Consider the following 72,089-nt stretch of genomic DNA (forward strand, 5'->3'; position numbering starts at 1 on the left):
AAACAAGTTACAAAGAACACATCACAGCCATAACAAAATTACAAAACAGTTCCACTTATGCAGAACACATCATAAATGCTAACCACACCTACAGAGACATCAACACAGACATGGAAATTCTATACATTTAACCAAAAAGCCAGAAACTAAACACACTAGAACAATACGAAATATACAGACACACAAAAACACATCCAAATGAAATTCTCAACACACAATTCAATTTCAGAACACACACACTCTTTGACTCCACATTACACTACACAAATACAACCCCACAGGAAACAAAACAAAAGGCGCCAAACCAGCAACAACCAATTCTGAAGAAGGTCAATAACAGACCGAAACATGTTAACCAGGTACAGTAATATTTAACACGAGAAAGACATATAATACATATTCCGAAATTAAAGAACTTAGACTATTGAAATTTTATAAGGACAAACAATCCGAGTGTGGTATTTGGCTGCGTTCAATTTTTGGACTTACCTACCGTGATCCAACGGAAGTTGAAGCTTCGTTTGTAGATGATTTCACGTCTTGCCAACCTACCGAAGTCAGTAGATTCAGCGATTATTTAGTAGACAAGTACATAAGTGATTCTGCACTATTTCCTCCGCAAATATAGGCATCCGAGTTAACAGAATCTCAAAGGACTACAAATGCTTGCGAGGCACTTCATTCTAAATTCAATAAGAATTTTACCAGCCCACATTCAAACATATATGATTTTTATTATATTCTAAAAGGAGTACAGACAGAGGCTTATATTAACATAAGAAGCTGCAATCGCCAAAATAAAACCGCTCGACGAAACATAATAAACGTGATATTTTAACATATACATTATTAAAATATAAGGCAGGTGTACTTTCTCGATTAGATTATGTAAAACTATTAGTTTATCACTGCAAATCTTTTTAATTAAGACAGTTACATGATTTTAATTTTGACCAACATTTTCAACCATATCAGCAACATAATTTTGATCAAGATTTTTAACCATATCAGCAAAATCAATGCTGTCAGTCCTAAGTCTGTAGAAAATGGAAAGAAAAATGTGTCAAATTGTTTGTGTTAAATGCGAATGAACGATATCAGATTGTCTGTGCTCTACTTGAATAAGGAATAAGGGTTGTTCAGATTTAGGCCTATTGTGATCAATTCGTAAGCGCCCCTAAATGTGGAGGTTCTTGTTTTCATAAAGTCATCGAGTTCAGAAATCCCATTACTTTTACACCTCCGGTATATTCTGGCTGTGTCATCCAGAACTCGGGAAAACCCTCATCCTCAGATCTTTCCCTTCACAAACATCACTTCAGCCAACTGAAAGGACGAATTCGAGTTCTTATAATGGTAAACCTGCGCTCCAGTTACCATAGAAACTCTCTTCATATTGCAGATACGATTGCAGCTAGTGATGGGCAGAATCGAATAATCTGTTCTCGATTAATATTAAGAATCGAATAATTTATTAGAATAAAAGTTCTCGAATACTTTTATCATTCGAATAACGGTTCATTATAGCGAGGATCACGTAAGTCTAATTTGGCCGTCTCTTCAGTGTTGCCAACTTATAACACATCACCAAAGAGGGTAAAATCACAATGCTACGTACTGAAACAATAATAATAATAATAATAATAATAATAATAATAATAATAATTATTATTATTATTATTATTATTATTATTATTATAACAATAATAATATAGTGTTAACAATAACAATGTCTTGCTTATTTACCACATCTCATCTTTATGTTGCGAGGTGTTTCCTAAATGGTTCAATAATTTATTTATGAAATAGTACATTTTCCTCCTGGACTTCTCGCATACCTATTATGTTGGTAATTAGGATTAGTGTGATCTAATATTACAATTTATTTTGTCAGGCAACATGAAATTTAATGCTTTGACTAAAGAGTTTACGATTCATGATACCTAACCTAAAAATGTATTTACTTACTTGCATTGTCATCAGTTTGCTTTAATGTAAACTGAAATCATTGCTGCCAACATAACAGAAAATAATTGCCAGTTGTAGTATTTGTCAGTACCCGAAATTCGAAACGAAGTTGTTAAAAGAAAATTCAACCTGAGAACTAGAAAATCACTATAATCCACTAGCATATTTAGTAATAATGGAAAAATAGTTAGGTTTCACCCATACGGTATTAAGTAAGCTGATCCGGATTATACTCACCGCCAGGTTCTCGCGGCTCGGTTATCTTGTCCAACATGCAGCATGACAGCGATAACGATAGCCGTGACAGCATTGTATTTGCAAGTACAGGAGTTTATACTTTTGTACTATTCCAATCTGCAACTTCGGATAAAGACGTTGATTTCTGCGTTCCGTGAGCAATCGGTGTTCTCGAGAACTTCCTTATCTATACTGTTTCTTTTTATTCTTATTCACTTCTCGCAGCATCTACCACCAGGCCAAAGTATTCGAATACTTCACGATTCGAGATATAGATCGAGAACTTACAAGAATCGAATAATTCGTACTTTTTTATTCCAATTCTCCCATCACTAATAGCGACCACGATTGGCAGGTATCCTGTAAAAGGATCAGGAATGTTTAATTTACGTTTTGCTATTGTAATAAGCGTCGTTATACTGAAGCAACGTGATTTAATACAAAAATATTATTCATTACAAACTGCACGGGTTAGGCCTAAGGCCTAAGGCCTTTGTTCTTAAAACTGATTGTAGTTGTATATTATGTATGATAAGCTAAAAAGAAAAATTATTAAAGACTAACAACTCAATCTTCTTGAAGCTCCTCGTAAGGTCTTCCTGCCCACAAAATTCTTTCGCAGAAGACCTTCTGCTAAGGACAAATCGGTTAGAGAATGAAACCACTAATCATCTCTATAACTCATAGCTGGGATTTTCCTCCTCCTCGTAACACCCGTACGAATCTCGCAGTGCAGTGCAATTCTTCCCACTTCATCCTTTCAAATGATATAAATTCTTGCAACTTATCCTCACAGTACGCCTTGCTCTTATCTATTTTTGCAAACATCTTTTTACGATACATTAGAGTATATGCAACATATTATTATTATTATTATTATTATTATTATTATTATTATTATTATTATTACTACTACTACTTACTTACTTTACTTACTTACTTACTTACTGGCTTTTAAGGAACCCGGAGGTTCATTGCCGCCCTCACATAAGCAAGCCATTGGTCTCTATCCTGAGCAAGATTAATCCAATCTCTATCACCATATCCCACCTCCCTTAAATCCATTTTAATATTATTATCTCCCCATCTACGTCTCTGCCTCCCCAAAGGTCTTTTTCCCTCCGGTATCCCAACTAACACTCCATATGCATTTCTGGATTCTCCCATACATTCCCTGCCCATCTCAAACGTCTGGATTTAATGTTCCTAATTATGTCAGGTGAAGAATACAATGCGTGCAGTTCTGCGTTGTGTAACTTTCTCCATTCTCCTGTAACTTCATCCCTCTTAGCTCCAAATATTTTTCTAAGCACCTTATTCTCAAACACCCTTAACCTATGTTCCTCTCTCAAAGTGAGAGTCCAAGTTTCACAACCATACAAAACAACCAGTAATATAACTGTTTTATAAATTCTAACTTTCAGATTTTTTGACAACAGACTGGATGATAAAAGCTTCTCAACCGAATAATAACAGGCATTTCCCATATTTATGCTGTGTTTAATTTCCTCCCGAGTATCATTTATATTATTATTATTATTATTATTATTATTATTATTATTATTATTATTATTATTGTAAGGGATGAAGAAAAATGTAAACAAGACGAACACCATGGTTATTGGAAGAAAAATAAAGAAGGAAAATGTGCGAATTCTAAATGAGGCAATAGTGCAAGTGAACAGCTTCAAATACTTGGGATGTACTATAAGCAGTAACATGAGCTACTGCCAGGAAGTCAAAAAGGGGATAGCAATGGCAGAAGAAGCTGTTAATAGAAAAAGGAGCATCTTCTGAGGACGTCTGGAAAAATAACTAAGGAAAAGACTAGTGAAGTGCTCTGTGTTGAGTGTGGCATTGTATGGAGCAGAAACACGGATATTGCGACGAAGTGAAGAGAAACGGCTAGGAGCATTTGAAATCTGGATATGGAGAAGAATATGTGTGAAATGGACAGACAGAATAAGAACTGAAGCTGTGCTGGTAATAGTGGGTGAAGAAAGAATGATGCTAAAACTTATCAGGAAGGGGAAAAGGGATAATTGGTTAGGTCACTGGTTGAGACAAACTGTATACTAAGGATGCACTGAAAGGAATGGTGAAGCAGTAATTACGAGAGGGAGAGACCGATTTATTAGCGAAGTGATATCTCCATATTTTTATTACATGTATTCGCGGGGATGTTCTGGCGACTTCGTTAGAATTAGCTTCCTCACACAGGTGTCTCGTCACTTGTCAGCATCGGACAGATTTAGGGCCACCTTGAGCGGGGTTTCGTATAGACTCGATGAAGCATAAAAGCCGGAGTCGGACTAGACCCGTGGGAAAGATACTGCCAAGCTTGGGTTTTCCAAAGAACGGGTATTCTTGTGAGTTATACAAACTAATTAGATGTTATGGGAAATCCAAAGTTTAAATTTAGAGATGACATATTTCGCGCCCAATAAGAAGAGATCTTGGTCCAGCTTATGAGGTCACTTTGGACCAATAGGGAATAGATTTTAGGCCAGTTAGTGACGTAGTTTTTAACCAATAGGATAGTTAGTTTTAGCGTAGGATAGGTTTTTATAAATAAGGGTGACGGGGAGCGGACATAGACGACTACTATTCCGCTTCGGAGCGGAGATCATCAAAACAACTTTACATCGTGTCGGCGGCCCTACATACAGGGCAGAATAACTACTTCGTTTGGTGTCGACAGGACTACTATTTCGCTTCGTGTCATAGTGTACTGGACAGAGTATTGAATTTGTAGTATCGGATAGAGCTTATTCAGAGCCGCCATAGAGTCGATACAGAAGTGCGACCAACGATTGAATTATATGTCAGCCGGAAATACATATTCTAGGGTTTACCAAGTGGATACGACAATAAACTTATAGTTTTGAAGTTTACGCTGCCTTTTATTTAAGTAGCCGGCTTGGTATTATTCCCGACATCAACCTACACCACAACCGTACCTCGGCTACCCTGAGTGAATCTCACGCAACATCGAGACGCACCCACCCTCAAATGGCGCCCAACGTGTGGTCACAATAACCACTCACCCTCAAATGGCGTCCAACGTGGGAACACAATAACGACATCCACCCACAAATGGCGCTTTCCAACGTGGGAACTCAATAACGATTCCACCCACAAATGGCGCTTTCCAACGTGGGGCTCGAAGGAAGACAGCTGTTCCAGTGACCGGCCCCGGGTGCGAACACAGCACCAAACAACGAGGAGGACCGGACGGAGCAGTGCAGCCCTGCATAGCCGAGGAACGACGCTGGAAGGCGGGAACAGAACCAAGCCATCGCGACACCACGACAACACTAGAGAAGACAACACGGGGACCACCAGAGAAGGCGACTCGGAGAGGCTGTGGCAAGTATGAATAGAAGACGTGTAAATGTGTATATATGTATATGATATTTTGGGGGAATAATTATAAAGAGTATATGTTTCAATTTCTGGTGTGATATTTCGGGTGTATATATATATATATATGTATTTTTTTTTTGTGTGATATTTTGGGGGAAAGAGTGAAATAAGTGTATTGCGTAATTTGTTGGAAGTGAGTCGAGTGCAAATACAGGCCTAGTTAGATTATTATTGGGAAAGCAAGCGTCGGATAGATAACAGAGTAGCATATAGATGATACTACGTAGCCATAGGAGTAAGGTAGTTAGGAAAATACGAGAAAGACGAGGAAATAGAAACAAGGGAACCATGGAGCAAAGGAAGGACGAGGAAATTATGGAAATTAGGGAGGAGGTCGAGAATAACGCAGGACAAGAAATAGAGGGAGAGCGAACGGTGGAAAAGCAACAGAGTAGAGACAGTGGCAAAGGGGAAATGACGCTAGAACAGTTATGGGAGCAGATGAGACAATTCATGGAAAATAAATTAGACAACAATTCAAGGGAAAGTAGAGAACAAATAAAACAAATGGAAACTAAATTAGAGAATAACTCAAGGGAAAGTAGAGAGCAGATTCTGAGGGAAGGTAGAGAACAAATAAAACAAATGGAAACTAAATTAGAAAATAACTCGAGGGAAAGTAAAGAACAAATAAAGCAAATGGAAAATAAATTAGACAACAATTCAAGGGAAAGTAGAGAACAAATGAAACAAATGGAAACTAAATTAGAGAAAATGACTCAAGGGAAAGTAGAGAGCAGATTCTGAGGGAAAGTAGAGAACAAATAAAACAAATGGAAAATAGATTGGGGGAAAGTTCGAGAGAGATTAGAGATCATATTGCAAAATTAGCGGAAAGAGGAAACAAGATGGAGGACAAAATAGAGAAGCTAGAGGGGAAATTAACCGAGAATGGGATCGGAATGGAGAACCAATTGAAGATAGCTATGGATAGGATGTCAGAAAGTATGAAGGATTTAGAAGTTAGAGTTAGAGATAGCGCTACTAGTGAGAATAGCGACCTAAAATCAGCTGTTGAGGAAACGATAGTGGAGAAGGTTCGAGAAATTCAGAATTCGGTGGAAGAGAAAATAGGTGAGATGGATCAGGAAGTGGACGGTCTCAAGCGAGCCATAAAGAATAAAGAAAGGGCGGATAACGAATGTTTGGAAGAATTAAGAAGTAAACTGAACTCAATAAACGACGTATTAAATGGGGGTAGTCCCGCAAATTTAAGCGGACATAGCAGCTCGGACCGTGCAGTTTCTAGACAAGAGGGCACAAGTGAGAGCCCGGCATCAGGTAGCAACATAAATGTAAGACATGTTAACAATAGTGTTGGTGAGGAATGTCAGACCTCACGGGATGATGTGCGTAGTGAGTTGATAAATGTAAACGACAAGGCATATTTAGGCCGTCCCCAGTACCCCACTCACATTTTGAATGAGATTGGTTACCCTATTTTTGATGAGGTTGAATTTTCAAACCCGCATAACTACATAAGTGAGCTAGAAACGTACTTTAGAGTAAGAGGGGTGCCGGATGACTTAAAAATGACTGTCGTACGAAAGAGCCTAAAGAGCCGACCACTCAACTGGGCGCTAGTGGCCCTAGGGGATAATGTCACTTATGAGGAATTCAGAGAAAAATTTTCGGAGAGATACTGGGGACAAAGACAACAACAAAGAATTAGGAAGGAAATTAATCAGAGCAGGTTTGACGCGGGAAGAGGCGTCTCTATGATAGACTATTTTCTTGAAATTGTTAAGAAAGGGAAAAGCCTCAATCCGCCAATACCGGATTCAGAGCTGATCCAAACTGTGATTTCGCAGTATCCCGAGAACATAAGGTATAATCTGATCGTAGCAGGGCCCCGAGACTTCGGGGAAACAATAGATTTATTGACTGCGCTGGATGGTTCGGACGCCACGCACTATGAATGTAGTGGACAGGCAGATTATGAACGGGGCAAAGGAAAGGGTTCAAGCCTCACCGACCAGAAAGCGGGGAAGGGGGCAAGTACAGCCTTTTCATCCCCAAGGACAGGAGCCCAAAATCAGAGTAGCTGGGGTTGCGACAGGAGCCCCAACAATGCACATAGTCGGTACCATAATGGCCATAACGGAGGGAAAAGTCCCAACAGGGAGAGGAGGATTGACCAGCCCTTTGGGGGCCCTTACAATAATAGTAGGAATAACCAGAGTAGTCATAACAGGATGAGGAACGATCGAGGAGGTGTTGGTCCCGTGCGTAGGGTTAACCACATACGATGGTACACGGGAAGACAAGAGAACGGAAATAATAGGCTTAGAACCCAACCACACTGGCTTCGGAACAGGAATTACAGACAGGGAGTCTGGCAGCCTAATTTTAGCAGGGGACCGCAAAATCGAGGTGATTGGAGGAGACAGGAGCAGGAGAGAGATAGGCGAGACGTCCTACAAGAAATGGCCTCACAAGGGTGCAATAGGCCACCTACACAGTGTAACGTGGGACAAAGCAGGAATAGAGACATGAACGGACGTCAGCAAAGTCCGGTCAGAATGAATATGGGCCGGGAGCCTATAAATTGTAGAAATAGAGACGAGGTAGCAGTGGAACCGACTGCATCGCACTCGGGAAACTGCTAGACAGAAGTCTCAAGGGTTCGGAGATTTCTGTAGCTAAGTGCAGTAAGCCACTGTCAAAAGAATCCACCAACGCGGTAAGCGTAAAGAGACAGAGCGATATTACTAACCCAGAGTTAGAAAATAATGGGACTTATGTATTGCCTTATATAGATGCTAAAATATTTGGGATAAAGTGTTGTGTGTTGTTGGACTCGGGCTCCACAAATAATGTTTGCAGCTTGGAATTTTTTCAAAAGGTTAGGGATTCAGGAATAAAACTGCAAACGTTACCGATATGTTCACTGTACTGTGCAGGCGCCCTAAGCAAGAAAAAGGAAAAGGTAAAATATCAAGTATGGTTCGAGTTAGAGTGCGGAGACGTGAAATTAAATACGATTTTTCTTGTGATACAAAGGTTGACTACCGACATCATTATTGGAGTAGAAAGCTTCTATGAATGGCCCGCGCTATTAGATTTCAGGGAAAACAGACTAGGGGTTACGGCAGGTAACGGCAGTGTAGGCCATGTCCCATTCAGTAGCAATAACGCTCGAGCTGAGTTAGATGAGAGAACCGCGGGAGAGATAGAATTACAGGAAGAGTTATTTTTTGTAGAGCATCTAAAAATTTGTAAGAATGTAATTATAGAGGTTAATCCGTGGGAAGGTAACGAGGTAACTAGGGGAGTGTGTCAAGTAGGCTGCGGAGAATGCGAATTGTGTATCGGCGAATTAGTCCATGCGAGACAAATAGGACGCAATCTCATTAGCGGTAGGGCCAGCTATTGTAATGAGAATTCGCCGGGCGATCTTAGGCAGGTAGACGCGTATAACAATAGGAAGACAGATACTTTCGAAATAGTGAGAGATAAAGTTAACCAGGCACACGGCCTGAGTGAGAGTGAAAGAAAACGCTTAATGGATGTTGTAGGTAGCCATTTAAATGTCTTTTCAGACGCGCCGGGTCTGTGTAGAGTGTATACACACAAAATTAAGGTGGTAGGAATGGAGGAATTTCGGCATAAATGTAGACCCATCCCCCTATCTTTAAGGGATCAGGCAGACGAAGTCATAAATGATATGTTAAAAGACGGAGTTATAGAAGTATCGGACTCGCCTTACGTAAATGCATTGTGCTGGGTTAGGAAGCCCAATGGAAGCTTAAGAGTAACGATCGATGCCCGACACGTTAACTCGTTTTCAGTCAAAGATAATTTCAGGACGGAGTCAGTGGACACTTTGTTAGGCCGTATCAGTGACTGTTCTATATTCACTAGTTTGGACTTGACCAGTTCGTATTGGCAGATTCCGCTGGACGAGGACTCGAGAAAATTCACAGCGTTCCTACTTAACGGGAAAGTCTATCAGTATACCCGATGCCCATTCGGCATCGCGAGTTCTGGATCTGCGCTACTAAGGGCACTTGACATAATTTTTGGTGATTCGACGAGAGGTTTTCTGGCACAGTACATTGACGATTTTCTTATATATGGCAACAATGTGGATAGGCATATTAGGGATATTGATTTTGTACTTACTAAATTGAGAGAGGCTGGTATGACAGTCAAGCTGGGGAAAACAGCATTTTTTAAAGTTGAGACAGTTTTCCTGGGTTACGTAATTTCGTCTGACGGAATTAGACCGGACCAAGAGAGAATTCAGAGCATTTCGAGGATCCCGCCGCCGCGGAACCGGAAACAGGTTCGTAGATATCTAGGTATCCTACAATACCAGAATCGGTTTCTCGTCAATTATGCTAAGCATGTAGCCCCACTCAGAGCATTGTTGAAGAAGGATACACCATTCAGGTGGGGGTCGGCAGAGCAGGAAGCATTCGATCGAACGAAACTGCTTTTTGCCGACTCAATTCTGTTGGAAAGGCCTAACGACAGCCTACCTTTTCAGATTTATACGGATGCGTCTTCATATGGATATGGAGCAATTCTATGTCAGACAGGTGAAGATAATAAGCGACATGTGATTGCCACAGCTTCTAGGGGACTGTCGCGTACCGAAAGCAACGCATCAATCACGGAACTAGAGATTTCTGCTGTGTACTTCGCACTACAGAAGTTCCGTCAGTATATCTTTAATAGGCAGATAATCATATTTACTGACCATGTAAGCCTAGCGTTTCTGAGTAGATGCAAATTGACGAACTCTAGAATATCCAGATATGTGCACGAGATTTTGGCTCATGATGTGACGATTAGACATATTCCGGGGGCAGACAATATCTTTGGTGATTGTCTCTCTCGTTTGAATTCCAAATCGGGGCTACCGGAAACTATCACCGCCCCCACGTACGAAATTGCCGTGATGAAAATTGATTCCACGAGGAATGGAGCTCTGACGGGAAAATTTCGGAAAATTGCAGATTTGCAGCAGGAGGATTCCACGATAAGGGCCTTAATGGACAAAGCTAGAGAAATCTCACAGGTGAAAGACGAAGTGTATGGATTGCGCTCTGGTATCCTGTATAAATTGCATGGTAGGGATATCCAGAAGTGGAAGATATACATACCTGCGAGTATGGAGAATGAACTTATAAACAACTTTCACCTATCTATGTGTCACTCTGGGAGTGATAGGATCATTTTAACTATGTCAGAATCATTTTATATTAAGCAACTGTCAAAGAAGGTTAGAAGGGTAATATCTCGTTGCGAGGTCTGCCAGAGGGCGAAACCTCTAAATGTAAGGTATGACAATGTACCACAGGTCATTATCAGGGGTAAAAAGAATGAACTTGTAGCAGTGGACGAACACGGTCCAATGCCCACATCGTCCTTCGGACACAGGTACATATTTGTTACGTACGATGTCTTCACAAAATTTGTAAAGATTTACCCTTTAAGAAATATCTCTAGTAAATTGTGTGCTGACAAGCTGGTTAGAGATTATATACCGACTTACGGCCCGGTAACAGCGGTGCTCAGTGACAATGTGTCGGTACATAAATCGAAAGTGTTTTGCGAAAGGCTGGAAGATGCGGGTGTGAAGCTGTACAATTGCTCCGCATACTTTCCCAGCGGTAATCCCTGCGAAAGGGCGCTTAGGGATATATCATTGTACCTCCGTATTCTGTGTCACCGAAACCATAAGGACTGGTTTAGGCAATGTGAGGTGATTGAGAGAGTCATGAACCACTCTATTAATCCAACGACCGGAATAGCTCCGATCAAACTGATGTTAGGGATCGATCCCGATCCTATGATAAAGAGTTTGCCGCAGGCAATACAGGAGGGTGAGCCTCCTAGTGCGGAACTACTGTGTAAACTAGCTTTCGACCGAATGAGGAAAAAGGCTGAGTAGAGACTCGGTAAAGTTAAAAGATATCGCCACAAATGGGAGCCCACACCCGGCGATTTGGTATTGCTAAGGGACGTGAAGTTATCTTCCGCCCTTAGAGGACGTTACTCACGCATGGAGCTACTGTACAAGGGGCCCTACGAAATTAAGAGTAAATATGGAGACCATACTTTCGAATTGGTAGAAAGGGGAAAAAGTAAACCTGTTGGAAGGTACCACAAGCAACTCTTGCGGCCTTTCAAACAGGAGAGGCTAGGAGGCAGGAATGAGAAAGAGTAGGATGGTTAGTATCACGCGTACAGCTAGGTGAACATGTACAGGGCGGCTGGTACAACCAAGCACGCAGAGTGTGTAACTGATCAATGAATAAACAATTGTAAATATGTGAATGAATGGTATTGTACATATGTAAATGTGAATATAAATTGTACATTGTTGTGCTTATTGTGTGAGAGTTGTGTACATAGAAAGGCTTGTGAAGATATATGTATTATTTATTGTAATTGCTTGTAGTGATATTATAATCAGATTGTATTGTAAATAATGTGTTACCGGCTGATAGCGTAGGGGAACTGTGAGGCTAGTTATAGGCAGAAAGCGGGGACATCTCATAACATTGGAAACTCTTTCGGGAATTTCCAATGGTTATGTAGATGGGCATTTGAAGCAGTAATTACGAGAGGGAGAGACCGATTTATTAGCGAAGTGATATCTCCATATTTTTATTACATGTATTCGCGGGGATGTTCTGGCGACTTCGTTAGAATTAGCTTCCTCACACAGGTGTCTCGTCACTTGTCAGCATCGGACAGATTTAGGGCCACCTTGAGCGGGGTTTCGTATAGACTCGATGAAGCATAAAAGCCGGAGTCGGACTAGACCCGTGGGAAAGATACTGCCAAGCTTGGGTTTTCCAAAGAACGGGTATTCTTGTGAGTTATACAAACTAATTAGATGTTATGGGAAATCCAAAGTTTAAATTTAGAGATGACATATTTCGCGCCCAATAAGAAGAGATCTTGGTCCAGCTTATGAGGTCACTTTGGACCAATAGGGAATAGATTTTAGGCCAGTTAGTGACGTAGTTTTTAACCAATAGGATAGTTAGTTTTAGCGTAGGATAGGTTTTTATAAATAAGGGTGACGGGGAGCGGACATAGACGACTACTATTCCGCTTCGGAGCGGAGATCATCAAAACAACTTTACATCGTGTCGGCGGCCCTACATACAGGGCAGAATAACTACTTCGTTTGGTGTCGACAGGACTACTATTTCGCTTCGTGTCATAGTGTACTGGACAGAGTATTGAATTTGTAGTATCGGATAGAGCTTATTCAGAGCCGCCATAGAGTCGATACAGAAGTGCGACCAACGATTGAATTATATGTCAGCCGGAAATACATATTCTAGGGTTTACCAAGTGGATACGACAATAAACTTATAGTTTTGAAGTTTACGCTGCCTTTTATTTAAGTAGCCGGCTTGGTATTATTCCCGACATCAACCTACACCACAACCGTACCTCGGCTACCCTGAGTGAATCTCACGCAACATCGAGACGCACCCACCCTCAAATGGCGCCCAACGTGTGGTCACAATAACCACTCACCCTCAAATGGCGTCCAACGTGGGAACACAATAACGACATCCACCCACAAATGGCGCTTTCCAACGTGGGAACTCAATAACGATTCCACCCACAAATGGCGCTTTCCAACGTGGGGCTCGAAGGAAGACAGCTGTTCCAGTGACCGGCCCCGGGTGCGAACACAGCACCAAACAACGAGGAGGACCGGACGGAGCAGTGCAGCCCTGCATAGCCGAGGAACGACGCTGGAAGGCGGGAACAGAACCAAGCCATCGCGACACCACGACAACACTAGAGAAGACAACACGGGGACCACCAGAGAAGGCGACTCGGAGAGGCTGTGGCAAGTATGAATAGAAGACGTGTAAATGTGTATATATGTATATGATATTTTGGGGGAATAATTATAAAGAGTATATGTTTCAATTTCTGGTGTGATATTTCGGGTGTATATATATATATATATGTATTTTTTTTTTGTGTGATATTTTGGGGGAAAGAGTGAAATAAGTGTATTGCGTAATTTGTTGGAAGTGAGTCGAGTGCAAATACAGGCCTAGTTAGATTATTATTGGGAAAGCAAGCGTCGGATAGATAACAGAGTAGCATATAGATGATACTACGTAGCCATAGGAGTAAGGTAGTTAGGAAAATACGAGAAAGACGAGGAAATAGAAACAAGGGAACCATGGAGCAAAGGAAGGACGAGGAAATTATGGAAATTAGGGAGGAGGTCGAGAATAACGCAGGACAAGAAATAGAGGGAGAGCGAACGGTGGAAAAGCAACAGAGTAGAGACAGTGGCAAAGGGGAAATGACGCTAGAACAGTTATGGGAGCAGATGAGACAATTCATGGAAAATAAATTAGACAACAATTCAAGGGAAAGTAGAGAACAAATAAAACAAATGGAAACTAAATTAGAGAATAACTCAAGGGAAAGTAGAGAGCAGATTCTGAGGGAAGGTAGAGAACAAATAAAACAAATGGAAACTAAATTAGAAAATAACTCGAGGGAAAGTAAAGAACAAATAAAGCAAATGGAAAATAAATTAGACAACAATTCAAGGGAAAGTAGAGAACAAATGAAACAAATGGAAACTAAATTAGAGAAAATGACTCAAGGGAAAGTAGAGAGCAGATTCTGAGGGAAAGTAGAGAACAAATAAAACAAATGGAAAATAGATTGGGGGAAAGTTCGAGAGAGATTAGAGATCATATTGCAAAATTAGCGGAAAGAGGAAACAAGATGGAGGACAAAATAGAGAAGCTAGAGGGGAAATTAACCGAGAATGGGATCGGAATGGAGAACCAATTGAAGATAGCTATGGATAGGATGTCAGAAAGTATGAAGGATTTAGAAGTTAGAGTTAGAGATAGCGCTACTAGTGAGAATAGCGACCTAAAATCAGCTGTTGAGGAAACGATAGTGGAGAAGGTTCGAGAAATTCAGAATTCGGTGGAAGAGAAAATAGGTGAGATGGATCAGGAAGTGGACGGTCTCAAGCGAGCCATAAAGAATAAAGAAAGGGCGGATAACGAATGTTTGGAAGAATTAAGAAGTAAACTGAACTCAATAAACGACGTATTAAATGGGGGTAGTCCCGCAAATTTAAGCGGACATAGCAGCTCGGACCGTGCAGTTTCTAGACAAGAGGGCACAAGTGAGAGCCCGGCATCAGGTAGCAACATAAATGTAAGACATGTTAACAATAGTGTTGGTGAGGAATGTCAGACCTCACGGGATGATGTGCGTAGTGAGTTGATAAATGTAAACGACAAGGCATATTTAGGCCGTCCCCAGTACCCCACTCACATTTTGAATGAGATTGGTTACCCTATTTTTGATGAGGTTGAATTTTCAAACCCGCATAACTACATAAGTGAGCTAGAAACGTACTTTAGAGTAAGAGGGGTGCCGGATGACTTAAAAATGACTGTCGTACGAAAGAGCCTAAAGAGCCGACCACTCAACTGGGCGCTAGTGGCCCTAGGGGATAATGTCACTTATGAGGAATTCAGAGAAAAATTTTCGGAGAGATACTGGGGACAAAGACAACAACAAAGAATTAGGAAGGAAATTAATCAGAGCAGGTTTGACGCGGGAAGAGGCGTCTCTATGATAGACTATTTTCTTGAAATTGTTAAGAAAGGGAAAAGCCTCAATCCGCCAATACCGGATTCAGAGCTGATCCAAACTGTGATTTCGCAGTATCCCGAGAACATAAGGTATAATCTGATCGTAGCAGGGCCCCGAGACTTCGGGGAAACAATAGATTTATTGACTGCGCTGGATGGTTCGGACGCCACGCACTATGAATGTAGTGGACAGGCAGATTATGAACGGGGCAAAGGAAAGGGTTCAAGCCTCACCGACCAGAAAGCGGGGAAGGGGGCAAGTACAGCCTTTTCATCCCCAAGGACAGGAGCCCAAAATCAGAGTAGCTGGGGTTGCGACAGGAGCCCCAACAATGCACATAGTCGGTACCATAATGGCCATAACGGAGGGAAAAGTCCCAACAGGGAGAGGAGGATTGACCAGCCCTTTGGGGGCCCTTACAATAATAGTAGGAATAACCAGAGTAGTCATAACAGGATGAGGAACGATCGAGGAGGTGTTGGTCCCGTGCGTAGGGTTAACCACATACGATGGTACACGGGAAGACAAGAGAACGGAAATAATAGGCTTAGAACCCAACCACACTGGCTTCGGAACAGGAATTACAGACAGGGATTCTGGCAGCCTAATTTTAGCAGGGGACCGCAAAATCGAGGTGATTGGAGGAGACAGGAGCAGGAGAGAGATAGGCGAGACGTCCTACAAGAAATGGCCTCACAAGGGTGCAATAGGCCACCTACACAGTGTAACGTGGGACAAAGCAGGAATAGAGACATGAACGGACGTCAGCAAAGTCCGGTCAGAATGAATATGGGCCGGGAGCCTATAAATTGTAGAAATAGAGACGAGGTAGCAGTGGAACCGACTGCATCGCACTCGGGAAACTGCTAGACAGAAGTCTCAAGGGTTCGGAGATTTCTGTAGCTAAGTGCAGTAAGCCACTGTCAAAAGAATCCACCAACGCGGTAAGCGTAAAGAGACAGAGCGATATTACTAACCCAGAGTTAGAAAATAATGGGACTTATGTATTGCCTTATATAGATGCTAAAATATTTGGGATAAAGTGTTGTGTGTTGTTGGACTCGGGCTCCACAAATAATGTTTGCAGCTTGGAATTTTTTCAAAAGGTTAGGGATTCAGGAATAAAACTGCAAACGTTACCGATATGTTCACTGTACTGTGCAGGCGCCCTAAGCAAGAAAAAGGAAAAGGTAAAATATCAAGTATGGTTCGAGTTAGAGTGCGGAGACGTGAAATTAAATACGATTTTTCTTGTGATACAAAGGTTGACTACCGACATCATTATTGGAGTAGAAAGCTTCTATGAATGGCCCGCGCTATTAGATTTCAGGGAAAACAGACTAGGGGTTACGGCAGGTAACGGCAGTGTAGGCCATGTCCCATTCAGTAGCAATAACGCTCGAGCTGAGTTAGATGAGAGAACCGCGGGAGAGATAGAATTACAGGAAGAGTTATTTTTTGTAGAGCATCTAAAAATTTGTAAGAATGTAATTATAGAGGTTAATCCGTGGGAAGGTAACGAGGTAACTAGGGGAGTGTGTCAAGTAGGCTGCGGAGAATGCGAATTGTGTATCGGCGAATTAGTCCATGCGAGACAAATAGGACGCAATCTCATTAGCGGTAGGGCCAGCTATTGTAATGAGAATTCGCCGGGCGATCTTAGGCAGGTAGACGCGTATAACAATAGGAAGACAGATACTTTCGAAATAGTGAGAGATAAAGTTAACCAGGCACACGGCCTGAGTGAGAGTGAAAGAAAACGCTTAATGGATGTTGTAGGTAGCCATTTAAATGTCTTTTCAGACGCGCCGGGTCTGTGTAGAGTGTATACACACAAAATTAAGGTGGTAGGAATGGAGGAATTTCGGCATAAATGTAGACCCATCCCCCTATCTTTAAGGGATCAGGCAGACGAAGTCATAAATGATATGTTAAAAGACGGAGTTATAGAAGTATCGGACTCGCCTTACGTAAATGCATTGTGCTGGGTTAGGAAGCCCAATGGAAGCTTAAGAGTAACGATCGATGCCCGACACGTTAACTCGTTTTCAGTCAAAGATAATTTCAGGACGGAGTCAGTGGACACTTTGTTAGGCCGTATCAGTGACTGTTCTATATTCACTAGTTTGGACTTGACCAGTTCGTATTGGCAGATTCCGCTGGACGAGGACTCGAGAAAATTCACAGCGTTCCTACTTAACGGGAAAGTCTATCAGTATACCCGATGCCCATTCGGCATCGCGAGTTCTGGATCTGCGCTACTAAGGGCACTTGACATAATTTTTGGTGATTCGACGAGAGGTTTTCTGGCACAGTACATTGACGATTTTCTTATATATGGCAACAATGTGGATAGGCATATTAGGGATATTGATTTTGTACTTACTAAATTGAGAGAGGCTGGTATGACAGTCAAGCTGGGGAAAACAGCATTTTTTAAAGTTGAGACAGTTTTCCTGGGTTACGTAATTTCGTCTGACGGAATTAGACCGGACCAAGAGAGAATTCAGAGCATTTCGAGGATCCCGCCGCCGCGGAACCGGAAACAGGTTCGTAGATATCTAGGTATCCTACAATACCAGAATCGGTTTCTCGTCAATTATGCTAAGCATGTAGCCCCACTCAGAGCATTGTTGAAGAAGGATACACCATTCAGGTGGGGGTCGGCAGAGCAGGAAGCATTCGATCGAACGAAACTGCTTTTTGCCGACTCAATTCTGTTGGAAAGGCCTAACGACAGCCTACCTTTTCAGATTTATACGGATGCGTCTTCATATGGATATGGAGCAATTCTATGTCAGACAGGTGAAGATAATAAGCGACATGTGATTGCCACAGCTTCTAGGGGACTGTCGCGTACCGAAAGCAACGCATCAATCACGGAACTAGAGATTTCTGCTGTGTACTTCGCACTACAGAAGTTCCGTCAGTATATCTTTAATAGGCAGATAATCATATTTACTGACCATGTAAGCCTAGCGTTTCTGAGTAGATGCAAATTGACGAACTCTAGAATATCCAGATATGTGCACGAGATTTTGGCTCATGATGTGACGATTAGACATATTCCGGGGGCAGACAATATCTTTGGTGATTGTCTCTCTCGTTTGAATTCCAAATCGGGGCTACCGGAAACTATCACCGCCCCCACGTACGAAATTGCCGTGATGAAAATTGATTCCACGAGGAATGGAGCTCTGACGGGAAAATTTCGGAAAATTGCAGATTTGCAGCAGGAGGATTCCACGATAAGGGCCTTAATGGACAAAGCTAGAGAAATCTCACAGGTGAAAGACGAAGTGTATGGATTGCGCTCTGGTATCCTGTATAAATTGCATGGTAGGGATATCCAGAAGTGGAAGATATACATACCTGCGAGTATGGAGAATGAACTTATAAACAACTTTCACCTATCTATGTGTCACTCTGGGAGTGATAGGATCATTTTAACTATGTCAGAATCATTTTATATTAAGCAACTGTCAAAGAAGGTTAGAAGGGTAATATCTCGTTGCGAGGTCTGCCAGAGGGCGAAACCTCTAAATGTAAGGTATGACAATGTACCACAGGTCATTATCAGGGGTAAAAAGAATGAACTTGTAGCAGTGGACGAACACGGTCCAATGCCCACATCGTCCTTCGGACACAGGTACATATTTGTTACGTACGATGTCTTCACAAAATTTGTAAAGATTTACCCTTTAAGAAATATCTCTAGTAAATTGTGTGCTGACAAGCTGGTTAGAGATTATATACCGACTTACGGCCCGGTAACAGCGGTGCTCAGTGACAATGTGTCGGTACATAAATCGAAAGTGTTTTGCGAAAGGCTGGAAGATGCGGGTGTGAAGCTGTACAATTGCTCCGCATACTTTCCCAGCGGTAATCCCTGCGAAAGGGCGCTTAGGGATATATCATTGTACCTCCGTATTCTGTGTCACCGAAACCATAAGGACTGGTTTAGGCAATGTGAGGTGATTGAGAGAGTCATGAACCACTCTATTAATCCAACGACCGGAATAGCTCCGATCAAACTGATGTTAGGGATCGATCCCGATCCTATGATAAAGAGTTTGCCGCAGGCAATACAGGAGGGTGAGCCTCCTAGTGCGGAACTACTGTGTAAACTAGCTTTCGACCGAATGAGGAAAAAGGCTGAGTAGAGACTCGGTAAAGTTAAAAGATATCGCCACAAATGGGAGCCCACACCCGGCGATTTGGTATTGCTAAGGGACGTGAAGTTATCTTCCGCCCTTAGAGGACGTTACTCACGCATGGAGCTACTGTACAAGGGGCCCTACGAAATTAAGAGTAAATATGGAGACCATACTTTCGAATTGGTAGAAAGGGGAAAAAGTAAACCTGTTGGAAGGTACCACAAGCAACTCTTGCGGCCTTTCAAACAGGAGAGGCTAGGAGGCAGGAATGAGAAAGAGTAGGATGGTTAGTATCACGCGTACAGCTAGGTGAACATGTACAGGGCGGCTGGTACAACCAAGCACGCAGAGTGTGTAACTGATCAATGAATAAACAATTGTAAATATGTGAATGAATGGTATTGTACATATGTAAATGTGAATATAAATTGTACATTGTTGTGCTTATTGTGTGAGAGTTGTGTACATAGAAAGGCTTGTGAAGATATATGTATTATTTATTGTAATTGCTTGTAGTGATATTATAATCAGATTGTATTGTAAATAATGTGTTACCGGCTGATAGCGTAGGGGAACTGTGAGGCTAGTTATAGGCAGAAAGCGGGGACATCTCATAACATTGGAAACTCTTTCGGGAATTTCCAATGGTTATGTAGATGGGCATTTGAAGCAGTAATTACGAGAGGGAGAGACCGATTTATTAGCGAAGTGATATCTCCATATTTTTATTACATGTATTCGCGGGGATGTTCTGGCGACTTCGTTAGAATTAGCTTCCTCACACAGGTGTCTCGTCACTTGTCAGCATCGGACAGATTTAGGGCCACCTTGAGCGGGGTTTCGTATAGACTCGATGAAGCATAAAAGCCGGAGTCGGACTAGACCCGTGGGAAAGATACTGCCAAGCTTGGGTTTTCCAAAGAACGGGTATTCTTGTGAGTTATACAAACTAATTAGATGTTATGGGAAATCCAAAGTTTAAATTTAGAGATGACATATTTCGCGCCCAATAAGAAGAGATCTTGGTCCAGCTTATGAGGTCACTTTGGACCAATAGGGAATAGATTTTAGGCCAGTTAGTGACGTAGTTTTTAACCAATAGGATAGTTAGTTTTAGCGTAGGATAGGTTTTTATAAATAAGGGTGACGGGGAGCGGACATAGACGACTACTATTCCGCTTCGGAGCGGAGATCATCAAAACAACTTTACATCGTGTCGGCGGCCCTACATACAGGGCAGAATAACTACTTCGTTTGGTGTCGACAGGACTACTATTTCGCTTCGTGTCATAGTGTACTGGACAGAGTATTGAATTTGTAGTATCGGATAGAGCTTATTCAGAGCCGCCATAGAGTCGATACAGAAGTGCGACCAACGATTGAATTATATGTCAGCCGGAAATACATATTCTAGGGTTTACCAAGTGGATACGACAATAAACTTATAGTTTTGAAGTTTACGCTGCCTTTTATTTAAGTAGCCGGCTTGGTATTATTCCCGACATCAACCTACACCACAACCGTACCTCGGCTACCCTGAGTGAATCTCACGCAACATCGAGACGCACCCACCCTCAAATGGCGCCCAACGTGTGGTCACAATAACCACTCACCCTCAAATGGCGTCCAACGTGGGAACACAATAACGACATCCACCCACAAATGGCGCTTTCCAACGTGGGAACTCAATAACGATTCCACCCACAATGGTGAACGGGAGAAGAGTTCGGGGCAGAAGAAGATATCAAACGATAGACGACATTAAGATATATGGATCATGTGCGGAGAGATAGAGGAAGGCAGAAAATAGGAAAGATTGAAGAATGGTGGGTTTGCAGTGAAAGACCTGCCCATGGGTAGAACAGTATTAATGCATACTTCATCGTTGCCCATATTAAGCAGTAATGAAAGGAGATATTGTAAAGAGTAAAATATTTTATGCTCGACCATGCCGAAATGTACTAATTATACACCTGGTAGCAGTCCTTTAATGCATGTCATTAAAGTACACCTACTCATTAAAGTACAGGTCTTCAGCCAATGATAACTCAGCTTACATGTCTTTAGCCAATGAGAAGTCAGCTTTGTACCGTTATAAAACCGCAAGTATAGATTATTCTCGGATATGCAATCGAAAGAGAATTAGCGAAAAGTCACTGAGGCTGAAATCCAATACTGTCGCAGAAGATTATGCTCTGTTACTATAATAATTAGCGTTAATTGTAAATAATATTCAAATAAATTCAATTTGTCATCTCGTTTTTCAATGTCGAATTTAATAATCAAAGTTATACCACGTTTAACGGGATTACACAAGGTCAATGACATTATTGTTTCTCGGAAAAAATCAATACTTTCGCGTCTGCGTACATCTCTCAATTCACGACCTAGAACAAGGTCACTTCCGATCTTGTCAGATACAAATAAAATGTATGCATCTGAAAACCGGTAATTTCAAGTTAGAAATATGGTCGAGCATAAAAAGTTGTATGAAACTCGCCTATAATGGTAATTAAGAAGCTCGTATGAAAATTATGAAACTCGCTTGCGCTCGTTTCATTAAACATCCATACTCGCTTTCTTAATTACTATCATTATAGGCTCGTTGCATAATGTACTATTAAGTTATCCAAGATCACAATGTTACACTGGTTGGCGAGTTAGTATAGTGCTGGCCTTCTATGTCCAAGGTTGTGGGTTCGATCCCGGGCCAAGTCGATGGCATTTAAGCGTGCTTAAATGTGATAGGCTCATGTCAGTAGATTTACTGGCATGTAAAAAAAACTCCAGCGGGACAAAATTCCGGCACATCCGGCGATGCTGATATAAGCTCTCCAGTTGCGAGCGTCGTTAAATAAATCATAACATTTTACAATGTTACAAATCCCTTTGTTTTTATGGTCAGCAAAATTATCGTTGCCGAATTTGTGCATATGCTTCAACCTCCACCACAAGCATATAAAACACACAGGAAGAATTTAAAAGAGATTCAGAACTTTATCTCAAACATTTACATAGTTAACTGAAATAACTAACAAACAGAAATTTAAAAAAAATATTTAACCACTTCTGTGGAATTTTGGCTTAATTAGGCTACTTCAAGAACTCAAATTGTTATTGGACTAAAAATTATAGTCCGTACGCATAACTTTTCATTCTAAATTCTACTGTAGACCCTGAGTATGAACACAGGTCTATTTTTTCCACGAAATTAACGTTGATGGACAAAAATTATTGTACTTATAAATGGCAATATTATAAATCATACAGATCATAGCATTACCCGAACACGTATATCACTTCTTTCTCTATCTTCGTAAAAGCCTTAAGTGACCGATAAGCGGTATACTAATAAATTAATTACAATATGATTATTCTATTATTATCTAATATGAATAACAAATTACAGGTTATTTATACATTATTTATTGATAAACTTTTTTGTCTACACCTGTGGAGTAACGGTTAGCGCGTCTGGCCGCGAAACCAGGTGACCCGGGTTCGAATCCCGATCGGGGCAAGTTACCTGGTTGAGGTTTTTCCGGGGTTTTCCCCTCAACCCAATATGAGCAAATGCTGGGTAACTTTCGGTGCTGCACCCCGGACTCATTTCACCGGCATTATCACCTTCATCTCATTCAGACGCTAAATAACTTAAGATGTTGATAAAGCGTCATAAAATAATCTACTGAAATAAAAAAAAATAAACGTTTTCGACTCGACTGAGTCATCTTCAGATCAATGCGTAAGTACCAAATGAATACTTTTATAAAATGACAAGTGCATATAAGATCAAAACCAAGCGCAATATTATAACAGACATGTTAGTACATGTCTAAAATATTAAAATACAGGGACATCATTTTATTTTTACTTCAATTTTTATTGTACCTGAGTTTCTGTATGTACAGTACTTCACTCCCATCCCTTCTACTAATGAAGTTCCAACTGTCCTCCACACAGAACCAAGGTCGCACATAATACTGAGTTAGTGAGTATAGTACGTTTCAAAAATATATTCGCATTTTCCAGTGACGAAAGAGCTTTTAATATTGAATCATATTTTCGCACAGGTACTGTCGTCCGTTTGCCTACGTCGCATACCGATTTCCCCACCTGCTTTTGCTCGCCCCTCTGTCAAGCTAGTGGCTGGGCTGTCTTGGCTCTTTTCCGAAAACATTAATTTCTGTTGTAATATTATACAACTGTTTAAAATAACTTAAATAAAAGGGCCTCATTAAGTAATTAACTGTCACGTGATTTCCCCTCTTTCTACGATCCTGCGACATAACTACTTGAACGGACAGTAGATAGCATGTGTGAGTAATTTTATCTTTTCGGATCGGGCAGAAGTGAAGATTGAATTTACAGTACGTAAGGTACTCTTTTATAGACTAGGTACAGAATTAGTTCAGCATGAGTTACTAGTACGAAGGACGAAACTGGTAATTGGAATTAGATGCAATAGTCTATAGTGCGATAATATGCACAAAAAAACTGAAGCCTGTATCGAAATGAACGGCCACCATTTTCAAAAATGTGTTTAAATATCCATATTATGATTATTTTTCAATTTAACTTCATTCTCTATATTGTACGCTAATGTGCTGTAGATAGTATAATATACACTGCATAATGGATACGTTCGCATGGATAACTCAGTTCGTGGGTAAAAACACTCATTGTTAATACTGTACTGTATTTTGATTCCACGTATGGTGGGTCCCTATCACCACGGCATGGCGCGTCCTCAGGTTGCGGATAGAGGAGACGGCCTCCAGATATGGAGGGTAGCTGCGAATATATTGAATAAGCAGTCGTGGACAGCCGATAAGGGGTGGTCCTCCAGCTTGGGGGTTGGGCGAAGGGCTAACAACCCATCACCGTAAAAAACAGCTTGTTACGAATTCCTACAGTAAGCCTCGGAATAGGACTGATTCTCTGGCACGACCACAGCAAAGGAATAAGGTTTTGAGATTTGGCACTTGGAACGTAACTAGTCTTTATAGAACAGGAGGGGTAACATTAGTAGCAAAAGAACTAGCTAGATATAGAATAGACTTTGTGGGAGTACAAGAGGTTAGGTTAGATGGGAATGGCATATCACAAATAGGAGATTACTTGTTGTATTATGGGGAAGGAAACAATAATCACCAATTAGGAACAGGATTCTTTGTACATAAAAGAATAAAATCAGCAGTAAAAAAGGTCGAATTTATCAGTGACAGGTTATCATATTTAGTACTTAAGGGTAGATGGTGCGACATCATAGTTATAAATGCTCACGCCCCTACAGAAGAGAAAGACGACTATATAAAGGATAGCTTCTATGAGGAAATGGAACATACTTTTGATCAGTTCCCTAGGTATCACATGAAAATTTTATTGGGGGATTTCAACGCTAAAGTAGGACGGGAGGATATTTTTAGACCAACTATTGGAAAAGAGAGCCTACACGCAATTAGTAGTGACAATGGAGTTAGATTAGTCAACTTTGCCACATCGAAAAATTTAATTGTCAAAAGTACAACATTCCCCCATAAGGATATACATAAATATACTTGGACTTCTCCAGATGGATTGACACACAACCAAATAGATCACATCTTGATAGATAAACGGAGACATACTAGTATAGTAGATATTCGAACTTTCAGAGGTGCAGACTGTAATTCTGACCATTATTTGGTGATTGGAGAATTAAGAGAAAGATTATCAGTAGCCAAGCGAGTAGAGCAACAAGTTAATATTACTAAATTCAATATTTTGAAATTAAAGGACGAGGAAGCTAAGCAAAATTATCAGGTCGAAATTTCGAATAGGTTTGCCACTTTAGAAAGTTCCGACGAAGTTGAGAAAGAATTAGATGTTAATAGCGTGTGGGAAAATATCAGAGATAGTATCAAAATTGCAGCTGAGCAGAGCATAGGTTATTATGAAACTAAGAAAAAGAAACCGTGGTTTGATGAAGATTGTTGCATGGTAGTAGAAAGAAGGAAACAGGCAAAATTGAAATTCTTACAGGATCCAGTTGAGGAGAATAGAGATAATTATTTCAATGAAAGACGGGAAGCAAGTCGTACACTTAGGAATAAAAAGAGAGGTTACTTGAAGGAAAAACTGAATGAGGTAGAAACAAATAGTAAGAATAAAAACATTCGAGATTTATATAAGGATATAAAGGAATTTAAGAACGGATATCAGTCAAGGGTAAACGTGATCAAGGATGAGAATGGTGACTTGCTTGCAGACTCTTCATCAATCCTAAACAGATGGAAAAACTATTTTGCGCAACTACTAAATGTACATAGGCCAAATAGAAATGATCGGGACGATATTGAAATACAAACTGCTGAGCCATTTATACCCGAACCCACGATTTCAGAAGTCGAAATTGCGATAGAAAATCTGAAAAAGTACAAGTCTCCAGGTATCGATCAAATTCCAGCAGAATTAATACAAGAGGGTGGAAGTGCATTATATAGCGAAATTTATAAACTTGCACTTGCTATTTGGGAAAAGGAAATTGTACCAGAACAATGGAAGGAGTCCATAATTGTACCTATTTTTAAAAAGGGGGACAAAACCAACTGTGGTAACTTTCGAGGAATATCACTTTTGTTGACGTCGTACAAAATTTTGTCCAATATTCTTTTGAGGAGATTAACTCCGTACGTAGATGAAATTATTGGGGATCATCAGTGCGGTTTTCGGCGTAATAGATCGACTATTGATCAGATTTTTTGTATTCGGCAGATAATGGAGAAAAAATGGGAGTATAAGGGTACAGTACATCAGTTATTCATAGATTTCAAAAAGGCATATGACTCGGTTAAGAGGGAAGTATTATATGATATTCTTATTGAATTTGGTATTCCCAAGAAACTAGTTCGATTAATTAAAATGTGTCTCAGTGAAACATACAGCAGAGTCCGTATAGGTCAGTTTCTATCTGATCCTTTTCCAATTCACTGCGGGCTAAAGCAGGGAGATGCACTATCACCTTTACTTTTTAACTTCGCTTTAGAATATGCCATTAGGAAAGTTCAGGATAACAGGCAGGGTTTGGAATTGAACGGGCTACATCAGCTTCTTGTCTATGCAGATGACGTGAATATGTTAGGAGAAAATACACAAACGGTTAGGGAAAACACGGAAATTTTACTTGAAGCAAGTAAAGCGATCGGTTTGGAAGTAAATCCCGAAAAGACAAAGTATATGATTATGTCTCGTGACGGGAATATTGTACGAAATGGAAATATAAATATTGGAGATTTATCCTTCGAAGAGGTGGAAAAATTCAAATATCTTGGAGCAACAGTAACAAATGTAAATGACACTCGGGAGGAAATTAAACGCAGAATAAATATGGGAAATGCGTGTTATTATTCGGTTGAGAAGCTCTTATCATCCAGTCTGCTGTCCAAAAATCTGAAAGTTAGAATTTATAAAACAGTTATATTACCGGTTCTTCTATATGGCTGTGAAACTTGGACTCTCACTCTGAGAGAGGAACATAGGTTAAGGGTGTTTGAGAATAAGGTGCTTAGGAAAATATTTGGGGCTAAGCGGGATGAAGTTACAGGAGAATGGAGAAAGTTACACAACACAGAACTGCACGCATTGTATTCTTCACCTGACATAATTAGGAACTTGAAATCCAGACGTTTGAGATGGGCAGGGCATGTAGCACGTATGGGCGAATCCAGAAATGCATATAGAGTGTTAGTTGGGAGACCGGAGGGAAAAAGACCTTTAGGGAGGCCGAGACGTAGATGGGAGGATAATATTAAAATGGATTTGAGGGAGGTGGGGTATGATGATAGAGACTGGCTTAATCTTGCACAGGATAGGGACCGATGGCGGGCTTATGTGAGGGCGGCAATGAACCTTCGGGTTCCTTAAAAGCCATTTGTAAGTAAGTAAGTAAGTACTGTATTTTGATTAAACAAAAACCTAATGAAAATTATCAAACTCAAACTTGCGACATTTTCTAGTTTATGTAAGTGGACGAACTATTTTTCTTCCCTCCTATACCTAGTAAAGTGATTTGTTTGTATTTTACATCAGTATCATCGAACTCCGTTTGTGGGAGGGGTAGCAAACGGTGTTTTCTGTTTTCAACCGTTAATCCAAAGGTATAGCCAGGTTAGTATTAAAAATATTAATAAAATAAAATGATGTCCCTGTATATTAAATACATGTAGCATTGCAATAAAACAGTATTTACTGAGTAATGAAAAGTGTGTGCATCACAAATATATAAAAGTTAAGTAAGCAAATAAGATAAAACTTATGATGTTTCATTTTATTAATGATCATATGACAGATAGGCTACGTGGAATAGGTGCGGTAAGTGTGTACAGATGCCATAAAGAGAGTTAGTATCACATGGCGGTAGATAAGCAACAGATTAAAATGATGAAACCTTCACTCAATGAAATGTGTTCATAACACAAAGTGAGCTAGATAATAATACCGGTTCCGTAATGTGTTAACATACGAGCAATGGCTTGATACAAGATCTTTGAATGTTGCACAATCTTCGTTAAACGAAGCAGAGAAGAAGGCGCTCCTAACTTACTGTGTGTGCCTTGGATTTGAAATGAATGTGTAATCTACAGTCTGATCCGTTTGCGTATGGATAATATTAATTTATTACTATAAAGCCATTTTGATAGTAGGAAAAATTTCTTGCTGGTTATATTATGATTAAAATATGGGAGTTTCCATATGAAGAGTCCACTGCAAGAATGATTGATGTCATTTGGAATACATTTTGCAGGAGAAGCAATTGAAAGTTTGAAATGCTTAGAGCTCAAAGCTTAACTGTGATTTTCCGATCATTACTGGACAATGACTATCAGTGTTAATGCCATATAACTCTGTATGTACATTCGACACCTAAGAATGAAAACCTCGTATGTCTAATTTTCTAAATTTTACAGGAGAGCAAAAAATCGACATACAAGGTTTTCACATTTAAATAGATTGCTCGTAAGTCGGAAATTCTATATGATTTCGAGATACAAGGATTTTCTATAATGACTAGAGATACGCGCTTTTCATTTTAAAATTAAAGCAATTTTTCTCTTTTTTCATGAAAAAAAATTTAAAATGAAAATTTTGCAATTGTAGACCTATAAATCTGAGTGAAAATCGCATTTTCGAAAAAAAAAATCGACTTACGAGGTTTTCATTCTTAGGTGTCGCTATATGCCTTAAGCTATGCATTAACAGTCTTGGTTCATTTTCGACAAGAAAGTGACATCCATCATTCTTGCAGTGGACTCTTCATATATGACAATCAACAATGCATAATCTGAAACGACAAATGAAAATCGTATATGATTAAAATGGCTATTACAAATCAACAGCGGGCACAATGTGTTCTTTGGTATACTAAATTTGAGAGTGTTAAAAGAGTTCAAAGGGAATTTCGACGTGAGTATGGTTTGCGTAAGTCCCGCGTCGTGGCGTCGTGGTCCAAGGCATCCTGCCTAGGACTCGCGTTACGGGAAGCGCACTGGTTCGAGTTCTCACGGGGGAAGAAATTTTCTCATGAAATTTCGGCCAGTATATGGGACCGGTGCCCACCCAGCTTCGTGATGCACTTGGGGAGTTACGACAGGTAGCGAAATTCGATTACACAAACCAGCTATAACGCTGGGGGCTCATCGTGCTAACCATACGATACCTCCATTCTGGTTGGATGATCGTCCACCTATGCTTCGGCATGTGGCCTTGAGCCAGCAGTCGGCTGGTCGGTCTTAGCCCTTCATGGGCTGTAGCGCCACGAATTATTATTATTATTATTATTATTATTATTATTATTATTATTATTATTATTATGCGTAATGTACCTAAATACGATTCCATAATATTGTGATATCGAACATTTGTAGAAACAGGTTCTGTGTTATAAAACATGCAGGAGGTCGCAGGCGAAACCCAGTACGAGAAGCAGCTATCTTTTGGCTTGGTCCCCAAACTCCACAGATCTAATACCTCCTGACTTCTTCGTGTGGGGTTTTGTTAAAGACATTGTCTATTCACAGAAACTCAGGAACATCGATGATCTGAGTGTAAAAACTACTCAAGCTTTCCAACAAATCACCCCTCTTGTGTTACAATGGACATGGGCACAACTGCATCACCGTTATGAGTTGTGCAGGGTGCGCAATGTGGGTCATGTTGAGCTTTGAGAAATCTCCCATCTTTCAGTGTTGTATGCACAAATTTTCTACAAATAAAGTTCGGTAGTAAATGTTTTACGGTGTTTTTATTTTATGTATACCCAAACGGATCACCCTGTATTTTGGTAGGAATTTAAGAGAGCGTAAGACAAAATGGAAAGTAAATGTTGTTCGGTCAATTTTAAAGAATTACGAAACATTATTATTATTATTATTATTATTATTATTATTATTATTATATTATTATTATTATTATTATTATTATTATTATTAATGCCCCCAAGTACCTTCATGGCATGTTACGGGGATACCTTTACCTTTACCTTCACTACTACTACTACTACTACTACTCGTTATGTTTACACAACGCAGAACTGCACACATTGTATTCTTCTCCTGATATAATTAGGAATATTAAATCCGGATGTTTGAGATGGGCAGGGCATGTAGCACGTTTGGGGAATCCACAAATTCATATAGATTGTTACTTGGGAGGCCGGAGGAAAAAATACTTTTGGGGAGGCCGAGACGTAGATGGGAGGATAATATTAAAATGGATTTGAGGGAGGTGGTATATGATGCTAGGGACTGGATTAATTTTGCTCAGGACAGGGACAGATGGCGGGATTATGTAAGAGCGGGAATGAACCTTTGGGTTCCTTAGAGTCATTTAAGTAAGTAAATATTATAGAAATGATTTACTTATAGCCGCAATACTTTCAATTCTTTAAAGAAAGAATATAAAATCTTAAAAAAAAACGTGTAAATAGACTAAAAAGTTTGTTTAATTGCAAAATGGCTTAAATCCACGTCATATGATCCCAGTTCCACCAACCCCACAAGTACTTACGTCAATAGATATTTAATGATTGACAGAAGTCATATGCCAAAAATGAATTTCCCGTTTTAAATTTTACAACGGATATTTTTAATTGTTCTTTTGTGAACTTTGGGATTTCGTGGAGAAACGTTACGTTGGAATAACACCCTTCAATTTATGTTCTTCACAGGAATATTCTCGGGAAAAAAATAATACACAAGGAGTTATTTTTCGCTTCGAAGTGCGTAAAACGGATCTTTCTTCCCTATCCGTGTTTACTCAATGGCGTGACTCACTATATAAAAACTGAGCTGTAACATACACAGGGAACTAACAAAGACTGAACTTCAGAACAAACGGAAGTAACTATAGAAGTATGTTTTTGTTATGTCTAGCAACGTAGAAAGCAAAACTACTTAAATTTTCTGTTGAGAGACAACGGACGAATACTTCAGAAGTTTAGACAGAGACTACACTATAGGGTACATCACATATCAAGTCTCAAATTCAAGCACACATAAGCACAATACACAATATAGTAAATGGAGCTCGTAGCGCCTGTAGCTCAAGAGCTAGCGTAGGGGAGACCCGGGCAAAACGAATAACCCGGGCAAAGAGAATAATGCCTATTTCTTAGAAACGCCAACAGGTAGAGCTTTCTACTATGTTGGGGAAGAATCCCTACCAGATTTTGCTGCTGGAACTGACTTGTCATCATTCTAGCTAGTAACAGAAGAAGTCAGCGTGTGTTTAAAGAAAATTGACTGTTTTCTTAAAATATTTCAAGGTAAGAGAAACATATGTGCAACATACAGTACTGCAGAAATTCTTTGATATGTGATAGTAATATATAGGCGATAGAATTAGTTCTAAAATGCCGTACTTACGAAGAAGATTATTGACGTTTATGTTTGTATAATCTTAAATGAAAAGCGAAGTGGCGTCTGCGGGCAAAGTGGATAACTTATCCACTATATAAGTATTAGCTGTATTTTTGTATTTATTTGTGTATTGTAATAAAGCGTGTTAGATCATTTTACATAGTGGAGGCATTAAGTTACACTAATTAAATTAAAATAAGCAACACTGATTTTAATTTTTACTTAAAAAGGTCGTAATGTGTTTTCAGGTGGTTTAATTTTTCAAGAGGAAGACGGAGCAAGCCAAATGGTCGGAAGAAGACATGAAGAAAGCACTTGAAGAAATGAAATCTTCCAATCAGTGGTTCTGCTATCTGGCCATACAACCGTAATGTGTTTGTTGATGAAGAGTTTGCTCCAGATGAACTTACAGATCGCCCACTTGAGACAGAAATCAGCGAAACGACAGCTGGCTCAGATTTAACAAATTCTGCGGTGCCAGCTTCTTCAGCGGCTGAAGAAACAGTTAATGCTCACTGAGAATAAACCACCTCTGTGATGTCGGCATCTTCAGAGATTGACGAAATATTCAATACATCAATTACACTCATTAACATCGTGTTTATGTGTTGATTTAATTTTTTTATCAGTCAATAGAAATTAAATAGAAAGGTGAAAATGTTATAGGGGGATTTGAATAATTTACAGGGAGTTATACCTGAAAGCTTGATTTGCGTTACAGGGATATTCACTTTGCCCGGGTTAATTATTCGCTTTGCCCATGTACCCGGGCAAAGCGAACAATTAACTACATTTTCTTTCTCAAATCATATCACTCTCCGTAGTACGAGAAACGAATTGCTGTTTTGTAGATATGTGGACAACATGTGTCACAACCAAAGTCATGAAGTTTTTATTTCCGGAGCACCAAAATATAGCATGTGGCATTGTTTATTCTTAGCTTATCCGCTTTGCCCGGATTTCCCCTACTAGTTCTACATCCAAGCAGTCCGGAGTCGATCTCCGGGCTAGTCATAATGAAATTTGTGGCGCTCAAAGCAGACGTTACGGAAGGTTTTCACGGAGTACGTTTAAAATAATACCATAAATACATAATTACGTAGGCCTACGTCTTATTGGCTCAATAATTTAAGCCATGAATCAAAATATCACGTACAATAGCATGTCACTTCTGTAGCTCTTAGTTTTTCGATCTTCGTGATCCAAGAACAAAACTCTATAAAAAATTTTAATGTTCCTAAATTTGTCTTATTGAGTTCAAATTCAATCCTGGAAAAGAAATTGAGATCTATCGGTGTAACTCAGTCGTTCAAGCGTACGTACATGTTTGAGCGACGATAAACGATAAAAGAAGGAGCGATGGTATACCAGAGGCAATTGAAACATGCATTGTCATTGAGGTGTGCATATTGGAGTAACGATAAAAGCGACGGAAAAGAAAAATTCCATTTTCTTCGCTTTTCTCGTTCATATGATCTCTGATTAAGATAATATTAATCCTGTATAATTACCGGTGGTTGTCAATATATCCGAATATTAATCGATTTATTATTATTTCGGAATATTAAATTAATTATCATGGATACTGACAAATTGATCAGTTGTGTATTTATTCGTGATACGTTATGTGATAACAAGAACCAATCACATCACAATGAATTTATACTAGCTTTGGGATGAGAAACGGGTTCAATTTTTTACGTATTTAAGTTATGTTAACCTTGTACCTAGCAGCTGATATTTCCTATGTATCTTCTCTCAAGTGAATGCATAGAATATCTTCTACTGATAAATCAAAATGTTCGCTTCCCGCGTTCTCGTCGCTCCGATATGAACACATGATTCTTTGATAATACCAAAGCGTCGCTAGGTCATTTCTTTTATCGTTTATCGTTGCTCCAATGTGTACAGTGAAACCTGCCTTCGCGGTCACTTCATTTAAACGGCCACCTGGCCAAAAGGCCAATTTTCTCTGGAACCAATTGGATTTGCCATAAGATCAATACAAATTGTCTCTTTATTTAGCGGCCACCTCATGCTTCGGCGAGCGGCCGGTGTCTCTTTGGATTGGAACCTGACTATAACAGTCACTGTCCAACAAAAATTTTTTCAGGATACTGTCTGACCTTTTTTTTCGACGGTTGGAGGACAGAGAGCAATATCACGAGTACAATAGCTAAGTATACAACAGTACACCCTCCATATCTTGGGGTTAGTTGGTTAGTTTGATGACTCTTTTGTCACTTTCCACTCCGACCCTGCACAGCTATAAATTCTTACTCGTTTTTTAAGGATTGAAACACGGACGTTTTCTATCAAAAATGTTACAGTATGTTTTAGGTCAGTAGTTAACCATTCGAATTTTTTTTATATTTTTTTCTCCTCTTTCCATCTTTTTCTATTTGGACCAGCTTTTACGAATTTTTCTTCTTTTCATTCAGTTGATTCAGAGGAACTGTGACGTTGGTTTGAGTCTAACAATAAATCTAGAGCGGTATTAAGTTTAGAGGCGAGACGAAAAATGATTGAAGAAAGTGAGAAGGGAACATCTGCGAGAAAAATTGCAGAAATATTCAAATGTGGAAGGACACAAATACACGGTATAATTAAGATGAAATATTAAAACAATGGGAGGAAAATATGCATGGCGGCCAAAAAAGAAGAGAGAATCTGTGTTTAGTAATGTGAATGATTTCGTTTACGAATGGTTCAAGTGTGCGAGGGCGAAGAAATTGAGTTTTGAAAAGGCTAGTTACAAGAATGGAAGAGGCTGACATTAATATGCACGATTGTTGTACGCACACAGTACTAAAAAGTCAGTGAAATTCAGTACTTTCATGCTGATTCATAAAAACCGCAACCTTAATCAAGCGGCCACCTGATAAAACGGCCATTTTATAACGTAACTTCAGATGGTCGCTTTACACAGGTTTCACTGTATTTATTTATTCATTCATTGATTTACTCACTTACTATTTATTTATTTATTTAATTTAGAGCGAAACGGGGGGAATTGTTACGTACATAGAATGTCATACAGAACTCTGTTATTTAACAAACACACTTTGAACTACATAAAACTCCTGATATCAGGGATAAAACGCAGAATATGTAACGCAAACGCTAGCTTCTACCCGCTCTGCACAGCTACACTCCACGATACGAACAGTTCAAGACCGCGCTTTCGAATGCGCCCTGTAATCAGCATTAGGTGATTCATAGCAGCCCTGTAACGAGCATGACGGCACGAGGACCGAATATCGTTCTCTGCGCATCAGTCAAATGGGCAAGCTTTCTTTGTGCTTTCTCTACAGTATCTTGATAGCAGAGTTGCGCTTTCTGTGCTTTTCTCTTATGCTAAAGCTAACCGATTCTCAGACTGATTGAGACTGTCGATCTCTACGACAAATTTAATCGTAGCATTACTTCATAAACAACTCTCCACCCACCCAGCTTTTCCACGATCAGTTCAGGATTTCGTATCGGCAAACAAGTTAGTGACTGTTCAGAAAGAAAATAATCCTAAGCGTTTGGAAATTAACTTACTGACAGAATAGTCTGGAGTGAATACTTTCGATTGGGGTAAATATCAGTTACGCTACTCTGAAATCAAAACAGAAAAACGTAATTTCATAAAGAAGCACTGAAAAATCCACACAAAAGACTCGCAACGTACTTTTTCTTGAAATTTAGTTGCTGCTAAACCATCACTGTTCATAACAGTGTTCTTTATTTATAATCTGACAAAAGTTAAATGCTTGTTCCTTAGTAAAAGCTTAATTACATTTCTAAAAGCTTGTAAAACGTCAATAAATCCAACCCCATTAGAACGTTACACATAACAAGAACTAATAAAATAAAACGATTAATATTTATATCATCCTCTATAATTATAATCACCACTATACAAAATAACTGAATGGTGAATTTGCAAAACGACTTAACTCCATAGAAGTAGTTTTGAGAAAATTAAAGAAAACTGTTTTTAGCCTCGCTGAACCATATATTGTTATAATATAATTTTTTATATGTAAGAGATATGTAAAAGAAATAGTTTTATTATAAAAATTCATACTTTTGTAGTCTTCTTCAGGTCTAAAAAAATTTAATTATTTTCAGGGCTTAAGTTGTTCTGCAAATTAACTTCAATCCTGCATTATAATTATTAGGTTACTGACACATAAACATGTTTAACTAAATGTATTTATACCAAAATCATAAAATAACCTTATTGCAATTGCTTAACAACATTATTTTGAACAATTTGTTAATCACAAGAGCACAGGCAACTCTTAGGAGTGTTATAACGAGACCACAGCTTAGTTTCATCTTTCAATTCTATGTTGTCTCCCATGCTATAATGTTTTCGTAAAATGTATTCACGTCTTCTTCATCACGAATGTACTTAAGCATTTTACGAATATTTTGAATTATGGTTTCATTGCTCGGGGATAAACCACTGTGTTGGAAAGTGTGGAGAAAGAATGATGCTGAAAATGATCAAGAAGTAGAAAGGGAATTCGTTGCGTCACTGGCTGAATACAACTGCCTACTGAAGGATGCACTGGGAGAAATGGTAAACGTGAGAAGTTCGGAAAGAATTACCAATGACAACAGACAAAAAACAATTTGTCAGCTGAGTGTACGATTTAAATGACATATTATGTAAGTTTCTTCAACACTTGATAGAAGAAACAAACTTAATGTATGTGTACACCTTTACATACAAAAAATTTTGTTTTGTATAATTTTGCTTTGTAAAATTTTTATACAATTGAGAATGGTACCAGAAAGAGGATGAAGTGAACAGATCCCTTGAAATTATATCTAAATTGTTTTTAAAACTTATTTTGTTTATAATTTTGACATGCAACTTGAAACCTGATAGCTCATGCAGTTTTTAAGATAGAGCCACAGTTTTTTCACTGTTTTATAGCTAAAACTATTCTTTAGTAACTGACATAGAGCTATTTTTTTATTTTTATTTACATTAATTAAATATTATCATATATGTAACTTACAATAATATTTTATGTTGCATAAATCATATAAAAATCCATAGATGATTATTAATTATATTAATGTCATTTTACTCATTGTCAGACACTGGGGGACATTTCAAGCTTCAAAATGACACCAATACGTTCTTGGTATCACCATATTTGACTGAGATATCGTGTTTGAAAGAATTAAATATTCTAAAATTACTATTTACAGGAAATGAACCACAAACGTTCAGAGCCTAGAAGACTCCATCATCATATGTCACCCCTTAAGCAGCTTCATGTCGGTCCAGTTTCAGCTTCTTTCTGCCTCTCAAATACCTCCGCCTTGTTTTAACTTTAGGTGTTGAATGTTTTATTTTTTGGCATTTTTGTCCCTATTTCCATTGATGCAACAAATCCTGCGATGGTGTTTGTCCCAGGGTTTATGCCCATCCTCCTCAGAATTTTAATTTCTACTTTTGGACTCTTATTAAAATGACGTACAACATCATTGACACACAAATTTACAGTTTTATGACTAACAGTAAAAGATTATAAATTACTTCATTATGTAAAAAAGTTTTTTCAATCTAATGATCATGCCCTGATATCTATGCATCTATTTCGGGACTAGAAAGAAGTTTATTTTACAAGCAATGCTGGACGAGGGGATTGACTGCTACGAAGTTCACTCCAAAAGTAATGCACTCCAAAAGTAATGCACTCCAAAAGTAAGTAACCGTGGCTGATGACGCAGCATTTTTGAAAATGGGACTTATCTGAAAAACCATAAGGTATAAGTCGAAAATTCTTATATCAAATTAAAGAGGAGAAAATTCTCTATTAAAATAGTTATATTTTGAAAATTCTAATTTTTTCATCATTTTTTGTGGGTGTACATATACCTTAAGTCCACCACTAAAGGCGTTTTACCCGTTAACCAAATATTCTGCTGCTAATAAAAACTATACAAAAGACGTGGATTAAAGTCATTCTGCTACTAAACAATTCCCCTTGCACACAGTAACATAATCATGCTCTCAACTCAAAACCTCCAAAATGTGGACTTAAGTCGTTTTGCAAATTCACCATTCAACTAAAGAAGAAAAAATACAAATCCCTGAAATGTTCGACATTGATAGAAATTGTGTCGCCAGCCAGGCAGCTGTGAGACGTGACAAGCCAACTGAAGCAGAGGAAGGTCAGGAAGTGGGAAGAGTGTGGTCTGCTGGCACTTTGGATTCGAGGAGTCCAGCTCATCCATCCGTCTTGTTCGCTTCTGCCTGACGTGCTCTTGATCGGCAGCCAAAATGGAGACGGGCAACCAGGAAATAGAGCTGCATCGCACTTCAGACATTCGACTGGTTTGTTTCCAATTCCAAATGTAGCAAAATCTGGTCATAACGGAATCTACTTTTGCTTCTTAAGCAGTATGAATGCTATGATAAAAGAAACTTAACAATGGCACTGCTTTGGAGTCAATATTGACACAGTCATCAAAGGTTAGACGACTTATAACTTATATTTGATAAGCTGGTGGCTAATGAGAATACTGAATGAGCAATACATGTGCAGCTCTTGAGACTGAAAGCAACGGAGCTAAGGAAGCAGAAATTTGTTTAGGCGGACAATTTCACTTTTCGATAAGCTCTCCCCCAGGAAATATCTGGCGCGGGTTGGGGGTATAAACCAAAACAAAAGCTAATGTATTTTATGAATTTACGACTTATTTACGGTTTATTATGGTTGTTGGCATGTTAATTTTGTATTTCTAATAAATAAACAGATGTTGGTCCCTTCCATTAAGTAAATTTCATAACAGTTCAAAGTGAGGTCTATGCAATGAGCAAACAAGGAAAAGTTTACCAGTTTGAGTGAAGGAAAATTAAATGTGGGCATTTTCATCGGCCAACAAATTCACAAATTTATGGCTGACTCTTTGTTTGAGGAAAAACTTTCCGTTACAGAAAGAATGGCATGGGGCGCGCTTTCAAAGACGTTTGCTCAAATTTCCTTGGAAATTCTAGGGCAGAGAACTACATAGCACTTATTGTGGAAATCATGTTAAGTGCATACGACAAAATGTAGTGTAATAGGTCTCTCAAAATACACTTCTTACATTCTCATTTAGATTTCTTTCCTCCTAACCTGGGAGCGGTAAGCGACGAGCATGGGGTAAATTTTATCAAGAAATATCTGAAATGGAAAGACCATATAAAGGAACATCATCATCCAGCATTTTTGCAGACTATTGTTGGTTCCATGTAAAATACAGTCCTGGGTCTAGTTAGAAACAGAAGCCATCCAGAAAATTATTTTAAATGTAAGTTCAAATTCCGAGATTTTTCTCATTATACGTATGAAATATTTTTATTGTTGTTGTGTTTTAAACTATGTAACATCATTTTTGTATCCAGTACATATTTTTCAAGCATTTTGAGGAATTTTGAATCCCTAGTGCGTTGTAATTTTATCAGTAGCAGCGAAAAATTAAAAACAAATAAGTTTGTCATAAAAAAATTCAATTCATTTTCCCCGGAAAATGGTACGTGATGGGGCAATTTGGGTTTTAAACTGAGCCGAGCTCGACGCGTCAGTCATCCAGCTAGTACATCATCTCGCCCGACAGAGTTCACCCTGACAGCATATCATAGATAGCGCCACTTATCCTTTCATTTTCGTTCCTAATTTCCCATTGGCCGGTTGGCTTTGTTAAACAAAAGAGAGAGAAAGGCGAGGTTTCTTGGTTACGCTCAGTTATATTTGACTTTACTCAGGAGCCAGCGCTTGTATAGATAACTACAGTCAGGAACTAGGATTCGTATAGATAAGTACACTCAGGAAGCAGGGCTCGAATAGTAAACTACACTTTGGAACTTAAGTTCGATGTGTAAGGATGTTCCGAGAATTGTGCATTATTAACTCCACTTAGGAATTTACGGGCAATATGAAAGGTTGTTTGGAATCTATGTTGGGATTCAGTGTTGTGTTATAAGGTTGTATTAGATTTATCATTGGAATAGTTAAATTAAGGTTGTGAAATTATTCTGATATTTGGTTTATGTGTTTGCGCTATATTGGTGGATCGTATATGGAAATCACTGGCTGATGATAGGTATTGGTTTATGTGTTTGGGATAGTGTGAGAATATATAGTTGTGATGAGTGACCTCGAATTGAAATTCCAAGACAGTCTGGTGAAATTGCGGTGATTAACGATCTTTATTGCTTACATCGTAATAGGCGGTGTAATGAAACTAGAATTGTATGGGTCTCGTGATTATTCTAGTTATTACTATTCCGAATTGATTATCTTTACCTTCTATAAGATGATATTTATGAATCCGACTGTACTGAGTTTCAGTTGGTATTTAAGCGAGTACACGTATTCGAAGTTATCGTCGGTTATATATTACTCACTGTTTCTCTCTCTCTCTTTTGGACATCAGGTTTGTTGTAATAGTACAGAGATTATTATTATGTGTAGAGTTTATGTAAGACTAATGTTTAATTAGTTGTGTGTACATTGATCAGCCGTGTGACAGCTTTATTTGGGTTACTTCTTTGTGGAATACTGAGTCAATATATTTTGGACTTGTTAGTTGCATTCTCATGGTAATTGTAATCTAATGGGGCATGTGTTAAGAGTTATGATATTGGCTGGGCATTCATGTCGTTGCATATATATATATTGCGAGAATGTTCCAGCGGGCAAACGTTTAATAGATCAGGAACATGTTATTGGGAATTGGTTACATAGATTGTATCATGACTTGTAATTATATTGACCCAGCTTGCTTAAAGTCTCGACGGTTCAGTGATTTGTCTATTGTATATTTGAGATTAATTTGCAATATCTTTTCTTTTCATTTAACTTCATACTTAGATGTTACTCTCATCAATAAATTCATGTATTTGTTATCCATTATTTGTTAATTATATTTGTTACTAAAAATTCACACTATTTATTTGTAAGTCTTCCCCTGCGCATATCTCGATCATCCGATACACCATCCACCTGGCGAATAACACCCCGGTATGGTATTAAATGGTATTAAATCGTCTCAAAATTCAGATTTAGGGCACACATATCAGTAATGTTCACCTATTTTTATTTCGGAGCAAAACAAAAAGTAACAATTTGTTGTTCAGTGATGATTTGTGCTGCACTATTGCATTGAATTTTACCTAAATTATACTGTATTTTATATGAATAAAATGTTGTAAAACGAATTAACCTGAGTTTACATGTTTTTTATGGAGAAAGTCGCCTTGATATGCGAATGTTATGGATTAAGAGCACATTTTCGAAAAGAATTATGGTCGTAATCCAAGGTTTTACTGTACTAATATTCCAAGTAGACTACTACAGTATTTAACCGTCTTATAGATCGATTTCGAAAAACAGAATTCGTAGAAAATTTGTTATAAATGCGACCTTTATTGTACAAAATTTCAACCTTCCAGTGTTGAACGTTCCCTTATTAGTATCTAGTCTCCGATAAAGAAAAGAACCACCTTCCAAGTTCAGCAAGTTTAATGCAAAAGAAAATCTTTAAGTAACAATCTTTCTTGTGACGTGAGTTCTATCAGAAACTGTGTTGTATGTTCACGTTTGTGCAGTGCACAGATCTTTCAATCTCTGAGCAACAGCGCCTCTTTGATCATGTAATGCGTTATTTATATTCAATTTTGCAGCGGCTGTTAAAGGCGCTCATATCTTCTCACTTGTTACGAGTGTGGTTCACTTGCAAACGGATTTATGACTGCAGTTGTCATAAGCCCATTTGTTATTAGTTTTCTACGTGTGCAATTTATATGCACAGACATTACATAAACCTACGTCACCCTGACTCATTCTCTAGCAAGCGCTGAATAAGTTTTGATCTTCATGTTTATTTAATGACTGTGTATCCCATAAACTACATAATTGAATTATAAACAAGTGCTGTCAATAAAACTGTAATCAAAACAGCATTACTACAGGGTAACTGCTGACTACACGGCTGTTAACCAGTGTAGGATGAAGCATATATTGTAATATTAGAAGTGTCATATGACGAGGGAGTTGGTGTTGTTTCGAATCCCACATATAATTGCACTTCACGTTTACACCAGCGAATCTGCTCAAATTTTGCAATATTCTGAATGCATGTCCGCATTTTTGCGCATATAGCTTGTGTAATATGAAAACAAAGTGTAACATAACTTAAAACATATTCAACATAATGTAGGCCTATATATAGAATGAACTATAAGCAATGTCATTAATTTTACGGGGTTATTCTTTGATCTACTTTTTTACTTGGTTATTTAACGACGCTGTATCAACTACAAGGTTATTTAGTGTCGATGGGATTGGTGATAGCGAGATATTTGGCGAGATGAGGCCGAAGATTCGCCATAGATTACCTGAAATTTGCCTTACGGTTGGAGAAAACCTCGGAAAAACCCAACCAGGTAATCAGCCCAAGCGGGAATCGAACCCGCTTCCGAGTGTAACTCCAGATCGGTAAACAAGCGCCTTAGCCTACTGAGCTACGCCGGTGGCTCTCTTTGAGATATTTAAAAAAAAAGTTTAATATCTTTTTGCTCGCTTTTGCTTCCTTTTCGAAATAAAAATTGTTTTATGTGAAACATTTCATAGCGTGTTTTGGGAAAGCCATTTATTCAAATTCCAATATGCTTAGTAAATTTAAGAGAACAGTGTATTATGGTAATAGATGATTGAAAGGATTTCAGTTAAATGTGCAAAAATTATTCCGAACAAATGGAGCATTATTAAATTCCTTTGCAGAACGAAAAGTTACATTTGTTCGGATCAAATTTCTGCACATTTAGAGGACAAAACTAAAAGTCTTTCAATAATTTATTACCACAATACACTGCTCTTTTAAATTGACTAAGTACTCGTATATTGGAATTTAAATAAGTGACTCTCCCAAAACACGCTATCAAATATTTTATATACAGCAATATTTATCTCGAAAAGGAAGCAACAACAAGTAATATTGTATTATACATTTTTGTTTGGAATATCTAAACAAAATAAAACGTACTTAAATCCACATTTCGGTGGTCCAATCCCTACCGAGGACGGTGGATCATAAATAGCGAAAAAACTTCATCCTAGAATGGCTTTCTTCGGGTGGGGAATAAAATAGTGAGTCCCGTGTTCTGGATTTGTGGTCCGTAAAAAAAAAAAAAAAAACAGTTTCTTACAGAAGTCACCAGGAAAAATTAATCGCCCACATTGAAGTTCGGCGCTGAAAATCGTCTTCAGTTCAAAGCGATGTTATATAAAATACTATGCCTACTACCACTAACACCACCAGTATTACTTGCTCAAAACTCGTGAAAAACACATCCAACACACCACACAAAACACACAACATACATACATACATACATACATACATACATACATACATACATACATACATACATACATACATACAGTTCACACCTGTGGAGTAACGGTCAGCAGGTCTGGCCGCGAAACCAGGTTCGAATCCCAGTCGGGGCAAGTTACCTGGTTGAGGTTTTTCCGGGGTTTTCCCTCAACCCAATACGACCAAATCCCGGACTCATTTCACGAGCATTATCACCTTCATTTCATTCAGACGCTAAATAACCCGAGATGTTGATACAGCGTCGTAAAATAACCCAATAAAACAAAAAAATACATACATACATACATACATACATACATACATACAAAGCCACCGGCGTGGCTCAGTCGGTTAAGGCGCTTGCCTGCCGATCTGAAGTTGCGCTCGGGCGCGGGTTCGATCCCCGCTTGGGCTGATTACCTGGTTGGGTTTTTTCCGAGGTTTTCCCCAACCATAAGGTGAATGCCAGGCAATCCTCGGCCTCATCTCGCCAAATACCATCCCGCTGTCACCAATCTCATCGACGCTAAATAACCTCGTAGTTGATACAGCGTCGTTAAAAACCAACTAAAAAAATACATATACATACATACATACAATAATGGAGCGTGTGAAATGAACAGACAGAATATGAAAAGAAGCTTTGTTGGAAAGAGTGAGTGAAGAAAGAATGACACTGAAACTGATCAGAAAGAGAAAAATGAATTGGTTGGGTCACTAGCTGAGAAGAAACTGCTTACTGAAAGGATGCAATGGAAGAAATGATGAAGTGAAGAAAAGTTCGTGGTAGAAGAACATAGCAGATGATCGACTACATTAAGATAATATCGATCATATGCGGAGATTAAGAGAAAGACAGAAAATAGGAAAAATGGTAAAATGCTGGGTTTGCAGTGAAAAGCCTGTCCTTGAGCAGAAAACTATGAATGAATGAATGAGAGAATATTATAAAATCATTTGCAATATGGGCATATACCGTCTTTGTTCACATAGCCTCGTCGAGATTGCAGTCCGGGTCTGTTTCTTGGAAAGCCGATTGCCTACTGTTCACTTCAGGGTGTTCTTAACGAAACGTGTGTGAATATATTAATATGAATGCAACAGGAAAGAAAACCACAAACAGTGACACTTCAAAAGTACTTCGGTTGATATTGCTGTGATCCTCAGGCCTTAGGGCATTCTGCTCAGTGTATACTCTGAAACTAGTTTGGGAAAATAAATAATTGCACAGGAACTGTAACTCATGGACCAAAATATTACAACATTCTCGAGGCGTCGCACAGCTGGCGGTGCCATCAAAGGCTGCAGCGTAATACGCGCTTTGAAATCTCTCAAAGTCGTTAGAAGAAAATGTCAGTCGTGTAAACATTCTCAGGGACTTGCATAACGAAGATATTCATATTTTTTCTGCGTTTCTAAGAACTAGCTTACAAGTTAGATGCTCGTCTCCATTTATTTCTTAACCGAGACAGAGAATATTGACAAAACCTAATACATCATCAGTACCACCATTAGCATCAGCTACAGCACCAACACCACGAAGTAACAGCACCAGCACTGTCAACATTATCAGCAGTACACACACGAGCACCATCAGCAGCAACTGCACCAGTCAACATCTTCGATACCAACACCACAATCATGATGGGGACCAGAATTTTAGGTTTTTGAAAAGACCATTTTAGGTTTTTGGAATAGGTGAAATAGATTTTTTTAGGTTTTATGTCCAATGTGTGAAAAGGGTCGCAAAAACTGTCCGATCGTTAAAAATGTATCCTTACAAGTTATTTTTAGAAAAAAATATATATTTATTAAGACAACATGGACCACGAAACTGAGTTTTCAAGAACCAAACTACTTATCAAAACTTATAAGATTCGCAAGTTTTGCTTCTTTCCCTTTAACATTATTTGTAGTTTGAATAAATTATTGTAACAATTAACATTTTATCTAATATATCGTAATTTGTCTTGATATAACTACAGTAAAACCCCGATTATCCGTCACCCTATTAACCGATTGTCGGACTTTTTTTTTCCTAGCTCATATTTTCTTTTTGCCACAAAAAAGTATATGAAGTACTGTACGTTATGTTTCTACATAGTTTTTCTACCGAAGCTTATTGCAAACCTTTACTTTCACTATAAAGTATGCAGTAGAAATGCTTCGCTGTCGGCAACGGAAATAGTTACTTGTAAAATAATCACTACCTGCTTCCAAAGAAATTACTCCAAGAATTTCCACAAACCCGAGTACAATTCAGTCCTTATCCTTACTATTCGAGTGGCTGTACTGTATAACTTCTGTGCAAAATGTCTTCCACACTTGTGAAAAGAAAACGTATTGTGTTAATTGTCGAAAATATTACAAATAATTGAGAAGTTTGGAAAAGAAGAAACTCTGGTTAATGCTGCTTCAGAGTAGGATATTGAAGTTACAACTGTACGCGATTAAAAAAAACAAGGATAAAGTGTATAAAGTATGTAAATCTACAACATGAGACTTCAAGCATTCCTATCTTTCCACAGACAATGATCAACCATCGTTGACAACCGAACTTTTAATGAACTCCTGATCCACTACATAGACCACGAAGGAAATTACGAGATTGTGTATTATGCACTTAATAATTTATAAACATATTTTATTGTACGGATTATCCGATTTTTTCGATTAACCGCTCAGTCCGCCCCCTTCATTACCACGGATAACAGAGGTTCTACTGTACATAAATTTCAATATTCAATAGATAAAAGGTACAGTACACACACAACTTTTGAATTAAATCTGTTCAAACTTGATCAAGAATTATTTTAAATAGTAACAAACAAACAAAACAACATTATTTACCGGTGATGTTCCTGGTTGCAATATATGATCAAATACTTTTCAAGATTCTCGACTGAAAAGTTTTTTTCTTTTATCTCTCAAAATACATTTGAAGGACAAAATGGTTCTTTTGACAGCAGATGACGTCATAGGTGCAAATTTCATTGCTGCCACTGCAGCAGGTACCTACGATAACTGACAATTGAAGCTTTTTCCTCCTGGAGAATGGAGCAGACATTTTTCATTTTTTCAAACCGTGGATTCCTCTGTAATAGTTTCTTCACTTTAATGTGACGGCTTCACCCACGAGTCCTGGTAGGCCTACTTGTTTCTGTAGAAGCGAGTCAATGACAGCAATTGCATCATTCAGTTGTAGCGACAAAGATTAAAAGTACTCAATATATTTTGAAAGGTTATTGAAATGTGCCTTGAGGAAAGCAAGGAAGACATAGATGTTGTCACTGCTAAGTACAGATTTTGCCTTAAGGATTGAGGCAGCCTCCTCCATGTCGAGAGTGTTATTCCCCCCCCTCTCTCTTTCTCTCTCTCTCTCTCTCTCTCTGTCTCTCGAAAAGTATTGATATTACGGCTATTACTCTCAAAATAAAAAAAAAACAATATATAACGCAGTAAATAGAGGATAAAGCTCATCAACAATGATTTAGGCTTTTTTAGGAACTAAGATCCAATTTAGGTTTTTTAAGGTTCAACAGAATTCACACATATACGACTTCTACGATCATGATTCGGAAAAGCATTGAAAAAATTAGGAGTTCAGAAGCAAGGAAAAAAATAGGTAAAAATCTACAAATCCAGTCCCTAATCATAAGCAACAATATCGCCGCCATCAATAACTGTACCAGTACCAACGGCATAACCCGTCTGAGGAAACATTGCAGTTTTCAGATGAGGGCGCTCGTGTTTCGTGAATGCGATCCTCTCAGTCTCGATGCGTGGCGAATCAGCTGGAGAAATATTGGTACAGTCTGACAATAAAAACGTGAACAGCTGTTATAATCAAATACAATTACCAATACCACAATTGAATTTACTTTTTCTATCATATGTACGGAATATACACGTACAGTACCTTATTCCAGAAATAGCTGTATGCCCGACGCAGAGGCTTCAATTTCATCTGCATTATCAGTTGAACTCCCTTCGTCTGTGCTGCTACCTGGCCTATCATAATACATCTCATCTTCATCACACTCTTTATCACTAATGTGTATTACTATCCTGTCAACTTCCTCTTCCATTAACGCGCCACGATGCCAATATTCGTCCCCGATATGTTTAACAGATTGGCAGCATTTTAGCCAGTCTTCTTTGGTGGTTTTGCATTATCTAACACAACAATGCACTCAGATGGAAGATTTGGTAGGAGACGTTCCTTAACCATTTATTATAATTTTCGCCGTTCATTTCATCATGATAATCTGCAGAATAAGATTTGGAGTCATATGCCAACTCGGCCTCTTCGATGAATTCCATTTCACCACCAGCGTGAACAACAATAGCCTTATGCCCAATACTTTGGTTTACATGCATACCTTATACTTCATCATGCTGCCAACACTTTTATACGGTATGATGTGTATGGACCCATGTTTCATATGTATAAACAATTGGCTTCTTTGGCCCCTTTTCGTTTTGCTTTAGTATTCTCAGGTGTGCTGCACGACGTGCAACAATGTCCGACAGCTCCATTAAGACATATAGAATGTTTTTGCATTTCTTAAATTTGTATCCCATGGATTTCAGCAGTCTCCAGAATGTATCTTTTCCTTAACAGCATTCTTAATCTTGCTTAGGGTCGGAATTTCTTTACCTCTGCTCATAAAACTCTAAAAAAGTTCTGCGGATGACATATTTTTCAAAATCATCAAGTACAATTTTCTTTGAATGTGGGCGGCTTTTACCAGACGTTGGAAATTGTCCTCCAATGCGCTTTGCTTCCTCACCCTCCTCAGCTATAATATGTTTTGTTCTTTCACTCTTTCCCACCGCCATTGCTGTTCTTTTCACAGCGTTCGTTAATGGAATGATAAGACCTTTCTTTTTCTCTTCTTTACAAAATTTTAGCACATTGTATATAATCTTGTGCTTCGCGTGACGTGTGTCTTGGAGTTTCCATTCGCTCTTGTGTACAGACTCACTTCCGATACCGACTAGCAAACTGAACGAACTGAACTGAGGCATTTCTTTACTACAGCGCTGTGCATAGTACGTCAGAACAGGGTGACGTAATGCAGCATCGATCGCTTGTTTATGTCCAAGCTTACTCTACCTGCCGTCTGCAGTGATTCTTCAGACGGGTTATACCAGCACTTGCATTACCATACTCGGCAACATAAACAACAAACCATCAACAGCAGCAACCACACTAATCATCAACGTTCATTCCAGTACTACCAGCGCCATCAATATAAGTAACAGCACAGTAAACATCCAGCATAACAGCACAGTAACGTGAAGGTACACCATAACAGATAAAGATGTTGTTTGACAAATAAATATCAAATCGTACATCAGAACAGCGCCAACACCATTAACAGCAGCACCACCACCATCAGCACCAGTTATTACCACCAACACCAGCAAAATCATTATTACAAACTACATCGCTAGTATCGTGAGTGATTATCAGTCTATTAGTCCACTGCAAAAATGTCCATCATTAACCATTCGGCGGGCGCGTCTTTTCTGGTAACACGACCAGGCGCGCGGAGCACAATGTGCGCCACACAATTTTTTTTAAATTAAAAACGGCATTTTCTATGATGTTAACTGAATATTTTTAGAGCGTTCTTATACACTTTATTATTACTATATTTTAATACAAAATGAACACTCGAATGAAGGCGCGCGGAGAAGAAATAGGAACTTATCCCCTCCAAATACAACCGGAAAATCACGGCATGGCCACCGCACCAGCCGGAAGGTTAATGTCCAGTACCAGAAATGTCCCCAGTCATTAAAATGTCCAATATCAAAAATGTCCACAGTCATTAAATGCCATTACCTTAAACGTCCCGAGTTATTACAGGTACGGTATTATGCATGTCTACATACAATATTTATTGAAATGTAAATTAATAATTTAAAAATGAAATGTAAGCTAATTTACAATATTCTGTTACGTATTTTATTTTCTAATTTTCTTCCTCGCTGAGGTTAGCATACAGTTGCATATGATATAAAAGTGTCCTCTATCATTTATATTCGTCCCATACTGTTCACAGCTGTCATTTAGCTCCACTAGCATATCCCTTGGTATTGTCTCCTCTTCTGCTAACAACGCCATATCATCAGCAAATCTTATGGACTTCATTCTTCTTCCTTCTACTATCACCCCTCCTATGTTCTGAAAACAGTTCTTCACTAAATCCTTCCAAATAAGTGTTAAACGGTGTATGTCATAAAAGGCATCCTTGTACTGTACTCCTCTATTTCACTGCCTTCTGACATTTTTTCTGCTATACCGATTTTGACTCGTTTCATATAAAGGTTAATCTCATTTTTGATGTCTCATAAGCAAACATTCTGATGGGAGCAGATAAAAAAAGTTTAATTTTTTTTCTCTATGGTAAAGTAGGGTCTGTTGGACAGTCGGGCTTGTTTGACACTTTGTACTTTTAACATGGTACCTCGCCACTTGTGGGCACCACATTCTGCTAGAAGTCAATGACTGAGGTAGTCACGAGTGGGGCTACTTCAATCATTGACTTCTAGCAGAATGTGGTGCCCACAAGTGGCGAGGTACCACGTTAAAGTACGAAGTATCCAACATGCCCGACTGTCCAACAGACCTTAGTTTACCCTTTGTTAATAATGTCAAAGAAGTGCTTATACAAATTTTGGCCACTCGACAGCAATTACGAGGACCCTAAATAATTAATTTGTCAGGGGCCGTTAACAGAAAGAAAACACGATTTCACTAGAAAAATTTATTGGAACAGACAAAGCAATTGTTAAGCTATTTTTCAACATATTTCCCACCAGAAATGAGACATTTGTCATATCATGGGATCGTCAGAGAGGTGCAGACGGCTGTCAAACGCTGGTTCCGATCCCAGGCGACTGACTTCTGCGACACAGGGATACAAAAATTGATCCCATGGTATGACAAATGTCTCAATTCCAGTGGGGGATATGTTGACAAATAGCACGACAATTGCTGTATCTGTTTCAATAAATCTTTCCATGCAATTGTGCTTCTTTTCTGTAAACGGGGAAAATCACTTTCTGGACGGCCTCGTAATTGCAGTCGAGTGGCCAAAATTTGTATAAGCTCTTCTTCTGACATTATTAACATGGAGAAGAAAAAAATTAACTTTTTTATCTGCCCCCATCAGAATGTTTGCTTGTCAGTTTAACTTAAATTGCCATTTAGTTGTCCTACATTCACTGTCGTAAAAGAGAGGATGTGATTTGCATCATAACTCTGCAGAATTTAATAATTTTTTCCTCTCGAAATCATAAGAACAATATTTTTGTCTATAACAGCGAATGAAGCATTAGCTTATCATAGGAAATAGAGTAAAAGTTTCACGTTATACAAACAAACTTGTTAATAGAACATAACCTAACAAACTGAAAAACATGATTTGATTTCCGTTTTTAAATACATCTCAGTTCAAGCAGTTAGAAAATGGGTTGTAAACCAATTATTTATCTTTCAGTTGTTTATTCTATTCACTAAATTGTTAACGTCATGCATTCTATGTAAGATTTTCTGAGAAGACATCCATTGCCGCAGAGCTAAGAGCTGTAAAACCACCGTCTCATTACACAATGCACATACAAAGTATTTGCTCAAACAAAGCTTCTAGTCAGGAGCAAATTAGCTCGTTTCGCAGAGAATTCCCAGCATTACTTCCCTCATTTATCGTCTCCGGGCTATTGAGAGAGGAAGGAATTGTAACTCGATAAAAGGTTAATTTGAAGCTCCCATAATGCTGCAATATTAACTTCATTCAAGTTGAAGGTAGTCCAATTAGGAGCTGGCTCTTAAATATTTTAGGTTTCCTTCCAAGTCATTTCACTTTTCCAACAGTTGACATAGTAGTGGAAAGTCTTTGTGCGGTTTTCAAACATTTCTTTATAAGCAATTACTCTAATTTGAATGCGTTTAAACTTCCATCGAGAGCTACTTGGCTCTATTAGTAGAGAGCAGCTGAAGGGTCGGAAGAATGTGGGCTTAAGTTCAGACGAAGTTACGACATTTCATCTCGTAATACAGTAAAACTCGTATTAAACTAACACTGATAGTTCCATGTAAAATTGGTCTTTGAGAGGGGTGGTGCCTTAATAAGGGAGAAGCTTTTTATTTACGCAAATAATGAATTAAAATATTGTACATATATAAAATAAAAGAACTAGGAATATTTTCTTAATTATAATGTGTTGTGTGCAGAAATTTATTACGATTTTATACAGAACTTATTACTTATGTTTTAGAAAATCATAAATTGAAATCTGTGTCACTTAACTGCATTTTTTTTTCTTATTTCATTCTCTAAACTATTCTTCAACATATTAAGACGTCTTCTATACGTTTTTCAGTAGCAAAATCTTTCAATGTAATTCCACTTGGTTACAATTTTTTCCTTCGATTTTAAAACTGAATTAATTTGAGTTTTTCCACAAGACATCACAATAACAAAAGTAGACAACAAACACACCTTCAAAGTATACAGAAAACCCACAACAACAACACACATACACAACACATCCAACCACCCAACACAACACAAACAAGCTGCATTCCGAACAATGGTACACAGTCTACTCAACAGGATTACAACGAAGAGCTAAACACAGTCAAATACATAGCACAAGAAAACGGCTACAACCCTAACATAATAGACAACATAATACGTAAGACAAAACATAATCACAAAAAACATAAGAATACAACACGAACACAAGAACACAAAATATACATCACACTAACATACGAAAACAAAAACACACACAAAATTGCAACCTCATAAACATCTCAACACACAAACAACACAAAAAAACAAATACAACCACACAGACGTATACAAAATCAAATGTAACACTTGCAACTTCTACATAGGACAGACAGGCAGATCTTTTCAAACACGTTACAAAGAACACATCACAGCCATAACAAAATTACAAAACACCTCCACATATGCAGAACACATCAGAAATGTTAACCACACCCACAGAGACATCAACACAGACATAGAAATACTACACATCCAACCAAAAAGCCAGAAATTAAACACACTAGAACAATATTAAATATACAGACACACGAAAACACAACCCAACGAAATTCTCAACACACAACTCAATTTCAAAACACACACACTCTTTGACTCTACACTATACCACACGAACACACCCTCACAGCAAACAGAACAAGAGGCGCCAAGACCAACAACGACCAGTTCTGAGGATGACCCATAAATAGGTTGAAACATGTAAACAAGGTACGTTAGGATTTAACACAAGAAAGTCTTATCATGCATATTCCGAAGTGATACAGTGTTAAAAGATGTATAAATTATTTTGTTAATTTTCTCCAGATAAATCACTTACATTTTCGCGAATCACTTTGACTCGAGGAGAGGGATTCGATCCAGTGCTGTGGATTGAACTTCGGCGTAGCTCAGTGGTTAGAGCATTGGTAGGCTACGTAGAACCAAGGACCCGGGGTTCTATCCCCGGCGCCGAAGCGAATTTTGATCCACTAATAACCATTGTTAACATAGCAGAAATGAAGTTCATAGGAGTAGCTAAAAGTTTCACCAAAATAGATAATATAATATCTCAGTGGCACCAACTTATATGGGCTCGTGGGACCCGAACCCACTCAATAATTCGTCATGTTGGGGTATTATTGTCATTAGTATTTATGGAATGTCTTTATTTTTACTTATAATTGAAGTGTTTGAGCCCACCAAATGTTTTCCAAACGTTGGCGCCACTGTAATATCTCATGATAAAGTTATCATTTTTTTTTTCAGTAAATAAAAGAGCAGGACAACATAAACAAATCTGTAAATAAAGCCTAAAAATAAGATTGCCCTTACAATACAAAGCTAAAGGAGAAAGATGAAGTTGAGGCTGGAATAGGTCGATAAACCTATACCTTGAAAGGTGAAAGAAGAATAAGAAACTTAAAATTATAATATTAAAAAAAGTGAAATCACCATCTAAGTCATAGCACGTGCCATTTCGGGAGAACAAGTTTATTCAACTGTCCTCACAACAAGTCATCAGCCTGCTGAATCTGAATCTGATGTTAACAATGACATCTTAAAATTCTTCGGGCGTTGCTTTCTAATGAGCTACGCCCAAAGACAGGACTGCCACTTCTGCCAGGTCTGCCAAATATGAGGCCAATATTTCTGTTTGCGTTCATTGCCGTTGTGATCTTCGCACCTAATCATGGAAAACAACTTACTAGAGTATAAGAATATTTATTGAATGAGTTTCAGTCAAAATGACATCGATATTTAAAAAACAACAACAAATATTTATACATATAAATAATTCATTGAAGTTGATATGTTGCTAACGTTTTCGCCTATTTAGACATCTTTAGACATATATTCAAAATATCTCAATGTGGTGCATTAAATTTACTTATATCGGCATAATCATTAAATAGATAATTAAACAATCTTAAAATAAACATATTAAATAATATATACAAATTAAATAAATATATAATACTTGTGTTAATTATTGCTTTAGATTAATTTACTTGTTTAATGGTTAAAACCAAACTAATATTCGAAATCTATTTAAATTTTATAACAATAATTAAAAGAAGTATTAATACACATAAGAAAATTATAATAATTATGTACCGGTACATTAAAACAGGTTCAATTTCTATTAATGTTACATCTGTGTTTAAGGTTCATTAATTCAGAAATTATATCTTTATTAATGTATTGCACATGATCGTATAAATGAGTATGTATTTTGCAAATTAATGGTTTGTGTCGTTGTGTGTCATATATGTCAAGCATTTGTTGTTTTATTAAAATTATAATTGTAGCAAAGTAATATGATGTTGTTGTTCATGTTAATTCCAATATTAAATGTCATTACTTCATATTTCATTAGTAGACGACGGAATTGTTTCAAATAGATCCTTCGATTTGGGTTGCAAATTAGATCGTAGGTATATTTATTAACTGGAGTGATAAAACAGATAATGAATGTAGTAGATAGGGCTATTCTCAATTATATTTTGTATGTACAAGAAGCCCTTTGTCGAGTAATGTCAGCACGGGGCAGCTAACTCCGACATTTTAAGGAGATATTATTTTTTCCTTTCATTTTTTATCGTTCTTTTTTTTTCCTACCGTCGCCTCGGTGATAGAGTAGTTATCCAATATACAGGAGTTAAATTATTGTAGGCTGGGACAATTAATTTCTTAAGTGAAAATAATTTTATATAGGTACGCCTTTCATAGGACGCAGAAATAAAGTTGATGCAAACATACTTAATGACTCAAATACGTCGATGTTGTTGTTGTTGATGATGATGATGATGATGATTATTATTATTATTATTATTATTATTATTATTGTTGTTATTAGAGCCTGGGTGTTTGGCAAATTCCTTTTTTACTGCGTGGAAGTAAATCACTATTTGCATAGATATAAATGTGATTTGGAGTAAATCAATGTGATAGGCCAATTTTTATTTTGGCTATTTTGCCGTTTTAAGGTATTTATTACTAATAAATTCCTTTTTTGCCATTTTAAAGCAATATTTCTAGTTTATTTGCAAGTTTCTAATTTATTGTAATGTATGTGTATGAAATTTAAATATTTGAAACAATGACTAACTTTACTAACAGCAGTAAATAAAATTAATTTATTTCGGTGCTTAATCTGTTAATAATCGTGCTTTAATATTATTGGTGTAATATGAATAATGATCGACAATCTACAGTTACACAACATTGTCATGTCTTCACGGTACTGACAATGAGCTTTGTAATTTTAAATATTAAACTCGTTCTCATAGAAGTTGTCACGTAGCATTTCCAATTGCTTGCTTTCATATTTTCAAACCTTACTGTTACAATTTTGTGCTACACGTGTTTATTGTTATAAGAGAAAAAAATTTGAGTGAGGAACAGTCAGTTATTGTCAGGTGACCGAAGGTATAAGATCGGTTAGCTGGAATGCCTAAATTCAGTAAATCATTGAAAAGTAAACTTCATGCTTAGTTAGTGAATTTGGTGCCCATGTGTTTTCAACCGATAAAACAGTTTTGTTATGTAAGATCTGTGGAAAAAAAACAGTTATCACAAAAAAAATCTTTTATAAGTCAACATGTGCCAGTTACAAAGTAAATATGTGAGTTATGTTGATATAATTTAAATTTATTGCTAAATATATTATGTCTTTTCAAAGATTATTGTGCCTTTTTTACGTTTTATTGCCTTTTTTTTGCCTGCCTGTTTTGACTAGGCCTATTATAAATACATGAACATCCTAGCTCTAATTACACTGAACAACAAATTTTTACTTTTTGTCTTGCTCCGAAATAAAAATAGGTGAATATTACTAATATGGTTACCCTAAATCTGAATTTAAAATCCAAATTTCTCCATCACGTACCATTTTCCGGGGAAAATAAATTGAATTTTTTTATGACAAAACTTATTTATTTTTAATTTTTCACTGCTACTGATAAAATTAGAACGTACTAAGGATTCAAAATTCCTGATAATACTTGAAAAATGTGTACTGGATACAAAAATGATGTTATAATTTAAAACACAACAACAACAACAACGGAATTTTAACTTACATATAAAATAATTTTTTGGATGATTTCTGTTTATAACTAGATCTGGGACTGTCTTTTACAAGGAACCAACAATAGTCTGCAAGCATGCTGGATGATGATTCTTGATGAAATCTTTGCCCATGCTCGTCGCTTACCGCTCCAAAGTTAGGAGGAAAGAAATCCAAATGAGATTGTAAAAAGTGTATTTTGAGAGACATATTACACCTCATTTTGTCATGTGCACTTGATATTGTTTCTCTGCCCTAGAATTTCCAAGGAAATTTGGGCAAACATCTTTGAAAGCGCGGAATGCCATTCTTTCTGTAACGGAAAGTTTTTTTCCTCAAACAAAAGGTCAACTATAACTTTGTGAAATTGTGGACCGATGAAAATGACCTCTTTCAATTTGCCTTCGCTCAAACTTGTAAACTTTTCCTTTAAATACTGAAAACCACACCCTTGTTTGTTCATTGCATAGACCTCACTTTGAACTGTTATGAAATTTACTTAATAGAAGGGACCAATATATGCTTATTTATTAGAAGTACAAAATAACATGCCAACAACCTTAAGAAATCGGAAATAAGTCATGAACTCATAAAATGCGTTAGTTTCTGTTTTGGTTTATACCCCCAACCCGCGCCAGATGTTTCCTGGGGGAGCGCTTATCGAAAAGTGAAATCATAGTATATCTTAAAACCCTTACGTGATACGAAGAAAAAAGATGCATTTTCGGATTCAGCGCACATCAAACCATACGGGACACATTGTTTTAAGTCGGAGCAAAATTCTTGTTGTTCAGTATTATTATTATTATTATTATTATTATTATTATTATTATTAAGCTGCGGATTTATGCCTATATGCCTATTTTAATCCTTAACCTGAAGGCGGAAGATTTTATGTTACTTATCCATTTTAAGACATTGTGAGTATTATATGCGAATTCTATAGTGCCTATAATTGCCGATTTCATAGTAAATGCCTATGTGCTTATAAATGCCTAAACGTTGCCTAAATATCCGTATTATATATTATACTTGAATTTACTGACCATTCTATCGATATTTTTTTGAATCTGTAATTTGTTTCTTTTTTATCCTGCAGAGGGAAGTAATATAGAACTATCGATAATTCTGTGTGTTACGTTTTACTGCCCCTAGAGAGCGGAGAAATCGAATAATTTAAAATCAACCAATAAGAAAAAAAATCTATTTCGAAAGCCGCATGAATCATTGTGGTAGTTGACTAGGGTAGTTGTTTTAAACTGTGTATCCATCTTATGAGTTTGTGAATTGAGTATGGAGTTGAGTTTTCTGCCGTAATATGCTACGTGAAGTATACCGTGGAGATATGCCAAAGCGAAAGTCATCAGAAGCACTGATTGGAAAATACATGGACATTACTACGTTCCCACTGCACTGGTTTGGTCCCTAGCTGAGATTGGATCCCTGAAGTATTGCCCCATCATTTCATGTGAAGTGAAGGGAGTTTCTCCTAATTTAAGAACATTCTTACAGACAATAAAGATCAGTTCTCATTACAACATTTGAATGAATACTTATTCACTGTCATAATGACATTCCTATAGAAACTAGTGTATAATGCTACGCTATGGTCGTGTTAGCCATTAAGAATTAGAAATTGTTAGTGCCTTTTTGAATGCCTATTTTAGAATTTTGAATGCCTATGTTGCCTTCATATTTTAACTGTTTTAGTGCCTAAAATCCGCAGCTTTATTATTATTATTATTATTATTATTATTATTATTATTATTATTATTATTATTGTTATTATTGTTTACTATTATATTTTTTTGTAGAATTCGGGTTTATACTTCTTCTTGATTTAATGAATTACATTTTTTGTTTCGAAAAAACTTTATACTCATGACACTAGAAAATTTGAGGATAACAGGCAGGGTTTGGAATTGAACGGGTTACATCAGCTTCTTGTCTATGCGGATGACGTGAATATGTTAGGAGAAAATACACAAACGATTAGGGAAAACACGGAAATTTTACTTGAAGCAAGTAAAGCGATCGGTTTGGAAGTAAATCCCGAAAAGACAAAGTATATGATTATGTCTCGTGACCAGAATATTGTATGAAATGGAACTATAAAAATTGGAGATTTATCCTTCGAAGAGGTGGAAAAATTCTAATATCTTGGAGCAACAGTAACAAATATAAATGACACTCGGGAGGAAATTAAATGAAGAATAAATATGGGAAATGCGTGTTGAGAAGCTTTTATCATCCAGTCTGCTGTCAAAAAATCTGAAAGTTAGAATTTATAAAACAGTTATATTACCGGTTCTTCTGTATGGTTGTGAAACTTGGACTCTCACTCTGAGAGAGGAACCTAGGTTAAGGGTGTTTGAGAATAAGGTCCTTACGAAAATATTTGGGGCTAAGAGGGATGAAGTTACAGGAGAATGGAGAAAGTTACACAACGCAGAACTGCACGTATTGTATTCTTCACCTGACATAATTAGGAACATTAAATCCAGACGTTTGAGATGGGCAGGGCATGTAGCACGTATGGGCGAATCCAGAAATGCATATAGAGTGTTAGTTGGGAGACCGGAGGGAAAGAGACCTTTAGGGAGGCCGAGACGTAGATGGGAGGATAATATTAAAATGGATTTGAGGGAGTTGTGATATGATGATAGAGACTGGATTAATCTTGCACAGGATAGGGACCGATGGCGGGCTTATGTGAGGGCGACAATGAACCTTCGGGTTCCTTAAAAGCCATTTGTAAGTAAGTAAGTACTTTATACTCAAGACCTTACCTTTTATACCGCACAATTTAAAGATTTACAAGGTACTCTGTGTAGTTTGCTTGCTCTACATCTTACTGGTAACTCTCGGCTACACTTTACAAACCACTTCTCCTACAGATACAAGTGCAACTAGTTTTCAAAATAAATTAGACAGACAGACAAACACATCTAGTCTCCGCAAAGTCCACTCCGCTAGGGATTACGAAGCGAAGGAGGTAGCCTATCAGAATCATAAGCAGAACTAATGTGCGGTCAGATTTCGTGTATAATTTAATGAATATTTGTTCAGCTCTCAGGAAGGACTTTAAGGGACTGAGAGAAGTCGTACATGATGAACACCCAAGGGACAACTATATCACTAACGACCATCACACCCGCTGCAGAGAAACGTCGCGTCGCATCGCATCTGGACGTGCTTTTGTGCAAATGACCTTCCGTGGCTGTAAATCACGTCCCGCTGCCTCTGTTTCCAGTTTATTAACGATTTTACGCTGTTTGTGTATGCATGATATTAATAAATTTAAAATAACTGCATTTAAATGTATTCATTATATTTAACTGAAAATCTGTCGCGCATCGTAATTCATTTCCGCTGAGTTTCGTGATTTAAAACTAGATTAATTTTACAAACATTTTTAAAATTTGCATTTGATGCTGACTGTCTATTAATCAGTTTAATGAAATGTGCAACAAAACTCCAGACAGAACTCACTGATATCCACAAACTGTAAGCCAGTGATGTCGAAGCAAGCATATTTTTCTGACCTTGACGTGGTGCGCGGGCATCAAGCGTTAGGTATGCTAGGAGGAATAAGCAGCCTGTTGGATTAAGAAAACAGTGGTGCACAAACTTCAAACGGAACGTGAAATTTTATGTCGTTATTTTTATATGGCTTCTTTATGTTTGTTATTTCCTATATTGTCTGTAAAACAAAAAGTACTAACACCTATTTCTTAGCCTAATATTGCAGTTGTGTTTTAAACGTTAATAACACAATAAAGAGTAAAGAAGGAATATTCACACAAATTCCATAATAACTACAACTATACTGCACTAACTGAATTAAACACATCATTCATAAAGAAAGTTTTATCCCAAAGAAAGACACTGAATATGACATAAGTTGAAATTGATATTGATGGTATCTTTAGCCTTATAAAAGTAATCAAACAGTACATTATGCAACGAGACTATAATGGTAGTAATTAAGACGCGAGTATGTTTGTTAATTTTTTTTATTTTAGTAGGTTATTTTACGACGCTTTTCAACAGCTTTGGTTATTTAGCGTCTCAATGAGATGAAGGTGATAATGCGGGTGAAATGAGTCCGGGGTCCAACACCGAAAGTTACCCAGTATTTGCTCATATTGGGTTGAGGGAAAACCCCGGGAAAAAACCTCAACCAGGTAACTTGCCCCGACCGGGAATCGAACCCAGGCCACCTGGTTTCGCGGCCAGACGTGCTAACCGTTACTCCACAGGCGTGGACTGTTTGTTTATGAAACGAACGCCAGTTTCATACGACTTTTTACGCTCGACCATATTTCTAACTTGAAATTATTCATAAATATTCATGTTATGGTTATCTAAGTGAAGAGCGGAACTGACCTTCTAAATTGTGAGATGTGTGCAAACGCGAAAGTATTGATTTTTTCCGAGGGACGAATGTCATTGGCCTTGATATAATCTAGAGAATAACATGAACATTAATATTGATATAACCTGGAAATTGATTTAGAATTGAAAAACGAGATGACAAATTGAATTTATTTGAATATTATTTACAATTAACGTTCATTATTATAGTAACAGAACATAACCTTCTGCGACAGTATTGGATTTCCAGCCTCCGTGACGTTTCGCTAATTGTCTTTCGATTGCGTATCCTAGAATAATCGATACTTGCGGTTTTATAATGGTACAATGGTGATTTCTCATTGGCTGAACAACTGAACTATAATGAATAGGTGTACTTTAATGAGGTGCATTAAAGGGCTAGTACCAGGTGTATAATTACTACATTTCGGCATGGTCGAGCATAAACAATATTATAGTACAAAGCAAAGTTACCTAAGTATATGTTTTAACTGTAACTAATATTAGGCCTATATAGTAAAACTCTTACCGCATTATGCTTTTAGGTGATATTGGTGCGCAACTTTCTGTTATCAGAATATTAAATTATCTCGAAATCTGCTGAAGCTATAGAGCTGACGTTTTACCAACATATATGTACATATCTTTTGTGTGTGATGTAACAGTATTTGCTTTGTTAATTCATTTCCTTACAAACATTTTCCATGCGAATATTTTCAAACATTTTAATACACTATCTTCAGTAATACGTATTTACGATATATTTGATTTACAAAACAGTGTTTCAGTACCTGTAAGGCTACTAAACAAACATATCTGAAAATTTCACTTTTCTGTAAAAAAGTTGAGAAAATATTCCTTTTGAATAAAAAAGCAAACTTGCGAAAAATGAGCATTAAAATTAAAACTTACATTCTTATAATGCACTTATACTTCTCAGACAAATCTAAAAATTAACATGGATACAGTTTTAATAAGTTCTCTTCCCTTTATCCATTGAATCAGTGCTGGCCATCCCTGTATATGGCTCGACTAAGCGGCATATACTACCTCTTTCGTCTGTCTCTTTCCTTTCCGCTGTAAAGCGCTCAGGCTCCCCTGGGCTCTAAAGCGCGCGCTTGCTCCTATGGGCATCAGTTGACATCACTGCTGTAAGCGAAGCGAACTTCCCCATGATGTCCATTTCTTCATAGGTTTTCTATAGTCCAAATATTAATGCAAAATATGGTATTATGAAAGAAGTATGAACATGAATTTTATTATACAATCGAATGTTTACATTTTTGTTATATAATTTCGTAGCATATTGTGCTGAACTACTTATAATTAATTATTTCTCATTTAAGCTACACTGGATAAGCAATAAGGTTTAATTCCTTTAATGTGCACTGCATTGCAATCGATGTAAGTAATTGCTTCTTACAACGAAAACTGCGTCTCCTACCTCCACCCTATTGTACACGTGCGGGTTGACTCGCCTGTATTTTGTATTCCGGTCTTCAGTTGTGTTCAGGCTAGTTGCAGTACGATTATTTAGTCCTGACAGTCGCCGGAGATGTGCGCCTGGGTCAGGCGAGTCCATTTAGTTATGCCAAGGAGTATTTGGTTTAGTCACTCGCTTGCCTTCGGATGTCATGCGTACGGTAGGGCAGTATGTTTCTAGTACAGTTAAGCTGTACTGCATTCCTTTATTTTCTCTACTACGTAGCTCTCCTCACTATTACTATTACTTCCCCTCTTTCGCGTCGCCGAGCTGTCATTTTCAGTTGCGGGAAACAAATGACGATCGCAAAGCATGTTTTATAGTACCGTAAAGAATTTACATTTTGAAATGTTTGCAAAAAAGAAAAACAAATGCTAGGGAAGGAAAAAACAAATAAATGCTAGGAAAGTGATACAATTCTAGCGATAAACAGCAATGATTAGTTAAAACACGTCCTTTCGTACCGTTTTATTGGTCAAAAGTATTATGACGTAGTAAAAGCGTAATAGTCATCATAAGACACAGCTATCTTAAACTGACAGCATATTGGGAACTCAATGGCTTTCCCTAAAACATGCTCTGAAATGTTTCATAAAAACATTTTTTTTTATTTAAAAAAGAAAGCAAAAACTGAAAAAATTGTATTTAACTTTCTTGTTTGAAATATCTCAAAGAATAACCATCTGAGATTAATGACATTACTTATGGCTCACCCAGTATGAAGTTGCAAATATGCATTATAGTCAGAGGCACCGATTTTGGCAGATGACCTCAATGACATTTCCAGTAGGCGAGCCAATGTTTAGTGAGAACTTCAAGAATGAATTGCGATAAGCCTGTCTGTCGTTGTTTATATGTTCAAACTTGCCTCTTGTATCGTCATTATCAGACTAATTAATAAACACACCACGGTACAGTCCGATTCATGGGAGTGCCGTAAATGACTTTCGTTCGCCTCCTGCATTTTCTAAATTAAGGGGAAAAAGCATTGCATAACCAGAACCAAGAAATTACTGCAAATGTTCATTACTTCATGAAGCGACAGGCGAAAAATAGATATGAGCTGTGTGGAATTGTCTTCATTAATAACAAACTTTCATGAAATACGAGAATAAGTTGCGGAAGCGACAGGAATCGACACGTTGGATAAATAACAGAAAGAATAGGAAATACGTAATTCGATAATCTACGAGATCCGATCTTATACTGTGGATTGAATCTCGGCGTAGCTCAGTGGTTAGAGATCCTAGTGCGTGTAACTGGGAGTCAAGAGTTCGATACCCGGCCCCGGAGCGAATTTTTCTCAATTAATAACCTGTGGTAATTCGATAAACCAAGCAAGAAACCTTTTTTTTTAATGAACTTTCCTCAAAAGTATGGTGAACAATTTGCTTAAATATCTCTAATACTTTTCGAGTTATGACCTAAAACGTGAGACTGTGTAAATTGACTTGGTCATTTAAATATGGACAGACCTTCTCATCTTCATACGTTTGTCGCTCATTTCCGTATAACTTAAATTTTCCAAATCCGTTATAAATGCATGACTGTGAGTCTGAGCTCACGAATAGATTTTGGCATGTACTATGCTGATCACATGACAGTGAACCTTTATTTTTTGTAAATATATAATGTTGGCTTTATGCCTTCACAAGTGGAAGATCGGAAGTGGCTATTATGATGATGATGATGATGATGATGATGATGATGATGATGTCCACTTCGTTGTAATGGGAATAGGCAAAAATAAGTTTATAGGCCTACACATCTTTTCCGTAGTCCACAGCCTGTCTTCGCAGAAGGGAATTTATTCAATCAGAATGTACAGCGGCGCTCGAGCGGCTGCATCTGCTGCATCGTGATAGTGGCGGCTCTCACGGAATGTCGCCCGCTGCAGGTCAAGTGTCTGGGACCGCACTCTCAGTTTACTTCGCACTGTAATTCAAATCAGCCCGAGTTCGGTAACGGGATGCGCGACCATGGTGGGAGGTTTCCCTGACGTTGTTCGATGAGAACGAATTTTTGTCTGCTGTGTGAGAAATGCAGTGGAGTGTGACAAAGATAGCCCACTGCAAATGTTGACAGTCCTTCCTTAAACATATATTTCGTGCCTAGGCTTTATTTACAATTGACCCCACCAACACTCGAGTCTTAAAAATATGCAAATGACTTCATGTTTATACGCACACACAAAACGCATACCTATATTTATACAATGACGTGTCTTCTCTCACTTGTTCACATAGACTTAGACAATTGACGAGGAAGGGTTTAAAAATGTTAAACTTTAACGGTCTTACTAATAAAAACTCTATATTCAGACGTTTAACTGTCTTAGACCCAATTGTATAAAATTCCCTGACTAAAGATCAACTTTGATCGAAGATCGAAAAGTGAACCGAGTTCAGACACTTCTTCTATTGTATAAAACTTTTCTCCGATCAATTACCTTGGTTCAAATACAATCTAAGTTCACGTGAAAAGGATTTGGCAACATCGCATAAACAGGTGAAATATGTGATGCGCTGACCATGTTGTACAAGTTTGTTCAGTGTTGCCAATCTAGTGACTTTAATTCTTTTTCAATAACAATTTCTTTTAACTTCTATATTGATTAAATAGGGGTTTAACGAACTTTTTTGCACCCCATAGTGACAAAATTTAATCTTTCTTTGCTGATTAATGAGAAATCTAGCGACTTTACAACTACTTTTTGGCGACTTTCCGTACACACTGTTGGAGACACTGGTTTAATGTGCAATGTAAATAATGGCGGACAATAAGAAGAAGGTTGACTGTTCTCCAAATTGTTATCATGTTATGGTGTTTGATACTGCTAAACGACAAATTGGAAATTTATGAATGTACCTATCACATCCATTAATAATTAATGGTTGTTATAAACATAATATAATTATAGGTTATGTTATTTGATACTGCTGAACACGATACAGCCATATAAATTATAAGATTGTTTGTGTATTAAGGCAAGGAATTTAAAAAAATATATATAAATGTAACTACCATATCTATTAATATTAATAACAATGGTTATTCTATTTGCACAGTCTGTCACTCGTATATTTCAAACAGAAAAGAAATAACTGAACTTGGATCATCTAACTTAATCGGAGAAATTTCTTCAGTCAAAGTTGACTGTAGTTTGAGACAAATTAATCTCAGATTAGACTTTATACAACACAAAATTCCAAGTTCAGCTAGAACAAGGATCAATTTAACCTCTGATCTAAGATTAAATGGTTTATACAATCGGCCCTTATACTTATACAATGAGTAGCTCGTTTATGCGGCGTATGTAAATTCCTTACTAATAATCACTACATACGTCGTGTATAACAGTGTAACTTCTACACAGCTACGTCATAGTTCCGTCATTATTTCGTTACGAAAGGTAATTGAATACCTGAGATTCTCTATTGCATCCGGTAGAGCGCTCTAGTGTGCCGTGTTAAGTATCGATAGTACAACTGGCTGTGATCGAGTACCACACTATATTTTGCTCAAAGAGTACAAGCTACAGGAATATTTTTCTAATTATTCTGTGCTCTTTGGTTTGCTCTTCTGTGGTTACAAGGCAACCATCATCATAAAATGACAGTCGATGCGAACAGCTGTTAGAGGGGCGACCATTTTTTCTCTATATACAACGCTTAAACAAGGGGTTTCGTGTATATAACTACTGCAAAGCAATTCCCATTATATAGTTACATCCATTGCTTAAGCATGGTTTATTAGTAAAGTTTTCTGTCTCAACTTTGCATAAGTTTCGTATAAAAACTATACACTGTTTATTAGTAAGACTGTATAAATACAATCACACAATAAATGCAGAAACTCAACTACTGCAAAGGATTGGAATGAAAAGTTAAACAGAGTAATTCTGGACTTACTGAATTCATCATACAAAAAAGAGGAAACGAAATTAAATGTACAGGCCTTTCAATTGAAAGTTTCTCAGTCTAAATTATTTATTTCAGTTAAATTTAATGTAAACAAAAACACGTCAATTTCGATATACAGTAGGTTTCACTCCGTCACCTTCACCCCTTTCAAATTTTAAATGGTATGGAGGAAGAAATTTTCTCATGAAATTTCGGCCAGTGTATGGGACCGGTGCCCACCCAGCATCGTGTTGCACTTGGAGAGCTACGATAGGTAGCGAAAATCCGGTTTCGCAAACCAGCTATAACGGCTGGGGGGATCATCGTGCTAACCACACGATATCTCCATTCTGGTTGGATGATCGTCCACCTCTGCTTCGGCATGTGGACGTGAGGCCAGCAGCCGGCTGAAGCGCCTTAGATTTACTTTTACTTTTACTTTTACCTCTATAATATGCTTTTTCCTCTCTTGTACGGAGGAGGGACCAGAAGACTTGCACTGCTGCCTTACAACTCCTATTCTGTAAATGATTGGGTAGTCGAACGGCCGCGCTCTTGTACAAGTACAGTACGCCGTACCGTGAACTTAACCCGGGCTGTTATATGGATGATGATGGTGATATGTGAATTAATGATGGCGAAATGAGTCCGAGGTCCAACGTCAAAAGTTATCCAGCAATTCTGTTTCAATTGGTTGAGGGAAAACCCCAGAAAAAACCAACAAGGTAACTTGTCCCAACCAGGATTTGAACTCGGGTTCACTCGTTTCATAGCGAGATGTGCAACCATTAGTCCACAGCGGTGGAATGTGTTCTATTGTTTATACATTTCATTCATTTTTTCCTCACATATTTTTTTCTCTGTCGTCGCCTGGCAACTGAATTTTTGTTACTGTTGTTTAGAGCTGAATAGAAAAACTACTGTTTTACTGAATTAACATATTTAACAGATTAATGGCCAGTTTGTCCAAGTAATGTTTAATTTTGCTTAACGAATATTACATTAACAGTCTGTTTATTTTTAACGCTTTGTTAATGTATTTTCCATTTGTTCAACATAATTTTGTTTAAGATAACCAACACTTAACTATAACGTCTGTTAGCACTATTTTAACTACTCAACAGCAGCTGGTAATGATTCTACACATGTAAGACAATTTTTGATTGGCTAAAATTAATTTTTAAATTCTATATTATAGAGTGAGTAATGAAACTTGCATAAAATGACAACCTGTTATAGTAGGCCACGCTCCATAAACAAACAGTTGAGAAATGAAAGTTGTAGGTGACGTGCTGAATAATAATTACAAAGTAAGATTTTATTTCCTCATGCTATTATGGATACGAAATACGAAAGAAATAAAATAACACTGATGTATTTAAACAGTCCAAAGTATTTTTTAAATGTTATATTACCAGTCATATGCTAAACATTCCCTATAGAGACACAAAATATTAATTTCGCAACTTCTGTTTGAACAGCTGTGGAGACATCGGCCATATTTAACTAACTGTTAAACGAGTTAACTGGCGGAAATCCTAAATTTAAAATTAACAAACTGTTAACAATCTGTTAAACCAAACTGGTGTTGAAAACATACAATTTTATTAATTAACAAACTGTTTAGACGATGAAAGAGTAATGGAACAGAGAAAAATTCTCTCCGGCACCGGGATTTGAACCCGGGTTTTCAGCTCTACGTGCTGATGCTTTATCCACTAAGCCACACCGGATACCACCCCGGCGTCGGACAGAATCGTCTCAGATTAAGCTCCAACTCTTGGGTTCCCTCTAGTGGCCGCCCTCTGCACTACGTCATAGATGTCTATGAACGCAGGACTGAAGTCCACACATGTGCTGAGGTGCACTCGTTATGAGTGACTAGTTGGCCGGGATCCGCCGGAATAAGCGCCGTCTTAAATCACGAAGAGATTTACGCATATCTCTGAGACGATTCTGTCCGACACAGAGATGGATATCCGGTGTGGCTTAGTGGATAAAGCATCAGCACGTAGAGCTGAAAACCGGGGTTCAAATCCCGGTGCCGGAGAGAATTTTTCCCGTTCCATTACTCTTTCATCGTATGATGACGCAGAATATCTGCATGGAAATATCATATGTACTTCGGTACATTAAAATAATATAAACTGTTTAGAGTTTAACAGTCATTAAATTTTCTAACAATACTTGGAAAAACCAGCCATAAGTGTTAAAAATTGTTTAATTAACACGTTTAACATATCTTGGTGTATTTTTGTATGGGTAAACTTTATTTTGATAAACATGTTAATTGTTGATATAACTAGTTTAGCGATTCATTTAATTTATACTGTGGACAGCCACAGCATCCTCAGGTGCGGACAGAGGAGACAGCCTCCAGATATGGAGGGTAGCTGCGAATATATTGAATAAGCAGTCGTGGACGGCCGATAAGGGGTGGTCCTCCAGCTTGGGGGAAAATCAAAACTCGAATAGGATTTAATTGACTATTACACGATTAGAAAGAAGTATATAAAGATTAGAAGAAATGAAGTACTCTAATACAATAAAATAAGTATTGACTAATTAAAATTGAAGAGTCCACTGCAAGAATGATGAATGTTATTTGGAATACATTTTGTAGGAGAAGCAATTGAAAGTTTGAAATGCTTAGCGCTCAAAGCTTAACTGTGATTTTCCGATCATTACTGGACAATGACTATCAGTGTTAATGCCATATAACTGTCTATGTACATTCTATATGTCTTAAGCTATGCACTGACAATCTTGGTTCATTTTCGACAAGAAAGTGACATCCATCATTCTTGCAGTGGACTCTTCAATTACACTGGTCAAAAAAAGTTAAGCATAATTAGGCAAATAACGGTTTTTATTAATTAAAATAAAATAGATAAATTATAATTGGGTTTCTTGGTTCCACAGAATAAACTTAAAAGTAGAAATACACTATTTGTTAACAATGGACTCAATATGAAATGAAAAAGTTGCATTGTTTGGAAACAACGGAAAAGATAAGGGAAGTTTAAATTCGTACATCATCAAAGAAAAGGAAATGGTGCTTTCAGTGCCCTGTTTAATAACGTGTTGGTCCTCCACGAACCCTGAGGCACTCTTGTATGTGACGGGGCATACTCAGTACCAACGCATCTAAGCTCTCCTGAGGCAAATTGACCCCTTCTTCCAAGGCAGCATTCCTGAGTTCTTGAATCGTTAATGGGTGATGTGGACGATTGGAAATGGCTCTCCTGAGAAAGCTCCATGCATGCTCTATGCAGTTCATATCCGGTGAGCATGCTGGCCAATCCATTCTTCGGATCCCATGCTCTACCAGATACCGCTGCACACTATGAGCACGATGAGGCCGAGCATTATCGTCCTGTAGAGTGAACCCTTCTCCTAAAGTCTCTGCAAAACCACTTACTATGGGTTGGAGGATGTTGTTCTCATACACGGCAGCAGTCATGTTTTCCTCTATTGAAACCAGTGGTGTGCGGCGGCCAAACATGACACCTGCCCAAAACAAGATTGAACCACCAAACTGTTGGTGACGTTCCACGGTCATTGAGGGATGATTTCGTTCCCCTGTTCGTCTCCATACGCGAATAGAGTTATTGTCAGGGTGTAGGCCCATTCTCACTTCGTCTGAGAATAAATTTCTGGTCCATTGGTCTCGAGTCCAATTCTCATGTGCTCTAGCCCATCATGCACGAGCACCCCTGTGATGTGGACGGAGTGCTGGAGTCTTGAGTGGTCTTCGAGCATACAACCCTATGTCATGAGGTCTATTGCGCACAGTTTGGCTACTTACAACAACACCAATGGCTTCGCGCAGGTCATGGCGCAGAGTTGTAGCTGAGGCTATAGGGTTCCTACGTGCAGATAACCTTACATACCGGTCCTGACCTGGTGTTGTTTTGCGTGGACGGCCCTCGCGAGGTCGATCTGCTATTGACTAGGTTTCCTGGAACTTTCTCCACAGTCTGGAGACAATACTCTGATTCACATGAAGGATGTTAGCAACATCAACTTGTCTCATGTTTTGTTCCATCAAAGTGATGATTTTGTTGCGGTCTGCCATTGTGAGGGTGTTCCGAGCCATTGTACTGCACTATGAAGCACTATGAAGCAAAACGACACTGATTGAACTTCGCTCGAATTATAGACTTTGTTTACTAGCCGTGATTTGGACGTTACCTAGTGATGCAGAATAAAACAAATGAAAGAGTTTGAATTAGTAAACATAATACGTGCCACTTAAAACCAAAAGAAACATAAATATCAGGTATTATAGGGTAAACTGGAAATATGCTTAACTTTTTTTGACCAGTGTATATTTCACTAATGTTAGTTTCATTAAAACGTTTGAACAGAACCGCCATTTTCAGTTGACTATCTATGCGGGAAACAAATGACGACTGCAAAGCATGTTTTATAGTACCGCAAAGAATTTGAAGTTTGAAATGTTGGCAAACAAAGAAACAAATGCTAGGTAAATTATAAAAACAAACAAATGCTAGAGAAATGATAAAAATAAACAAGTGCTAGGGAAGTGATAAAAATTTAGCCATAAATAAATATGATTCGTTGAAATATCCTTTCGTACCGTTTTATTGGTCAAAAGTAGTATAACGCAGTAAAAGTGTAATAGTGAATGAAAAATCTCAGGCCTGATTGGGGCTCGAACCTGAACCTTCTGTGTGGCAGGGTGCAGGTCCCCTCTAAGTAGTTAAGGCCCATTCACAATGAAAATTAAACATAACCGTAACATAAACACAGAAGTTTGCGCCCAGGCTACCAAATGGGATCACTCACAATGATTCACATAAACACTGACATAAACATAACCGTAAGACGTTAACATGGAAGTTTGCAAACTCCAGACCTTCATGCTTATGCTTACGTGATTTGCAAACAGAACACAATCGTGGAGCGCTGAAGTATACGACAGAATATGAGGAAATGACGTCGTTGTTATGTTTCCATAGTTACCAAGTATGTTTGCTGCTATGTTTATGTTTTTATTTTATTTTATTGGGTTATTTTACGACGCTGTATCAACATCTAGGTTATTTAGCGTCTGAATGATATGAAAGTGATAATGCCGGTGAAATGAGTCCAGGGTCCAGCACCGATAGTTACCCAGCATTTGTTCGTATTGGGTTCAGGGAAAACCCCGGAAGAAACCTCAACCAGGTAACTCGCCCCAACCGGGATTCGAACCCGGGCCACCATGTTTCGCAGCCAGACGCGCTGACCGTTACTCCACAGGTGTGGGTATGTTTATGTTCCCATCGTGAATGATGGTATGACTTCTTGATTTTACCGTAACGTTTACATTCTTAAATTAACGTTTACGTTATGTTTAATTTTCATTCTGAATGAGCCTTTAGACGACATTCATTAACAATATTAGTCGAAAGGAGCAACTAGTCGAATATTGTAGTAGGATTATAATCATGAAGAGGAGAAAACCCATAGTTACTATAGAGACAATACTAAAATCTTCTTCTTTCCCATATTTTGAGTTCCATAACTTACAATTTTCTGCACTTAATTAGCACATAAAATTCGTTGAGGGTAAAATTAAGATAGGTACAATAACAAAATCGTTTAGTATAAGCTGTAATGCTGACATTGTAGGTTTATAAACCACAGGCCAAAGGCACATTAGTGGTCCGTTATATCTTGGCTTATAAATCACCTCATGGAGCAACAGGACTGCTAGATAAATCGAGCGATTGCAGAGGACCGAAGATTCATATCGGGAACAAACGGTGCTGGAACGTGAGAAGAGAAGCAACGCAGAGTTTACATATACACTTGGCAGACTATTGAAGGGGGTAGCGAGGAAGAGTCCACTCCACAAGTGCATTATAAACATCAGTAATTTTATATGCCTATTATTTTCTGTATAACAATTCTCTATTTACTTACTTCTTTTATATCTTTCGTCTTGTTAAGCCCTTTTTTCTATATCGCCTTTACTTCTATTCTCAATCTGGCTTTCATTTCTCTTTTTCTTTATCTCATTTCACACTTTTTTTTTCCTAACCTTTCATTACTTTTTAGTTATTTTAATTACAAATAATTAATATTTGTGTAGTTTATTCTACATTAACGTATCGTTTGAATATGCAAGTAAACCAATTTTACTAGTTCATACATGGTTACATTTATTTTATTTATTTATTTTGCTAATAATTGTAACATAAAATATAAATAAACAGAAAAACTCTAGCTCGCCCCTGAAAGAGTAGAACTCGTGCTGAGTGGCGGATTCATGAATTGAAATTAAGAAGTATATAATACAATTTGTCTTATTTCTACTACGCAATAAGAATATATAAATTTAAATTTAAAATTTTTCAATTTTTATAAAACCCATATATAACTTTTTAAATTTAATACTAGAACTATTAGAATTGACAAGATTAGGATATTTACATATAAATTTGTATGACTATATTCGAGCTACACTAATAGAAAAAAATGGAAGGATTTTTGGAACGAAAATTACACTAACGTTGCCATGGAATGCTTACGTCATATCCGATAAATAACAAAATTAACGAGTCCACTCCTATATACAAGGGAAGTTGGAAAAGTTTATTATAATAAATGGTGGGATTGCAACAAATTTAAAACGCTACTCAATTGTGTTTTGATATGGACCCGAAAAAAAAAAAACTTGTTCACAATATATGCAGAACTATAGAAAGTTAATACAGTATATTCACACATAGGGATAAACAAATAAAAATATTTACGGGACATTCTCATATGCTTATATGCAGTATATCAGTTAATTGTTGATTGATGCTCGAAAACTTTCTTTACTTCTCCTCTTAATAGTACGTTTTAATGCATTAAAATTACCGTATTATTATTATTATTATTATTATTATTATTATTATTATTATTATTATGGTGACGGGATTTTTTCTCGTTGCCAAACTTCCAGAACTGCCCCGAGGTTCACTCAGCCTCCTATAAAATTGAG

General features: G+C 37.8%; 1 protein-coding gene across 1 annotated transcript; it reads left to right on the forward strand.

The window, feature by feature from the left end:
• The first annotated feature begins 13,693 nt into the window (after nt 1–13,693).
• LOC138708558 (uncharacterized) lies at nt 13,694–37,584 on the forward strand. The gene is made up of 3 exons (XM_069838674.1): nt 13,694–14,006; nt 14,085–15,744; nt 37,459–37,584. Exons 2-3 carry the CDS (start codon nt 14,293–14,295, stop codon nt 37,582–37,584), a joined length of 1,578 nt encoding a protein of 525 aa, XP_069694775.1. The 5' UTR covers nt 13,694–14,006; nt 14,085–14,292.
• Nucleotides 37,585–72,089: the final 34,505 nt, after the last annotated feature.

Source organism: Periplaneta americana, chromosome 11 (assembly GCF_040183065.1).
Source record: "Periplaneta americana isolate PAMFEO1 chromosome 11, P.americana_PAMFEO1_priV1, whole genome shotgun sequence".
NCBI classification, from domain to species: Eukaryota; Metazoa; Arthropoda; class Insecta; order Blattodea; family Blattidae; genus Periplaneta; species Periplaneta americana.

Bases quoted from the DNA above. Each gene is read 5' to 3' on its own strand.
- LOC138708558 (XM_069838674.1), top strand. From the start codon at position 14,293: ATGGAAAATAGATTGGGGGAAAGTTCGAGAGAGATTAGAGATCATATT. The intron at 15,745-37,458 runs GTGCGTAGGGTT...GTCGCCAGCCAG, and splicing joins ATCGAGGAGGTGTTGGTCCC to GCAGCTGTGAGACGTGACAA.